The sequence below is a fragment of the Bos indicus x Bos taurus genome, chromosome 3 (assembly GCF_003369695.1).
Source record: "Bos indicus x Bos taurus breed Angus x Brahman F1 hybrid chromosome 3, Bos_hybrid_MaternalHap_v2.0, whole genome shotgun sequence".
Taxonomy (NCBI): Eukaryota; Metazoa; Chordata; class Mammalia; order Artiodactyla; family Bovidae; genus Bos; species Bos indicus x Bos taurus.
The window spans coordinates 87,351,819-87,423,907 of NC_040078.1; the positions used below are offsets into that span (position 1 = coordinate 87,351,819).

Genomic DNA, 72,089 nt, shown 5'->3' on the forward strand with positions numbered 1-72,089 from the left:
GGGATCTTCCCAGACCAGGAACTGAACCAGTGTCCCCTGCATTGCAAGGAGGATTCTTAGCCACTGGGCCGCCAGGGAAGCCCTAGACCTAGCGTTCTCATTTTCTTGTTTTCCAAGTTGTTTACAGTTGGGTTTTTTTTTTAATTTCCTCTTTGAGTTATTATTAATATTATCAATTCTTAGCATGTGTATTGGCTTTACTGATCCAGGAGTATTCATTGCTATTACTATGCTGGAACTAGAGTGTTACAATTTTCTATAACCAGCTGTTTCTCTGACGTCTTTTAGACACGTACATCGTGATTGAAAAAAAAATTTTTTTAAGAAGAAATTTTATATTTCCTCATCATGAAATCGGAGAAGGCAATGGCACCCCACTCCAGAACTCTTGCCTGGAAAATCCAATGGACAGAGGAGCCTGGTAGGCTGCAGTCCATGGGATGGCTAAGAGTCGGACACGACTGAGCGACTTCACTTTCACGTTTCACTTTCATGCATTGGAGAAGGAAATGGCAACCCACTCCAGTGTTCTTGCCTGGAGAATCCCAGGGACGGGGGAGCCTGGTGGGCTGCCGTCTCTGGGGTTGCACAGAGTCGGACACGACTGAGGCGACTTAGCAGCAGCAGCAGCATGAAATCTCCAGGCACAAAATATTACCTGCTTTCTGGATTCAGGCATTTGTCAGTGAATACATTTCTAGAAGTTAACAATCCTGCTGAAAGAACGTGTTAGCACCACTAGTCTATTCTAGTGTTGACTTACAAATTATATTCCCAAGGTTGCAGTCTAAACCGTAGCCCTCCTTTAAGCTTAGCAGAAGGCCCAATTTCTCCCTGAAGTCTTCACAAACCACCTCAACATAGGGGAATCTCTTCTTTCTCAGATGACATACTTTGCCCACAAGTCTGTAACTCAGTCCAAGGTCCCAAATGAGGTGGTAAGCTCCTTGAGGGTAAAGGCACGTCTTATATGTCTTTTCACTCCTCCTTATATTCCCTAGCATCAAGCTCCAATAAACAGTACATTGTTTGATTACAATTCTCTGAGAATATTTCCTGAGAGGGAACATAATTGACATTTAGGGTCATAGATTTTAAAGCAGTCTAGTGGTAAAAATTAAGTACCATCTAAAAACCTTTAGAAAGGTTGATACTAATGTCTTAGACACATGCTTTGAAAAGAAATCGTGCTGTCTCAAACGTCAAGAACATTTTTAGACTTTATGAAAACCCAAACGGCATGTTGGTATTTGTCCAACTAGAGCTACCTGTGGATTCATGTTCTGTCAACTCTGAAGGTGACAGCAATAAAGAACAAAGTGATTCTAACAATAATGTGTCACATATATAAAATACTTCACAATTCACAACACTCTCCCATGTGTTAGCTCATCTGATGCTCAAGACAAACCTGTGAGTAAGGCAAGCTAGGGACTATTAACCCCTTTATGGAAAATAGATGTTTGGGACTCACAAAAGGTTGGTTAATTTATCCAAGGTCACAACGTTAGTGGGTAAATGGAACACAATTAAGCCCAGATTTTCTAATTCTCCATCATAAATTCTTTAGGCTAGAGCTACTCTATTGATTCAGGAATTCATGGAATATACCTTTACAAAGAGTCATCAGTTTCAAAGGCTAAATGTTCAGTTACCAAATACCCTTCCCATATCCACATGCTTGGAGACATCAGAGAAAGAAGACAAAGTTTCTACCTTCAAGAAGCTCACAGACCAGTAACCTGAGCATCACAATGACAAACTGTATTTGTTACAAGTGCCATGAGAGAATTAAGATAATAAGAAACATCGACTGAGAACTTACCATGTGTCAATTTCTGTCCTAAGGACTTTGCATCTGAGGTGAGTAACATTACGTACCGTATTGCTTGGCACACAGCAAAACTTAAAGGTGGCAACCATTATAATGATTATAGTTTTTAAAAATAAGATCATGGAATGTTATTTGGGAAAAAAAAAAAGAAGAAGAACATTTAACATTTTAAATTATCCAGAGCAACACTATAGAGGACAAACGAGCTATCTGAAGGAAATCAGAACTGCGGACGAAATGCTGAAGTGGGGTCTCAAAGGAAGATTAGTGGCTTGTAAACAGGGAGGGGAAGAACATTCCAGGCAGAGCAAGACGGGGGCCCTGAACAGCAGGGAAGGAAGAAGCATGGAAAGGAGGTGCTGCCCTCCACATGGCCAGAGACAACATACAGAAGAGGACAAAGGAGGCGGCCTCCAGTTAGAAAGCAGTGGAAGGGCGTGGTTCTCCCTGTGCCTGACCCAGGCACTCAGGGTGAGGCACAAATTTTCCAAGGCTATTTGTTTGTAGATTACATTTTTCCTGAATAGAATCCAAATGTCTTTGTTTTTGTAAAGAGCACCATAGTTTCCAAAGAAAAGAGAAAACAGACTTCTTGGTCCAAGGGCTTTCCCTGAGAAATATTCTAATGGCTATGGGCCAAGGCAGGGTTCCACCAAGCTCTGCACTCAGAGAACAAGAGAGCAGTAGGCTAGAATCTTCTCCAGAACCTGTAAGAAAACGGGAATTTAGAGAACATTCCCTGGGAGATTTTTAAATACAAGTAATATGTCCTGTTGGATCTGCCCCAACTAAACCCTCCTACGTGAGGTTCCCAGAATATTGCATGCAATGTGAAAACTCTGTGCCTGGCAGGCGCTCTCACTTACACCCCACCCGACAGCCCTGCCTCCTCTTCCCTGTTTGGCATGGCCCTGCTCTTCCTACAGGTCCAGCTGAAAGACTCCTCCTCTGTGAGCTTTGCCTGGCAAATCTAGGCCCCAAAACCAGGGTGGGTGGCTGGCTTTGACCTCAGTGCTCCTACAGAGCCACGGACCCACCTCTACAGACAGTCACTGTACCGCTTTGTAATCATAGCACATCTTCTTCCCATCCAACACCACCCCCCCATCCCACACCATGTCTCTCTCAATTTTGAGAGCCAGTGATGAAGCAAAGATGGTGAATAGGAGCAGTCCACTCTGGAGGCAGGTAATAAGAGGGATGTTATCTGCAGCAAACTTTAAAAAGTACATATAATAAAAGTCAATCTTGTTTTAATTGTCACCATGTGCAGGCAATTCTAAACAATGTCAGAAATATTTAATAAAATACTCTTCCTCTCTAGGGCAAAGGGTATGTGGCAAGTGGCATACCGCTTGCTGTGCCACTCCTGTGACCATGCTCCAATGCCTTCTGTCCAGGAAAAGGACATGCATCAGGGACAGAATGCAAGGCTGGGCGGAGTTTTTCAGTCAAGAGTTACTCACTAAAGCCAAGGACGTGCCAGGTACCACGCAAGCCATTTTACATGCATTATAGCCAACTTCCCAACAACCCCGGCATATGGGCACCACTATTTGGTTAGGGTCATATGAAGAAACCAAATCTCAGCATAGTTCAATGATCTGTCCAGGGTTCAACCACAAGGAAGCAGTGGAGAGAAATTCAAACCCAGATCTGTGTACCCAGCGTCTGTATTCTTTCTCCTGTGCCTGGACCACCATGGCTACCCTATACCAGGGGCTACAGCTGCAAGCCACACGTGTCCTTCTTAGAAGTTCACAGTCTAATGGAGAAAGAGACTCAGCAACTCACCATGATTCAGCTTAGCATGTGACAAGTAGCTTCAGGAATAAATCAGACTAAACCCCGCTATGATGGCCACCTCATTGTGGATTTAAGTCTGAAGATCCAAGTGGGGGAGGAGGGCTTAGCAAAAGAAATAATCAGCAGGGATTGAACTTAAAACAGATGCTCTTCTGGATATACGCACATGCTCTCCTGCTTGGGAGACAAACAGCGCTGAGGTAGGTCTCATTGTCTTGAGTTTTCATAAGTGCTCAGAGAAGTTAAGTTACTCACCCAGGGTCACACAGCAGCTAGTAGTCAGTGGAGTTGGGGACTGAGCAGAAGCCTCTCTGACTTGGAAGCTGGGGCTCTGGGCACAGCAGCAGCCTGATGAGGATGATGTGAACACATCCACCCTGCAGGTCCTCTTAGGGACCGGGGGATATAATACTGGCAAAGGGGATGAGGAAGAGGAAAACGATAATTCCTCATTTTCCTTTCAGCACTTTACAATTTATAAGATGTTTTCTCATACTGTCTCATTGGATCTCTATGAATTTGGAAGGATGGGTGGTTATTATCTCCATTTTGCAGATGAAAAAAAAAACACGGAGGCTTTAGGAAAGTTATAAGAGTTTCCTGAGCTCATACTAAGTGGTTGCAGAGAGCCTATGATTTCTTCATCCGACTTGCTCCATGCATTATCACAGGTAATAGACAGGTACCTTTGTATAGCATCTGATTCTTGAAACAACCCCAGAAGGTAGGATGGGCAAGTCTGATGCTCCCTACTGTATGGTGAAAGAAACAGAATCCAGAGAGGGTAAGGGACTTCCCCAAGAAGTGGAACTGGGACTAGAAAGCAGGCGCTTGCTATCACACGACATGGAACAAATTATCCACTTACTCATTCAGCACCAACCTTAGCAGGCTTGCCAATCACTTGGGAGTGGGCATGTCCCTAAGAAGCCCCACCAGTGTGTTAGACATTCAGGTCCCCTCTCCTCCAACAGCTCTTAGATCCCCCATTACTGCCACCTCCAGATCTTGGTATCAAAAGGCAACTCTCACAGACTCTTAAGTCTGCTTGGCAAACAGAAGGCAAAGAGTGATCCAACAGTGGATCCCACCCACAACATAAGTGCATCTTAAATGAACCTGAGTTTATTTCCCCTTCCCTCACCCTTTTTTAAAGTTTCCCTCCAGTTCTAAAGAAAAGTATAACACTACTCCTCTGCCAACGTATTTCAAATTTCTTGATCAAGATCCTGTGATTACAAGCAACAAAACAAATAAAGACAATGACTTACAATGCAAGAATATCAATGATGCACAGTCCAGCCAGAATTCATTTAGTTCCTGAAAAACATACATTATCATTTTTGTTGTTTCAGATACATTATAGACACACAGTTGGGGACCCCGAGAAACAAGACCATGAGCTGGAAATGTCTGGGCCTGGGGATTATTAAGCATTCTAGAAGAGAAAAGGCCAGGAGCTGACTGTGGCTCAGATCATGAACTCATTATTACCAAATTCAGACTTAATTGAAGAAAGTAGGGAAAACCACTAGCCCATTCAGGTATGACCTAAATCAAATCCCTTATGATTATACAGTGGAAGTGAGAAATAGATTTAAGGGCCTAGATCTGATAGAGTGCCTGATGAACTATGGACGGAGGTTCGTGACACTATATAGGAGACAGGGATCAAGACCATCCCCATGAAAAAGAAATGAAAAAAAGCAAAATGGCTGTCTGGGGAGGCCCTACAAATAGCTGTGAAAAGAAGAGAAGTGAAAAGCAAAGGAGAAAAGGAAAGATATAAGCATCTGAATGCAGAGTTCCAAAGAATAGCAAGAAGAGAGAAGAAAGCCTTCCTCAGTGATCAATGCAAAGAAATAGAGGGAAACAATAGAATGGGAAAGACTAGAGATCTCTTCAAGAAAATTAGAGATACCAAGGGAACATTTCATGCAAAGATGGGCTTGATAAAGGACAGAAATGGTATGGACCTAACAGAAGCAGAAGATATTAAGAAGAGGTGGCAAGAATACACAGAAGAACTGTACAAAAGAGATCTTTACGACCCAGATAATCACAATGGTGTGATCACTAACCTAGAGCCAGACATCCTGGAATGTGAAGTCAAGTGGGCCTTAGAAAGCATCACTATGAACAAAGCTAGTGGAGGTGATGGAATTCCAGTTGAGCTGTTCCAAATCCTGAAAGATGACGCTGTGAAAGTGATGCACTCAATATGCCAACAAATTTGGAAAACTCAGCAGTGGCCACAGGACTGGAAAAGGTCAGTTTTCATTCCAGTCCCAAAGAAAGGCAATGCCAAAGAATGCTCAAACTACCACACAATTGCACTCATCTCAACACTAGTAAAGTAATGCTCAAAATTCTCCAAGCCAGGCTTCAGTAATACGTGAACCATGAACTTCCAAATGTTCAAGCTGGTTTTAGAAAAGGCAGAAGAACCAGAGATCAAATTTCCAACATCTGCTGGATCATCGAAAAAGCAAGAGAGTTCCAGAAAAACATCTATTTCTGCTTTATTGACTATGTCAAAGCCTTTGACTGTGTGGATCACAATAAACTGTGGAAAATTCTGAAAGAGATGGGAATACCAGACCACCTGACCTGCCTCTTGAGAAATCTGTATGCAGGTCAGGAAGTAACAGTTAGAACTGGACATGGAACAACAGACTGGTTCCAAATAGGAAAAGGAGTATGTCAAGGCTATATATTGTCACCCTGCTTATTTAACTTATATGCAGAGTACATCATGAGAAACGCTGGGCTGGAAGAAGCTCAAGCTGGAATCAAGATTGCCAGGAGAAATATCAATAATCTTAGATATGCAGATGACACCACCCTTATGACAGAAAGTGAAGAGGAACTCAAAAGCCTCTTGATGAAAGTGAAAGAGGAGAGTGAAAAGTTGGCTTAAAGCTCAACATTCAGAAAACGAAGATCATGGCATCTGGTCCCATCACTTCATGGGAAATAGATGGGGAAACAGTGGAAACAGTGTCAGACTTTATTTTTGGGGGCTCCAAAATCACTGCAGATGGTGACTGCAGCCATGAAATTAAAAGACACTTACTCCTTGGAAGGAAAGTTATGACCAACCTAGAGAGCATATTCAAAAGCAGAGACATTACTTTGCCAACAAAGGTCCGTCTAGTCAAGGCTATGGTTTTTCCAGTGGTCATGTATGGATGTGAGAGTTAGACTGTGAAGAAAGCTGAGCACCGAAGAATTGATGCTTTTGAACTGTGGTGTTGGAGAAGACTCTTGAGAGTCCCTTGGACTGCAAGGAGATCCAACCAGTCCATTCTGAAGGAGATCAGTCCTGGGTGTTCTTTGGAAGGAATGATGCTAAAGCTGAAACTCCAGTCCTTTGGCTAGCTCATGCGAAGAGTTGACTCATTGGAAAAGAATCTGATTTTGGGAGGGATTGGGGGCAGGAGGAGAAGGGGACGACAGAGGATGAGATGGCTGGATGGCATCACTGACTCAATGGACGTGAGTCTGAGTGAACTCCGGGAGTTGGTGATGGACAGGGAGGCTGGCGTGCTGCGATTCATGGGGTGATAAAGAGTCGGACACAACTCAGTGACTGAACTGAACTGAGAAGAGAAAACACGAAGCTCAGAGACGTTAAGTAAAATGCTGAAGGTCACACAGCACTCCACAGAGTCAAAAATGAAAACAGAATCTGAATTCAGGTCCGTCTGCCTCCACATTGCTTCCCTGCCCTCTTGGATTAAAATGTGTATTTATCCACCCTCAGGGCTGAGTGGAAGCACACCAAGGGCTGCAAACTGTGCCTCGGACGCGGGTCTTTGGCTCTCCCATAACTGTCCTGCGTCCTAAAAGGATTAGAGTATAATGAATACTACATGCACAGGCAGAGCTGAGGCAAAAGAATGTCCAGTTCAACCTTGTTTCATTCTGCTTTATCATACTAGATAATGTCATTATTCTGACCAGATTCCAGTGGGATTCCTCTTTACTGGTGGTGTGAGGAAGACCACTAGTGTGGTCTGGTATGACTTCAATGGCCAGTGCTATTCTTGGGAGGACAGTCAAGTGCTGTAGCTCCTTAAGCCTTGGGTGGGGGTAACTGAAGTGTAACCCACACTCCACAGTCCACCAGCAGGACCAAGCTGAAGCTACCCTCTGCAGGTAGCATCTCAGTGCTAGCCCCAAAATTACAGTGGGAGCAACTTGTACATTCAAGTTGGGATGGGTTTGGCAGATTGCTTTTTAAGGAATAACACTAAAATGCCATCTATTTTACATTCAGAAACTCACTCTGACTTTGTTCTATTTTGGTCATTTAAATTCATTTTAAAGATCATATTTTTCTTATACTTTGCTCCAAAGCCTTCATTTTGTTCTTGACTGAAAGCTATAAAAATCTGACCGAGGAATTCAGCCCAATTTTCTGGCTGATAGACCATGCTTCATTCATTCTCTTATTCATCCACCCACAGCTGGCTTGAACTCAGGACAAACTGCATGTTGATTTTATGCCACCTACCAAACAATCAACTTCACCAACAGCTGCCATCGAAAACAACCTGGGACTACCCCCCTGGGACCTACCCTCCTCCTGCCCCCCGCCACCCACCCATCTTAGGGCCTTTGCACTTGCTACTTTCTCTGCCTAGAATATGCTTCCTCCAGATATTCACCCAGCTTCCTCCCTCACTGCATTCCAGGCCCTGGCAAATGCCACTTCTTCAAAGAGCCTTTCTTGATTCCCCGTCTAAAATAGTCTGCCCTTCCTCCATTCCATCCACCTTCTGTGATCCTGTTCTTTCTTCATAGTCTGAACTGAGACATTTATTATTTACTTATGTCTTTCTCCTCGAGGAGAATGGAAATAACATGAGGAGAGATATTTTGCTCACTGATATATCGGTAGTGCCCAAAACAGCACCTGTGGGTTAGCAGGCAATTTTTTTTTTTTTAATAAACAAAGAATGAATGAGAATAAACTCTCTTCCCCAAACTCTATTCCTCTTATTTATAAAGTCTTTCCAGGAAAATACTACAAAGGTAAAGGCCTAGAAACTGGGAGATAGTTTCAATCGCCTGAGCAGGTCTCTATGTTACCTGTGGATCAAGGAGCTCTCTACTTCAAAAACCTCCAGTGGCTCCCCATTGCTTCAACAGAGGACAGTTTTCCCTCATTGCTTAGAGCCTGGGTGAAGATTTAAGGCTATAAAAATAATCTGATGGTGACATTCAATGTGGGTGTGTATGCATATATTTATTGCACACACGTTTACCAAGTGTTTGCTACATGTCAGGTAGTCTGCTGAAAAAAATGCAAAAACCTGGTTCATCTCAATCACCACAATTTGGGGAGTGGTGGTGGGAGGATGCACAGGGAGGTCATAAGTGATTGAGAGGGAGAGACTTGTCAATAACATGTAAGTATAACAAATGCCAGGAGATGGTTCTACACAAGCAGGCAGGAAAGAAGAATCAGTCCCTTCACTTGGATATAGGTAGGAGTCCAGAAAACCTCCTAAGGAAGCTGCATTTCAGCTGCATCTTGATGCACAGGTGTTTACCCGGCAAACAGGAGGTGCAGGGAAGGGGTTAAGAGCATTCCAGGCAGAGGATGAGGCCTGGAGGGATAACACACTCTGGAACTCCAGGTGATCAAGTCAGTTTCAAGTGTGGTCCCTGAGCTAAGGCATGGTGAGATACCAAACAGAGAGGCAAGCAGGGTGTTTAAACAAAAGACACCACACATGAAGGGAGCCAGCCAGTCAGACCTGAGTTCAGGTGCTGACCATGTCACTAGCAATTCATTCTTCTCTGGGCTCTACTTCCCAGGAAGGAATTGACCAGGAGGTGAGGGGAGTGAGCAGCTCTCACTGGGGTGGGTAGAGGTGAAGAGCTAGAACCAGAAGCTCTGAAGAGGCTTATTAGGTTTAAAAACAAAATATTGAAGATGGGATTTCCCTGGTAGTTCAGTGTTTTAAGACTCTGCGCTTCCAAAGCAGGGGGCTGTGGGCACAGGTTCGATCTCTGGTAGGGGAACTAAGATCCCAGATGCCACAGGACATGGCTGCAAAGCAAAAGAACCAACAAAAAACCTGAAAATGTGAAAATGCTGTCGCTTTGCTTTGTTTTGAATCATAATATTTATTTTGAATTTGAAACTCATTCAGAAAAGGCTTTTGCATTTATCTACAGTGACCTGGATTTCATAAAGAGGCAGAGAAACCCTGGTTGAGGGCAACTTAAAGTCCCCTCTGATTCTTGCCTCCAGGTCTAAGATGACTGACAGCCAGGCATATGGAAAAAAGAAGAGAGGTGCAGTGAATTAGCTGCTGAATTTACGATTAGACCAAAATTGCAACTCAGATTATAGTACTTACTCCCTGATGAGACAGGCAAGTTAATGAACTTTTTGGAGTGTCAATTTCTTCCTCTATACATGATGTTTTCCTCACAAGTTCATTTTGCAATTAATTTGAAATAATGGACTTATAAGCATCTAGCACATAGTAGGCATTCAATAAAAATCAGTTGACTGGAAAATCTTCAGTGGTCTCTCTGCGTCCCAGTCCCTAATCATAAAGGCTTCCCTTGAGTGTCTACCATTTGCTGAACCCTCTCCACAGCTATCTCATGTTCAAGGAGAAACTCACAATTTAATGCTTTGTCATCAGTTGAGCTCATTGCATTGTCTAAAGGTGGTTTAACTCTCAGAATACAGCATTGCTGGATGATGGGAATTTAGGGCATGCTGCTTGGAACCAGACCAGGATTCAAATCTTCTGAAATTTAAAGCTTTTTTTTATTATTATTACTCTGGAAACCTATCCACTGCATGCTTTTATTTCCAACCGTTAAGCACTTTTCCCCCTTACTTTCCACATTTAACTCAAGGCTTCATATGCAAAAGGCAAGCTTGAAACGATCATAACATTTAAGCAATGAATATAACGACAGCTTACACTTGCATCGCAGGAAGATCTACATTCTATATTTAATAGCTTTAGTCATTTACAGCAAGAGTTATCACAGGCGCCCCAAAGAGGGAGGGCTGGAGAGGGAGAATTCTGCACCTTTGATTAAAGATGTCGTAGTCATAAGCTGTTTTGGAAATGATTAAGTGATAAATACAGTAAGTTCATCCTCAGTTCTGGGAACCCCACAGCACAGACAGTAATTTTCAGAGGCAGAAGCCATCATTATTATTTAAAGGTCTAAGCCTTAGTGTGTTCGCTAAGTACAGGGAAGGAGGAACTCAGGTATGGGGAGCACCTACTAGACACCAAGTTCTCTATCGCCTAAAACATCTAATGTCCACCCTCCAAGTAAAGACTTGTAACTAGACCACAAAAACAGGGGAAGAGGGAAATTAACAATGTCAAATAGCTCCCTGCCCCAGGTGCACACAATGCACATATAAAATATGATAAAGTGCCTACAATGCTTAAGAATATGCAAGGAAGGCTGGAAAACTAAGAAAGGAGATCTTGCCCTTTGTTGAGGAGATGGCTGTGTGCCATCATTATTCCTGTCTGCATCCCCAGACCCTACCTCCTACATCTGGTAGGAGTTAGGAACACGGAATAGGAAGCCAGATTTTGCAGCTCTGTGCAAATCCTACTTAGTAGCTGAGAGAACTTAGATAATCATTTAACCTCTCTGTCTCAGTTTCCTATTTGTGAAATGGAAAATAGTAATATCTCTGTCATACTGTAATTGTGTAGGATGAAAGGCACTAATAAGTGCAAAATGCTTAAGACAATGATGGCAAATAATAAGAGTTGCAAACATAACCACGTGTGGTCTTGCCAGATGCTGGGGAGGCCGTCTGTCCTCATCCCCACCCTGTGATGGTAATTGTAATGAAGCTGTCTTTTCCAGGTGGGGGAACTAAGAAAGTCCATCTGCCCAGGTCATCCAGTTCTGAATTGGCCTGAGAGTCCCACCCAGGCCCGCCTAGCAATAACAGTAAAACAGCATTTAATTGTTTTTTTCTTTTTAATGTTCTAGACCTTCACAGCTAGGTACACATTTACTTCTCACAGCAATTACATGAGGTAAGACTCGCTAACTCCCATTTTACAGATGCAGAAACTGAGAGAGAGAGAGTTTAAGTCATTTTCTTAAGACCTTAGTGTTAGCAAATACCAGGGGCGGATTTAAGGTCAAGCCTAAGTACCTGACTGTTCCCACGCGCAAGGACAGGGCCGCCGGTCCCAGGACCTGAAGCTGGACGGGCTGGTCAAAAGCCCCCTGCACCTTTTAGCCCCTTTTGGGAGGAGGGGTTTGGGACCGGGATTCTCAGGTCCGGGATGGGTCCCCTGGGCTGGGAGCAGGGGCGGGGCCTGCAGCGCCCGCCGCCTGCGCAGGGCGGGGCCGTCGAGAGCGGTCCGGGAGGAGGCCTACCGCACGGTCGCCCCACGGGAACCCGGCGGCGGCCCCGCCTGCGCGCTTTACCCGTCGCCCTCCCGGGCCCGTCGCGCGCGCGTCCCTTTCGCTTTTAGCCCCAGCTGCGCTGACTGCTAGCGATTACTCAGAATCGTCCCTCCGGTTGGCAGAGTGACAAAAATCGGCAGTGGCTGTCCGAGGACACCTGTTTACAAACAGGACCCCCGCCCCCAGCCGAAAGCACCCCAGGCCGAGAGCCCGGAAATCTCGGTTCTCCTCCCACTCGGCCTCTCGCTCTCAGTGGGACTGGTTTCGGGCCTCAGTTTGCCTGTTTATGTACTTGATGTCAAGAATGTGTGTGCAATCGAACGAAAGGTGTGCGAGGTGGAAACAGCCTGACATTTCTTTTAAGTCTTCTGTTTTCAGCTATCATTATTTTGAAAATTATATTCTTCTCCATCGTAATCTATTTTAATAAATATATTTTTAATTAAAAAAAAAGTATGATTGGTCACCCAGGAAAAGTAGTTTGTTACTTATCCTGTGGTTCGAGTCCACTTGTTTGAAATACCAGCAGCTCTGGAAGGCCCTTTCAATTCTTTACGATCTGTTAATCTGATTCGTGTGGTTATTTTTTTTTTATTCTTCTCCTTTAAGACCTTTACAGTCTCACTGGTGACCGGTGGGATGGGAGAAGACTGGATTTTGCAGCCAGATATATTCGGTTAGAAGTTCTTGGTTTGCCACTTTTTTCGCCTATGGGACCTCGGTCAAGCCCCTTACACTTGGTAAGCCTCAGTCTCTCGTCTATAAAATGGGGAGGATACTCCCAGGATCGCGGGGAGAATTCAGGACGATATTTGTCAAGGGCCTGCCACGCGCGGGGTGACCCACGGAAGAGGGTGCAGGTGGGTGGGGACTTTCTCGTGCTGGGTTTCTCGGCTCGGCTCATCCTGGGGGGCCCGGAGTACCGCCCCCGCGCGACGGCTGAGCTTGGCGGACTCTCGGCCTCTCCCGGCGCGGCTGAGGCGGTCGTACCGGTTCCGAACCCTTCCCCCACCGGCCGGCTTCTGGCGGCAACCTGCAGGCAGAAGGCCAGGCTTTATTTACACAAAAGCAGCGGGTGGAAGCTGGCCTTGTAAGGACGAAAGAAACGTTGGCGGGCCGGGAACGTCGCCGGGGGAGGCAGTAAAAGCGGTTCTGATAGGAATCTGTGAATAAATAAATAACGTGAATCAAAGAATGCATTGAAATGCCCTCCTAGGATCACAGAAACCCGACCCTAAGGCAGCCTTCGGAATCCTCCCACACGTCCCACCCTATCTGATAACTTGTCAAAGAGGCCCAAATTGATTCTGGAGTTATTATCAAACCAGGACGCCTGCCACCCAGATCCTACGGTCCTAGGGTGGCCTCTGGGGCGCACCTTCCGGGCTGGGAGTGAGACCTGGGTCTGAAACAAAGGGAAAGGGAACCCCGTTTTATGAGCACCTACTCATGTGCTAGGCATTGTTCCTATGCGGTTTCACGACTCCTCACACCACGCTTTGAGCAGGATTCCGTACTCTGGTAGGCAGGGGAAGTTGCCTGCTCCAGAACACAAAAGCCGATAGATGGGACTGAATTCCAATACAGTTCTGTCCCTGGTTCCTTCCACCCAACCTTGCTGCCCCGGGCAGGGGGCAAGGATAAAGCGCAAAAGGCGCGTTTGCAACTACATTGGTGCGATGACCTAGCTGTTTCTGGGCGCCGCCCCTTCCCTCCTTTTTCTTTACCTACCTACAGGATGTCCAAAGCCTCTTGTAGTTCTACCTATCAGCTGATCGCTGCTGCCGCGCCCGCTCGCCTAATTTAGCAGCCGGAAGTCGCAAGTCCGGCGACAGCTGACCTAGAGCCCTTAGTCTTATCATTGTCAAAGCCAGTGTTGGCCCAGAGGACACACAGGTGCGCCCAGGGCACGTATTTCTCCAGCCTCCGCCCTAGTCACGGGGCTGCATCCGGTCCAGGAGCCAAGGAAACTGGTCCAGCTGCTCCTTTCCCGGCAGGGCCCCGCCCACGCCCACCCCAGCGGAGGCCCAGAACAGGTTTCTTCACTTTCCCTGGCCCAGCTCCCGCCTCGGGCGACAAAGGGAAGCCGGTTGCTCAATGTGCCTGAGGATCGTTCTGGTTCGCAGGCAACTCGTGGACGAGCCATCAGTCGGGTGGCCCCAACTCAAGCCACCAGGCACTGTACACCAGCTTGTGCACCGAGGTCTACCCAGCAAACCCTTAGGGTTCCTCAGGTGACACCTGGGCCCCTTGCTCTGTGCAGGGCCAGCCAGCATCAGGTCCCAAGGGGAAGGTGAGCAGAATGGGATGAGTTACCCGGCCGCCTGGGTCCACCCAGCAATGGGGGGTGTGGGAGTCCAGTGTCAGGCTTGACCTGGGGGCGGCACACTGTCACTGGCCACTGGCCCTCCATCCTCATGTGCCCAGGGTTCTTGGGGACTTTCTCAGAAGCCTGGCTCCTCTGTTTTAGACCTCTTGGCCAAGAGGAAAGCTTGGGCAAAAAACCCTTCAGATAGAATTTACTCACACATATTTACTGAGTGCCAGGCACTGTGCTAGGCCCTGGGGAGATCACCATGACCCAGACACAGAACCTGCTCTCAGCAGTTCTAGCTTAGTGAGTCAGCCAGGTAACAAATAGATCATTTTAATACGGGGCAAAGAACTATTTCCTGGCGCTTGTCTGGGAGAAGACCCTGAGTTGGTTAGAGGTGGGGTCAGGAAGCTTTAGGAAAAACTTTCTCAGGCTTCAAACACTGCTCTTTTCCTTCTTCCTTTCATCTCTCAGCACTCATTTCTGGAGTACCTGCACCATGCTGAGAGCTCAAGGAGCAGTTGATGATATTAGGGTGTCCTGTTTAAAACATCAGGTCTCTGGCTTCAGCCACTTACTTTGTGCCACTGGATGATTTGCATAATTTCTGGAGTGCATAACTCTACTTTCTTTATCTGTAAAATAGGGATAAAGATAATACCAGCTTCATAGAACAAGGTCTGGCCCATGGTAGCTATTAATGAGTGGAATCTATTGTATTACTTTGTCGTTTGTGGTTCACATACTTCTTCTAGTCTGCATGACAACCACCAACCCTCCACCCCCACTGTGGTTTGTGCTCAGGTAACTTCATACCCATTTTACAGATGAGGAAGCTGACTTGGACAAATTAACAGGATGGCTCATGTCTGGTAAGTTTTCAAAGCCAGGATCCTGGGGAGGAGAAGCCTCCTGAAATAGGGGAGATATTCTGACCTTCATCTGCCCTCCCTGAAACCCCAGAAGACTGGTTAAGACTGAACTGTCTGGGGAACTTCCTTTGACCTAGATCCTGTGGGCTCTACCAGAACACCAGCCAAAAAATGCAAGCAGCCACACCCTCAGCCTTCTTGCCCCAACCTGCACTTCATGCTGGGGATTGTGCTTTCAGGGACTGTTCTCTCCAAGGGGGGATTATAACTGGACAGCTACTGTGTGCCAGACCCTACACCAGGCATGCTCATGAGGGCTATTTCATCTTCTGTGAGCCATCGTCTGTGGTCAGGGAAAGGAGGAGGAAAGAATCAGCTTATCCCAATAATAATTATGTGTCCACAATAAACCTTGACACATGTGCATTCAACCCCGAGTGCTCTTTCTAAAGTGCAAATGTGACTATGTTATTACAACTCTCTTGTTTAAAATCTCTCAGTGGTCTCCCACTGCCCTTTTAGAGTCCACACTGAGGAAAGGCAGACTCAGCTAGTCACATTATCACATCTGCTGTTTCCACTGATCTCCTGGCCTTTGCATATGCAATTCCTTCTTCCTGGAATGCCCTTCCCAGCTCCTCACTTCCTTTCCTACTTTTATATGGTTAAATACTATTTATCCTTCAGCTCTCAGCTAGATGTCACCTCCTCCAGGAAGCCCTCCTTGTCCACTCAAACAGGGCTAAGCCTGACTACACTCTCTTCTAAGTATCTGTTTAACAGTCTCTCCCACTAGATGGTGAGCTCCTTGGTCAGGGATGGTGTTCTCAGCACCAAGAATTGTATGACTCATAACAGGCATTCAATAAAAATTTAATGGATGGATGAGAAAATGTTGAGCATGAAGATCATCTCCATTTAACAGAGGAGAAAACCAAGTCTCAAAGAAGGCAAAAATACCTATCTTAGGTCAGATGGCTGGTTAGTGGGTGAATTGAGCTAGAGATAAATTCTTCCAAGTCCCATCTTGTTTCACTATTTTACTTATATTGAAGATAATACAACCTCCTTCTAAGTTGTCTTATTGAAGTTGTTCTTAGCACTGCCTCTCCACATTTTACAGAAACAGATTCTGGGTCCTGATAGTGGAATATTTATGAATACCAATCATCAAGCCTATAGTTAGTCACCGGGACTGATTTTAGGTGCCTGAGACAGCTTATATCTCATGACACCTTAGAGAGGACATTATGATGTCTGCTTAACACATGAGGAAGCTTGTTCAGAGAGGTTAAGTGATTTGCTCAAAGTTCCACAGCCTTCAAACCCAAGTTAATCTCCAGCTCCTAAGCCCAGGTTTTTTTCCATCTCCCCAGACAGCTTCCTGACCATGGCTCTGGATCCAGCTCTCATGTAGCTTTAGGCACCAACTGGACCCAGGTTCTCTCTGAAAAGGGATATAGACGAAACTCCATAACTTCCAGGGATCTTTTGGACTTGACCCAAATGTCATCCTAACGCTGCCTTTTTTCTCTGGCCACTCCTCTCTTTTCCCTTGGGTTGCAGCATCTGCACTGGCTCCACCTCTGGGGAAAAGTCAGGGCATGGGAAGCTGTCCTCGTTCCTTGTTCCCAGTAAATGGCCCCCTTGGGAACCAGGCAGGTAGGAGCAGATCCTCCTGTTCTCAGGTGTCTCAACAAACAAACTATTTAGCAATTACACATGCCTTTGGATGGAGCACCCACAGCCTTTCCTGACTCCGAGGAGCTGCTCCTCGACTCCACCCCAAGAGCTTCACTAAGGTGCTTGCATTGATTTATTGATTGACTATCTGCCTGTCTCCTACCTCTATTACGCTGCTCTTTCAGCTAACAGTGTTCCCCTTGGAGCCCTGGCACTTCTTCAACTGAGATGAGGAAGCTCCCCCAACTATCTCATACTAGACAAGAAGGCAGGGGCTGTATCTGTTTTGTTTCTCACTCTATACCCATCACCTGGTGGCTCAGATGGGAAAGAGTCTGCCTGCAATGCAGGAAACCCTAGTTCGATAGCTGGGTTGTGAAGATCCGCTGGAGAAGGGAATGGCAACCCACTTCAGTATTCTTGCCTGGAAAATCCCATGGACACAGGAGCCTGGCCGGCTACAGTCCTTGGGGTTGCAAAGAGTCAGACATGACTGAGCAACTAACACACACAAACTCATCACCTAGCACTATCCCTGACATATGGTTGGCCTTTAATGAAATGATTGTTGAACAGCTGAATACTAAAGCTCCATTCATCTCTTAAAAGTTAATCCTCCACTTAGAGATAGGAATCATGGCATGTTAGATCAAAGGGGAACCCAGAGGAAATAAAATTTACTCTAAATCCTTCATTCTACAGAAACGGAGACCCAGAAAAAGGAGATACAAAGTCTAGGGAAGATCTACAGGATAGCTCAGGCCTCCTGACTTTTGTCTCAGCGCCCTCTCCATATTAGGACCCTACCCCCAAACCATAAACATGCTGTGCTGTGCTTAGTTGCTCAGTCATGTCCAACTCTTTGCAACCCTATGGACTACAGTCTGCCAGGTTCCTCTGTCCATGGGGATTCTCCAGGCTAGAATACTGGAGTGGGCTGCTATGCCCGCCTCCAGGAACATATTCTTTTCTAATTCTCACAGCAGGCACCTGGAGCTGGGAGCGGGGAAGGGAGGGCATTGCCATTGCCAAATGGCAGAAAAGAAAAGTGGGGCTCAGAGAGGTGAGTGGAGTGTACCCAATGTCACACAGCTGGAATCCCGGGCTTTTCCTGTCACAGCCTGTGTTCAGAGCTCCTTCTACCCCATTCTCTCTCCCCACGGCTCTCTGCTTTTATGAGCCTTGAAAGAGATTTGAAAAGACAGGCTCTAGGATTTCAAGGACTTTTGTCTTTATTATTCATCTTGCTTCTGGAAGATCTGGTTAATCTGTGTGCCCAGTGCAAAATATGAAGACCATTAAGGTATTAATCAATATCGTTCAGGTATTCAAAATTGTCATCTACTCTAAAAGGGGGCTGGTGGCCCAAATGCTTATCTTAAATGTTCAAATATGACACTGAGGATATCTACTTTCTATGAGGGGCACTGCTGAGTGGGGCCAGGGGGCTTTGGAAGACTACTAGAGCCCATCACAAATCTCAAAGGTCCCTTTAGGACCCTGGCCACACCAGCTCTCTCTGACCACAGGATCATCCAGGCCTCAGGTCCTGGTCATGGCTAATGCTGCCTCAGCAACCACATAACTATGGTGATGGTAGGGGACAGTCTTAAAAGGAGGCCAGTGCCTTAGGGGAAAAAAAGACAAAGAGAGAATAGGGTCAAATGAGCAAGGGTGGCCATTGTTGTACCTCCAGACATCACACTTAAGTGACCTGGGGTGAAGATTTATATCTCTAGGACAAAATAGCCCATTTACTCAAGAATGAAAAGATAAAGCACTTCTTTCTCTAAAAGAGCAGGGGCAGAGTCAGCATGCCAGCATCCTGGTTCATGAATTAGAGATCATTTATAACTTTATTGAAGAATAAAATGTGCCACTGATAACCTTAAAATGTCACTGTAACTGTTGTTTGGACAGCACTGGGCAGGAGCCCCTGCTTTGCTCCACACCAACTGAATGATCTTGGGGAGATGGCCCCAACTTCCTGAATCTGTCTCCTGGGCCACACAGGGCACCAGTGGAGGCCCCTGGCAGGGTTTGTGGGAGTCCAATGATATCACAGATGTAAAGTGCCCAGTACCATGCCTAGCCCATAAATGTTAAGTGTTAGTTGCTCAGTCATGTCCACCTCTTTGCAACCCCATTGACTGTGGCCCTCCAGGCTCCTCTGTCCATGGAATTCTCCAGGCAAGAATACTGGAGTGGGTAGCCATTTCCTTCTCCAGGGGATCTTCCCAACCTAGGTCTCCTGCATTGCAGGAAGATTCTTTACCGTCTGAGCCTCCAGGGATGCCCACCTGGCCCATAATGAGTGCCAAACAAATAATAGCTCCTTTAAAAAAAAAAAAACAGAATGGGAAATGAATTGTGCTCTGGAAATAGAATAGTCATGGAACAACTCAGCTTCCCACCCACCCCAACTGCACCCCCCGACCGCAGCAAAGTAAAGTTCCGCTGGGGCCCCCAGAGCCACTTCCCACTGGCTTGTTCAAGGACTAGCCTCACCATGTGTCTGGCCTCCCACACGGTGGGCTTGTGTGCTCCCTTTCCTGTTTTCCTTGAGGCAGGTTTTGCCAGCAAAAAATGCAGTTAGCACTCAAAATGCAATCATTACAACTCACCTAGCAGGCACGTCAACATGCCTGTTGACATGTGCTCACAAATACTAAAAATGCATGCAATGCGATGCAGCCAGATAAAATGCGTGGCACCCTTCCACATACATTCAGTGAAATAGTAGAGCACAATGGAAAGAGCAGACGCTTTGGAGCTGGGTGAATGTGGGTTCCGACTTGTTTCTGTCTTTTAATAGTGGTATGATCTTGAGCACGTCTCTAGGCGTCTCAGTCCCCCTCATCTGAAACACTATATTCACAATTCTTAGCTTTTGGTCTTGTTTTGAGGATGGTATAAGACAATGTATGTAAAAGAATGGTCTGATACGCAACAGATGCTTAAAGGTATTTATTGCAGAAATGCCAAGAATCTGAAAAGGGAGGAGAGAGGGAGAGTCCAGTGCTGGACTCACCTTCTTTATGGTGTTTTACCTTTTTTCTGTTTCTCAGCTCCTTAGGAGCTTTTTGCCTCTTGACAGTAAGATATTGACCTTAATTGATTTTACTGTTATGGACCTGTTTCCATTTTACCTCATCAAATGAGCCAGGAGACGATCTGAGTGTGAATGCTATTTCCCTTCCACATCTCCCCACCTCCCACCCACGATCCCAAATGCCCGGCAGAGCTAGAGACAGCAGGTCCTCAGTGAAGGCTGAGAAACGAGCATTGGATTTATCTTTATCCTCAAACTTCTTGCCATGGTCCTAATCCCCTCCTTCTTCCCTCTGCCTCTTTGAGCCTAGTTGGGTGAGAGGGACTATAGTCAGCAAGAAGGGTGAAGATAAAGAAGGGCACAGGATTTACAGTCCAGATCTGGAATACATATTTTGGAATGGGAAACAAACAAACAAACAAAAAAAGTGCTCCAAAAAGAGTAACTCTCCCCCTATCCCCCTCCTCATTTATCTGAAACATTGTCAGGAGGAGAAGGAAGACAATAAAGAGAAGAAATCCAGCTCTGAGACATATTCAAATTTGAGAATCATATTTTGCATAACATAGAGAACTTTCCTCAACTTTGTGCTGTTTCACCTTCACACCATCTTGGTGAGGCAGACGCTGTTAGCCCATTCCACAGATGGTAAAACCAAGGATAAGAGAAGTATAGCCACTTGCCTGAGGTCACACAACAGGGGAATACCAGATATGGTGCTCAAAATGGAGTCTTCCTCATCCAGATCCCTGCTTCTTCCTGTTATGGGGGTCATTTCTCCATAGGACAAGGAAGAGGAATTCTGAGTCATTGACCCATCTTGAATGCTTCTCTATTCTGCCTCTTCTCTGACAATCCAACAACCCAGGTGGTGTACACACAGGGCTATACACTTATTCATCAGGCTACATTCTTACCACTTGTGCACTTTTCTGCATATATGTTATACTTCTTAAACAAAAACACGACATGATAAATATAATTTTTAAATCTACTACAAAGTCACTTTCCATTACAGGCTTTCTCTAATTTTTATTTTTAATAGACAGATACGTCTATCTCTCCACTACTCTCTGGATGGCTTATAGCACCCTGTCCAATCTGACCCCTTGCCTGCCTCTTCAGCTCACACCCCCTACTTTGTGGATTCCTTTTCTTCTACCTAGAACTCCTCCCTCTTTGGGCATGGCTGCTTCCTACTACCTCATCCTTCAGGTCTCCTGTGAGATACTACCCCTCCTCCTCCAAGAAGACTTCTCTGACCACCATGCCTCCAGAGCTCTCCAGATCTCCAGACTTTCTGCTAAGCCCCCACAGCTTCAGGGTCCACCTCCTCCAAGCCCTACCATGCTGAGTTGGAAACACCTGTTACTCTCTACCTGTTACCCATCCCCCACACACCCCCTCTCACCACTACCACCACCCTCTCCACCAGTTGGTAGTCACCTTATCATTTCTACTTCCTTGCACCCAGCTCAGCAGGGGTTCAGCAGTGTTACTGGATCAAAGAATGAATGAATCAAACCCCTACCCATCTTCCAGAAGGGTTTGTTTTACTCTTTACTTGAAACTCGGGTTGCTCAGCTGTGTGTATTCTGTCCCTTTGCTTAATCTGAAATTCTCAAAGAAATTGTATTAGATCAAACTGTGTCCCCCCTGCCCCCAAAAGATATGTCCAACCCCCAGTGTTTGGGAATATGACCCGATTAGAAATAGGGGTTTTGTGGGTAAAACTAAATTAAGGCTTTCATTGTGGATTTAGGGTCAGCCCTAAATCCAGTGACTAGTGACTTAGAAAAGAGAGGGCGACATGAGACACAGAAATACCTAGAGGGGATGGGTGGGAGGCAGGCAGGGATGGAAGCAGAGATTAGAGAGATGCTGCCCCAAGCCAAGTGTTATCAGGAGTCACAGGAAGCTGGCAGCAGCAAAGAAGGGATCTTCCCTTAGAACCTTCAGAGGGAGTGCAGCCCTGCTAACACCTTAATTTTTTGACCTCTAGAATTATGCAAGAAGAAATTTTTGTTGTTCAAAGCCACCGAGCTTGTGGCATTTGTTACAGCAGCCCTGGGAAACTAATTGGAGCAGAACCATGCCTTTCACTGCCTGCCTACCTGCCCCAGAATCTTCTACCCTGCCATGCAAACAGAGAAGACTCTTGAGAGTCCCTTGAACTGCAAGGAGATCAAGCCAGTCCATCCTAAAGGAAATCAACCCTAGATATTCATTGGAAGGACTGATGCTGAAACTGAACCTCCAATACTTTGGCACCTGATGTGAAAAGAGAACTCACTGGAAAAGACCATGATGCTGGGAAAGACTGAGGGCAAGAGGAGAAGGGGGCAACAGAGGATGAGATGGATGGATGGCATCACCAACTCAATGGACATGAGTTTGAGCAAATTCCAGGAGATAGTGAAGGACAGGGAAGCCTGGAATGCTGCAGTCCATGGGATTGCAAAGAGTCGGACAGAACTAATCACAACATGCAAACAGTAGGACCTCTATGAAAGCCTTATGCAGTACCGCTTCCAAAAGGCCTTGTCTCTGTGTTTAGGTGGCTAGTCTATCCCAAAGGTTGACCAAAGCCAAAGTAAGTTTATATCACAGTCATGTAATCAGTGCGCATGGGAGGCACTAGCGCTGATGAGGGTTCACCATGGCTACCATTCTTCCTCAGTGTTACCTTTTGCCATCTTTCATTCAGCACAGAGTACTGAGCACCTGTCATAAAGGTCCATTTTACAGAGAAGGGTACTGAAGGTCAGGGAGGGAGGGTAAGTGCTCAAGATCTCACAGTGAATAAGGGGTGGCATTGGGACTGGAAACCCAGAACCCCAGTACAACTGTGCCCTCCACTAAGCTACTATACAGGAACAGAAATCAGGACAGGAGGGTGAAGGCAGGGAGAGACCAGGTGGCTAAGAGTGATTCTGTGCTAGCAGACTTTGTGTTTTTGTTTTCATAGTCTGGGAACAAGCAGATATTACATCTCTAACTTTCAGTTTGTGGTAGTATGCTAAGTCACTTCAGTCGTGTCCGACTCTGTGCGACCCCATAGATGGCAGCCCACCAAGCTCCCCCATCCCTGGGACTCTCCAGGTAAGAACACTGGAGTGGGTTGCCATTTCCTTCTCCAATGCATGAAAGTGAAAAGTGAAAGTGAAGTCGCTCAGTCGGGTCCGACTCTTAGCGACCCCATGGACTGCAGCCCACCAGGCTCCTCCATCCATGGGATTTTCCAGGCAAGAGTACTGGACTGGGGTGCCATTGCCTTCTCCGTTGTGGTAGTATACTAAACACAAAACATTAGCAAAAAAAATGAGTGATCTTTATCTATGATCGATACATTATCTATATGAGCAAAATTAATCATATTACAAAGCTGCCATGAGAATTCCAGACAACAGTGCAACTCTGCATGAAGCAGTGTAAAACCAGGTATGTCACTGCCACAGATGAGACAGGTCTGGTCTTGAAGGTGCATATATGAAGAGGGTGGGTCCCTAAAAGGCCACCTAATTTTCCTCTTCACTGCTCATCACCTTGGCTTGGATACAATAAATACTGGTCAGTGAGCCATCAGGGCTGGAATCACCTGGAACATCTATGCAGGCTCTTCCCTATCATTTCATACAGAGGCCACACACAGTCATCAATTCAGCAAATATTAATTGAGCACCTACTATGTGTTGGGCTCTGGGGACATAGCAGAAAACAAAGTCTGTTCTTATAGAGCTTACCTTCCATTGTGGGGAGAGAGGCAATCAAAAGTAAAGGAATAAATCTAGAATCTGTCTATGAAAAATGAGGAGATAAATGAAATGGAGGCTTGAGAGTGATTTGGGGTGTTATTTTATGTAAGGTCATCACAGAGCACCTTTCTGATAAGGTGACATGTGGGCAGAGGTGTGAGGAAGTGAGAATGAACTCTATAACTGCTTGGAGGGAGAGAGAACAGCACTTATAAAAGACCCAAAGCTGGAACGTCCTTGGAAAGTTCCCATAATAGTCAGAAGGCTTTTGAGGCTGGAGCAGAGTTAAAAAGTGCTAGGAAGCCGAATCAGACAGTTTGCCAGAAGACAGTTCACACACAGAGCCTTTTGGACTATGGTGAGGGTCACAGACTGCTCTCAGTGTGATGAGAAGCTACTGGAAGGAGTGGCACAGAGGAGTAGCAAGGTCTGGGTCAGGTTATGAAAGGATACCCTGTGTGGAGAATACAACCACAGAGTGTTGGATGGAGAGGAGGATGGAGGCCAGGGAGAGCTGCTGCTACAATCCAGGGACCAGGTGACCCTGGATAGAGGGGATGAGTCATAGTAGATGCAGGCTGACCGAAAAAGAAAAAGAAAAAAGGGAGGAAGGGAAATAAAGGAAAAGGGTGGGAAGGAGAAGATAAAGATGGAGTATGAGAAAAGGAGCTTCCTGCTGGCTCAGACAGTAAAGAATCCTCCTGAAATGCAGGAGATCTGGGTTTGATCCCTTGGTCAGGAAGATCCCCTTGGAGAAGGAAATGGCAACCCACTCCAGTATTCTTGTTTGGAGAATTCCATGGACAGAGAAGCCTTTGGGCTACAGTCCACAAGGTCTCAAAGAGTCAGATACGACTGAGCGACAAACACTCACAGGAGAGAAAAGAATGTGTTTTACATATCAAACAAGAACACAGCCATCCTGAATGTCAGCCTCTGGGATGGGAAAAAGGGAAACAGATACTTCCAATGCGCTATCCGAGGTACTAGGTCTCCATAGGTTCCCACCTTATCACGTGACAATCATTTGAGGTGGGAATAATGAGCCTTTATTTCATAGTTGAGGAATCTGAGGCCCAGAAAAGTTAAGTAATTTCTCCGGGGCCACACAGTCAGTATGAAAGTGCTAGAATCAAAGCTGAGGAATTGTCTGACTCCAAAGCCTGCTCTTTCCAAATCTCATTCTGACTGGGTGCAGAGAAGTGTACAGATGTAGTACCTGCCCTAAAAAATCTCCCTGACTGGTGCTCTGTGACAACCTAGAGGGGTGGAAGGGGGAGGGACATTTAAGAAGAAGGGGACATATGTATATCTATGGCTGATTCATGTTGATGTATGGCAGAAACCATTATAATATTGTAATTATCCTCTAATTAAAAATTAAATTACAAAAAAATCTCCCTGACTTACAGCAATCCCATGAGGTCAGAACTGTTTTAACCCCTGTTTTTAGAAATGATAAAACTGATGCCCAGAGAGGTTAGGTGACTTGCCTAAATCACAACAAATGGTAAGAGAGAGAGCCATAATTCAAACCCTGGTCAAGCTCCAATATCTTAACCACTACTCTGAGTCATCATATAATATAGTTGCTTGGAATATTAGTGAAATATATTTTTAAGCCTCATTTACAGCTGGATGATAGGTAATGAACCAAATCATCTAAGTACACCAGTATCTCAAGACTTCCTGAAGAACACACACCATGCATGCACTTGCAGACTACACTTATTGACACACAATATGGACACACCTATAAACTGCATGCATATACAACATTCCAAAGTCATTTACTTCCTAAATTAGCCTCTGTTATCTGGCTGTCTGGGGAAGCTAAGTTGTTTACCCAATTATGATAAATTGCCAAAGCCACTTTGTCCATTTCCAAGAAGTACTGGATGTAGTCTTCAAATTACTTCTTAAAAAGTCAACTGGAAAAGTCTGCTAACATTTCCTTGAGAAGGTTGGGACGAGATGGGAGTTAGAAGGTTGAAATGTTGGTATCCTCCCCTAGCAATGGAGGCCTCTGTGAAACACCGATTTTCAACGCTTTGCTTCCTCTCTGGAAATACAGACTCTGCCCCGCTGGTATGTAATTCAATTCCAAGCATCAGAAGCAAAAGTCTCCTGTTGAGAGGTGCTATGGTGTAGGGAAATGTGTGGAAGCTAAATTTGTCCTCCGACAGTTCTAAACCCATTCCCAGCTATGTGAACCCAAGCAGGTGACTGGGTTCCCTTAGAAACAAAATAAGGATAATACCTACCTCTAAGCTATCATGAGGATTATAAAAGATCCCTTAAATAAAGTGTCAAGCACACAGTTGAGGCTGATGGAGTGTCAAAGTTCAGTGTCTTGACCTTTTCCCTACAAGGTAGAAAGTCACTAACTTTCAACCAATAGAACCTATAATTACTATTTTTGGCCACCACCGGAAGGATTTTTTTTTTCTTTTTTTTTAAAGCAGTCAGATGTTTTCACAAAGGCAGGCAGGCCCAGGCATCATTACCAGGTTGCTAGGTGTTGTTAAACCACCTACGTAGCCGCAGAGTGGGCAGCAATTAATGTAATTAGCGTACTGATGAGTGTCCTCAGCAGCAATAAACAGCTCAGGCCTGTAGAACTTGACAGACCTGCTGCTCCCACAAGGCTTCTGACACTATACATCCACCTGGGGAGCCGTGTAGTGTAGTTTTGTGGGAAAAGACCATCTTTGACTCTGTTGGAAACAGATGTAAATCCTGTCTTTGAAAATTCCTAGCTGTGTGACTGAGGGCAAGCCATGTCACATCTCTGAGCCTTAGTTTCCGTATCTATAAAGTGGGATTATTGTAGTTATCCTTATCATCATCACCATCATCATCAACACAGCAGAAAACCCCCAGCCAAGCTGATGTTGAACTTCCAAAAGGGTGCAGAGTTCAAAGAAGAGACAAACACTGTGGGCATCTGGCACTGGAACAGCCCATTTCTTTTTCTTTGGGTAAATGCAGAACATGGAGCAATGATTAGAGTGGCTTTACAGAAACCACTGGAGTTTGGGATAAAAAGGATATCGATACCCAGAAACAAGGGTGAGAGAAAGAGAGAGAGGAAGTACTCTTGGATTTAATTATTTAATATTATGTTATAAATAATTACCACACATGTTATCATCAGCAACACTAGTACTTACATAAAACAAAAGCCACAGCAATCTGGTAGTTGGTAATAAAAGCAGGAAACCAGCTTATAACTTTGAATCTAGCAATTCTGTCCAAATTGACACCCTCACAAAAGAAGTCAAATGATCAAAGGTTACAAAGTGTATGAATGTATATGTTCTTGATAATCATTAAGAATTCACTAATTCATCCAACAGTTGCTGAGTGCCTACTAGTGCCAGGAATACAGACCTTACGTGTGGGGAGATATATACACACAGACAATTAGGATTCACTGAAATGAAGGCTCTGAAAAGGCCTGTAAAGGAGAGGGAATCAAGAGCGGAATAATTGATAGGGAAAGTGCTAAGCAAAGAGAAGGGAACCCCTGAGGCTGACAAGGGGGAGAACCCCATGGATTCTTGGAAACTTGCATATAAGATGGTGTTAAATGAAAGGAAACTAAGAGAAAAGAAAAATAATCACAGAATTCAGAGAATGTCAGAACTAAAAGGACTTCAGAGAACATCCCTTTCAGCAGTTCACAACCTCTTCCATGGAGTCCTTATGACAGTGAGGCTCACATAGCCTAACAATGTAGGCAGAGAAAACTTAAGTTCTGGGTCACAGTAGTAAAACTGTCCAGCTGCTAGTTGTCAATCAGGAGTTGAGAAAACTTTTCAATATACTAAAGAATATGGCTCCATCTAATAGCATGGAGGTTGGGAGTGAACACTTCAGTTGAAAACCAGTGATCTGGCCCAAGCCTTCATGCTATTGGTGAGAATCTGAGGCCCCAAGCAACCTCTCTACCCTATCACACCAGCACATACTTCTTGCTAAGTTGGTATTCATTGAGTGAGTGTTGGTAAATAATAGGAAATGAGATGACCTAACCAAGGTTACCCAACTTGTATGTGGTTGGTAACATATACTAATTAAAACTTAGGCATTGGGAGTGAATTTAGACCATGGTACATAGAAATGCATGCTCATTATATTTCCTTTCTTTAATCTGCTCAAGTGTAACCTAAGAAATAAAATAATTGGGTAATTCCCTGGAGGTCCAGTGGTTAATTCTCCATGCTTCCACTGCAGGGGGCAGAGGTTCAATCCCTGGTCAGGGAATTAGGACTGCCATGCCACTGGCCAAAAAAAAAAACCAATAAACAATGGCCTGGTCAGCTTGACAGTATAGAAGGGGTCACAGTAGCCTGAAAAGATATGGAGTTCTAGATTCCTCAGGCTGTGGTTAGTACCAGTACTTGAAAGCCACCACTGAGGGCTCCTAATACAGTAGACAGTAAATATGACCAACTGGAAACAGGATTTTTTAACAAGATTGGCCAAGTGCAGAACCAATAGGCGGAGTTCCTCAACACTTGGTCACCGGTGATGGCTCTTTCCTGCCTTTCCTCTGCCTGGAATGCCCCTCCCACACTACCCTGCTCCTTCAGGAGTCAGCACTTATATGCTTTATATCGTAGCTGCTCTTCAGAGAGCCCCTTTTAGATAACCCTCTTTAAGAAGTTTCCGACTGTTGATCTTCTTCCAAATCACAAATGTATAGAAATCTTCCAGGTCCTCAGGCTCCATCATCTCCCCACTCCCCTATCAGATAACGTTTGCATAGTCTACTAACTACAGAGTTAGTTAGAACCACACAGTTCCAGGTTATTCTGCTCTTTTCATTCATAATACTTATAGCTTATTGTGATTTTATATGCATGTGTTTATTATCTATAGGCAACAACTCTAATACTAGTAATTACAGTTAATATTTATTGGGCACTTTCTAGGTCAGGTACTATTCTAAGTATTTTATATGTCCATTTATTTAATATTCATAACAACTCTCTGAATTGGGTTCTATTATGGCATCCGGTCCCACCACTTCATGGGAAATAGATGGGGAAACAGTGGAAACAGTGTCAGACTTTATTTTTTGGGGCTCCAAAATCACTACAGATGGTGACTGCAGCCATGAAATTAAAAGACGCTTACTCCTTGGAAGGAAGCTTATGACCAACCTAGATAGCATATTCAAAAGCAGAGACATTACTTTGCCAACAAAGGTTCGTCTAGTCAAGACTATGGTTTTTCCTGTGGTCATGTATGGATGTGAGAGTTGGACTCTGAAGAAAGATGGGCGCCGAAGAATTGATGCTTTTGAACTGTGTTGTTGGAGAAGACTCTTGAGAGTCCCTTGGACTGCAAGGAGATCCAACCAGTCCATTCTGAAGGAGATCAGCCCTGGGATTTCTTTGGAAGGAATGATGCTAAAGCTGAAACTCCAGTACTTTGGCCACCTCATGGGAAGAGTTGATTCATTGGAAAAGACTCTGATGCTGGGAGGGATTGGGAGCAGGAGGAGAAGGGGACGACAGAGGATGAGATGGCTGGATGGCATCACTGACTCGATGGACATGAGTCTGAGTGAACTCTGGGAGTTGATGATGGACAGGGAGGCCTGGCGTGCTGCGATTCATGGGGTCGCAAAGAGTCGGACACAACTGAGTGACTGATCTGATCTGATCTGATAAGCTTTATTTTACAGGTAAGGAAACAGAGATTCAGAGATGAATTTGGCCAAGTTCATACAGTGGGTAAAAGACAGAGCCAGGTAACAGATCCAGGCAACCTGGCTCCAGAAGTTAAGTAACCTTAATCTCCAAGCAACACAGAAGCACCATAAAGGCAGATTCCATGTCTTTCTTGCCCACCATTTCATCCTCAGGACCTTGTAGTGCCTAGTATGGGGTAGGGACCTGATGGATGTTTGTTGGAAGGAAGGAAGGGAGAGAGGAGGAGGGAGGAGGAGGATGTGCTGCTAGCCCCATTGTGGACTTCTCGTAGGTAAAGTGGGGCTGGGACCCACGGAGGACTCCCTGCTTCACTTCAGAGCAACAGGGACGGTAGGGATAGAGCTGAATGAGACACAGTCTTTGTCCTTATGGAGAACGTGCCTCCATCCTCATCTCAAGGTGGCCCAGTGGTTCTGATGCCCTCAGATGAGCCCAGGGACCATTCGGTGAGTTCTGAGGTTCAACTGTAATGCAACTATTCTGCTCGAGGACCCATGTGTGGGTCCTCAGAGCTCATCAATGAATTAAGCCAGAGCCCTCTCTCAAGGAGCTCACAGGCTAGTGAGGAAGAGCAAGTGTGAAACCAAGGAGAGGAAAAGAAGTTAGACAGTTCAGACTAAGAAAGGAAAGCGGGCACAGAGAGGAAGACTCATGGCCTGGATGAATTCTACCTCTGGGAGTCTCTGACTGTTCTGCTTATGGAGTCTGGGACCAGGAATTGGGTGTTCAGTTGAGAACTGCACCTCCCCACCATCTGCACATGTGGGTTGCCCTACTACAATACATGATACTGTGACCCATTTTGCTGGAAGACAAGGTAAGGCTGATCACTAGAGGAAGAAGAGCAGTATAACATGCAAGTTGCTTTTATCCACACTGATTTTTCCCAGGATATTAATGTTTTGTTCTACCGAGGAGCAGTGACTGAGCAGAAACGACATTAACAGAGTGGAATGTGGTTGCCTCAGAGGCACACAGATCTGGGAGACAGAATGCCCTTTCACCCTCCATCCTCCTGCTGGGCTGTTTGCCTGCATACTCCTTGAGAGAGCTTGTTGCATGGTGCATCCTCATCTTTGAGGATTTGCCCTTGTTGACCCCATAGCTTCAGCAGCCCAGTCTTCCTTATGTCTTCCGTCAAGTTCTCTTTGTCAGCTTTAAGGTTTAAATGCAGGATTAAAATCCTACATTTGCTGTAGTATGTGTGGGTATGTGTATATTTATTGAGTCAAAATTTAATAGATCTCCTTAGCTCTATTACTTTTATTAGGATATTCAGAGTTTTATCTTAGCAGTATGGTTGTGCAGTTGTCAGTGGTCTACCTTAACCCTATTTGGATTTTTAAACAACTTTTAAATGTACAATTTTTAAAAAATGTACAACTCTTCAGAACACAGTGTTTCAGGAATGTACACGTCACATTATAGCAGAAACACCTGTATCTAAACACCCAAAGACTTTCCCACTCATTATGATGTCATTCCTCCCAGAAGTTCTTTGAAGTAGCATAAATGGCAACCACCACACTCATTTTCAGACGAGGAAACTGAAGCTCAGAGATATTAAATGACTTATCCAAAAGGAGATAAAATGGGACTGGAATCCAAGTCTTCAACTCCATTTACTCAGTTTTCATAGCACCCATGCATTTAGTACATTACCTAGAACATGTAGGCAGTTGATCACTAGGTTATTTCATTTCATGGATTAAAATGATGCTCCATCTTATGAATAAGAAACTGATGCTCAGTAATTAAGAAAATTGCCCAAGGTCACACTATCGGGAAGAGAATGAGTTGAGATTTTAACCCATGTCTTCCTGATTGCACAGCCCCTGTTGATAATGAGGTTTAGTCGCTAAGTTATGTCCAACTCTGTGACCCCATGGACTGTGGCCCTCCAAGTTTCTCTGTCCATGGGATTCTCCAGGCAAGAACACTGGAGTAGGTTGTCGTTTCCTTTTCCAGTGGATCTTCCCAACTCAGGGATCAAGCTCACGTCTCCTGCATTGCAGGCAGATTCTTTATCACTGAACCACCAGGGAAGTGTTGTCCAGAGACCATACCTTTCTACAATATCAATGGAAAAACACCTACCTTGTGTAGAATAAGAGACAAGTTATCTATTGTAATGATTATGTATTTTTTTTTTTTAGGATTTTATTGTTTATTTTAATATAATTGCTTATTTAATTTCTAGTCTTCCACTGTAGACTATAAAGTCACTGAGGAGATTCTTAGTGTCTTTCACATGGTAAGCACTTTATATACTTTTTAACTGATTTTTCTGTGCCATTGTATGTATTAATTAATTATCGTATAGTCTTCGGAGCACTGTCATTCTAAAGACATAAAATGAAAACGAAAACAACTTTTGCCTTGCCTTCCTGTTATGTATTTATTTTTACAGTTGTCTAAATGTTTATGGCAAGTAAATACTTTTTATCAATTTATACTGGTAATATATCATCTATAAAAATACGTTTAAGTTTTTAAAAAGTGAATCTATTTAAAGAAAACTAGTAAGTACAGTGATTTGAAAGAAGTAAGTAGACAGAGAAAAATAGAAAAAGTGATGGGTAAATGACTGAAACTTGAGAAATACAATTTTTAATCTTAACAAATAGAGTCCTCAGTAAAACATTTGCTTTATGCAATTGATTCCCATAAGCTATATCAGCAGATATTTCTAAATTACCTAGAAAAGAAAGGAAATTAAAATAGGCATGATTCCCTGGGAGTGTTTTAGGAAATTTAACATGCTTCTCTTCATTTCAGAGTCTGTGCCAATGGCGTTTCATTGCATGACTCAGAGGTAGTTGGTCAAAGCAGTACTTGGGTTCTCTTAAGACAAAGGAAACAATAAAACAAGGAGGCTTGATATACTTTTTAAAGACAGGGTAGCGTTAGTTTCAGGGTCTAGTGACTATTCCCAAATGCTCCATGTGCTTGATTGTTCATGTTATGCAGAGAAACAAAATGAGAGGCCCTGGGCCCACTCAAGACGTTTAGGTTTCCATCCTATCTTGACCACTCAGGTAAGTGACAGCTGGGGGGTCTCCCTGTCCCCATGGGCTACCTGAAAGAATTTTGATTCCATAACCGTTTCCCAGCAACGTGAGACACATCCAATCAAGAATGACTGTAACTGGCAAAAGCAGCTGTTCATATGAGTTAAGAGGCACCTGCCTACCATAGGCACTAGAGCCTTCCAGGTCCAGGAGTCTGTGATTCTATGATTTAAGTTCTTTGGATTGCAAATGGCCACACAAGTTGCAGTGATGTATACACAGGGCCATTAAACACTCTCCGAATTATGCTCAGAATGTTACACCACGGGCAGCACAAGCCAACTGGTGTAAAGGTCTACCTGCCCTACTAGGCAACGAGTTCTCTGGTTAATTAAACGTCCATCTTAATATCACTGTGCTCATTATAATTGTAGATATGGAGTTTGTATTTTTAAGAAATGTATAAAGTGACTTCATAATATATTAAACACAACTTAAACTATCCCTGGTAAATATTCTTTTCCTCACTTTATTTTTTAACTAAGAAAGCAATGAATGTTGATGGTAGATTACTATACAGTGAATATTCACTTTCTCTTTCCAAACCTCTATGACTTTCCAGCCCCACCACTACTGGACTCGGCCATGTACTTGCTTCAGCTAATAGAATGTGGGCCCAAATGACATTAGGCCAGTTCCAAGCCTGGGCCTTCACAAGCTTCCCATGTGTCCATTTGCCCGCACCTCTATCAAGAGAAGGACAGACCCCTGGCAGATTCTGCTTCTCCAGGATGGGTTCTAAGATGAGGCATATGGAACAGACCTGAACTTGACCCTCAGCACTGCTTCTCCAGGTTGCACCTGAGCACACACGACACGGCACTAATGTCAGCGGTTCCAGGAAAAGTCATCATCACTACTTAGAAACCTGCAGGGGAGGCAGACACAGTGGGAGGAAAGCAAGCCAGGCAGGACCTTCAAAGGCTATGCTGACTAGCTGACTGCAGACGCATAAGCAGAAAACAAAATACTTTGCACTCATGTGTTACTGTGGTTTCTTTCACCACAAAAGTTGATTAATCCACATATGGTGATCAGTAAAAATGTACAGAAATCATTTACTTTTAAAAGTAAATAAAATCTCTCTCATCCCACCCCCAAGTAAGATAGCTAACAAAAACCATTCATTCTATTAATAATGTTCTACTCCTTTTTCTGGGTTTTGCAAGGATTAAATGAGCAAATGCATGTAAAAAGCACTTAGCACAGGATAGGCATATGATGTAGGAATTCCTTAAACATTCTCTGCTTTTATTAATATTCTCATGTAAACAAATACGCTCAGATATAGGGTTTTTAATTTATGCACAAATGAGACCAAGTTATACTGTATAACTTGCTTTCTGTAACACTATATTATGGGCTTTTCTCCAGGTCAACTCATTTTTTTAAGGGCAACTACCCATTTTTTACAATGGCTATACAATATTCCACAGTTTGAATAATTTTTTACTTATTTCTATTTTAAAGATACAGAAGCTAAGATTCAGATAGCTAAGAAGGTGTCTGTCAAAACACTGGCTGCTCTTCCTCATCAGCCTGTGACACGCTATGACCACTCAGAGAGGAAGTGACTGTGGGCAAGGCTTTAAGAACTACCCTGGTGGCACCTCTCCCTTCCCTGTGACACAAACCAGCAATATCTCATCCAGGAGCCACTTCTTCACCTAGGGTCTCTAAATAAACAGCTAAGCCCTAAATGAGGATGGATAGGTAACACGCACATCAATTAAACTCATGCTGTTTCAAGCTTCTGAGATTTGGGGAGGGGGATTGTTTGTTGCCACAATATAATTTAGACAATGTTAATACAGTGTTTCAAGACTTTCATGAGGTACCATTTCATGCCAGTCAGAATGGCTGCAATCCAAAAGTCTACAAGCAATAAATGCTGGAGAGGGTGTGGAGAAAAGGGAACCCTCTTACACTGTTGGTGGGAATGAAAACTAGTACAGCCACTATGGAGAACAATGTGGAGATTCCTTAGAAAACTGGGACTAGAACTGCCTTATGATCCAGCAATCCCACTGTGGGCATACACACCAAGGAAACCAGAATTGAAAGAGACACGTGTACCCCAATGTTCATCGCAGAACTCTTTATAATAGCCAGGACATGGAAGCAACCTAGATATCCATCAGCAGATGAATGGATAAGAAAGCTGTGGTACATATACACAATGGAGTATTACTCAGCCATTAAAAAGAATATATTTGAATCAGTTCTAATGAGGTGGATGAAACTGGAGCCTATTATACAGAGTGAAGTAAGCCAGAAAGAAAAACACCAATACAGTATACTAACGCATATATATGGAATTTAGAAAGATGGTAACAATAACCCTGTATATGAGACAGCAAAAGAGACACTGATGTATAGAACAGTCTGTTGGACTCTGTGGGAGAGGGAGAGGGTGGGATGATTTGGGAGAATGGCATTGAAATATGTATAATATCATATATGAAACGAGTTGCCAGTCCAGGTTCGATGCACAATACTGGATGCTTGGGGCTGGTGCACTGGGACGACCCAGAGGGATGGTATGGGGAGGGAGGAGGGAGGAGGGTTCAGGATGGGGAACACATGTATACCTGTGGCAGATTCATTTTGATATATGGCAAAACCAATACAATATTGTAAAGTTAAATAAAATAAAATTTAAAAAAGAAGAAAAAAAAAAGACTTTCAAATGTTTGGATGTTCACTGTCACTGGTTTGACCAAGCAGCAACATGCTAGCCAATCAAGATGTGGGTTGATGGGATAATAAGAAACTATTTCCTCCCTAACTTCATTCTTTAAAATTATCCATAGCCCTCTCCCCTGCTGCCAAATCACTATGCAAAGGACATGAGAGCATCACAGAAATGAGAGGTCTAATGACATAGTCCAGTAGGTGGAGAAGCATTTTTTGCATGTGGCAAGCCTCTTATGTCAGTCAGGATCATGAGACTGTGGATTCAATTTCTCCAAGTTGCAAACAACATACATAAGAACATGCAACATGGCACTAATGTCAGTAGTTCCACGAAAAGCCATCCTCAGTACTTAGATAATAGCCAGGGAGGCAGACGAAATGGAGATGAAGTAGAATGAATGGGACCGGAGGAAAGCCAATTCTATCACCACTGCGCATCAGTTCTGGACCTCACCTTGCTCAGACAACCACTCTGAGGATCCGATGATGTACAGCAGGTGCAATCACAACTGAGGAGAAAATACACTCTTGAGTTTCAAAATTCCTAATGTAACATATGTTTACTGTATACAGTTTTAAAACAAACAGTTAAACATAAGGGGAAAAATAGAAATTACTCAAATATCACAAATGTTGACATCTTGATGGTAAATCAGCCATATTTTCTTCTAGGTAAATGCATACACTGTCCACACAATTGCACTTATTTCACTTCCTAGCAAGGTAATGCTCAAACTCCTTAAAGCTGGGCTTCAACAGTATGTGAAGAAAGAACTTCCAGATGTACAAGCTGGACTTAGAAAAGTCAGAGGAACCAGAGATCAAATTGCCAATATCTGCTGGATCATAGAAAAAGCAAGGGAATTCCAGAAAAACATCTATTTCTGTTTCACTGACTATGCTAAAGCCTTTGACTGTGTGGATCACAACTGGCAGAAAATTCTTAAAGAGATGGGAATACCAGATCACCTTACCCTCCTCCTGAGAAACCTGTATGCAGGTTAAGAAGCAACAGTTAGAAATGGACATGGAACAACGGACTGGTTCAAAATTGGAAAAGGAGTATGTCAAGGCTGTATACTGTCACCCTGCTTATTTAACTTATATGAAGAGTACCTCATGCAAGATGCTGAGCTGGATGAAGCACAAGCTGGAATTAAGATTTCTGGGAGAAATATCAATAACCTCAGATATGCAGATGACACCACCCTAATGACAGAAAGCAAAGACAACGAAAGAGCCTCTTAATGAGAGTGAAAGAGGAGAGTGGAAAAAGCTGGCTTAAAACTCAGCATTCAAAAAACGAAGATCATGGCATTGAGTCCCATCACTTCATGGGAAATAGATGGGGAAACAATGGAAACAGTGACAGACTTTATTTTCTTGGGCCCCAAAATCATTGCGGATGGTGATTGCAGCCATGAAATTAAAAGATGCTTGCTCCTTGGAAGAAAAGCTATGACAAACCTAGACAGCACATTAAAAAGCAGGGATATCACTTTGCCAGCAAAAGGTTCATATAGTCAAAGCTGTGGTTTTTCCAGTAGTCACGTATGGAAGTAGAATTGGACCATAAAGAAGGCACAGTGCTGAAGAATTGATGCTTTTGAACTGTGGTGCTAGAGAAGACTCTTGAGAGTCCCTTGGACAGCAAGGAGATCAAATCAGTCAGTCCTAAAGGAAATCAACCCTGAATATTCATTGGAAGGACTGATGCTGAAGCTGAAGCTCCAATCCTTTGGCCACCTGATGTGAACAGCCGATTCATTGGAAAAGACCCTGATGCTGGAAAAGATTGAGGGCAGGAAGAGAAGGGGGGCAAAAGACGATGAGATGGTTGGATGCCATCACTGAATCAATGGACATGGGTTTGAGCAAACTCTAGGAGATAGTGAAGGACAAGGAAGCCTGGTGTGCTGCAGTCCATGGAGTCACAACGAGTCCGAAAGGATTTAATGACTGAACAACAACAAAATGCATACATATAAAGTACCAGGTCTTCCACATGCATTTATCAAGTATGTGCATACATAAATTAAGAGTTCCTCCTCTCATGCTCATCTTCTCCATGCTTCCTTTTCAGCTTACCTTATGGTCCCTCCAAACACACCCCCATCTTCAAGCCTGTATCTAGGCCTTTGTACGTGCATTTGCTCTTCCTAGAATACTCTTCCTGTCTCCACTGTCTCCTCTTCTTCTGGCTAATCCTACTCATCCTCGTGGTCTCAACATATTCACTACCTTGCTGCTGCTGCTGCTAAGACGCTTCAGCCATGTCAGACTATGCGACCCCATAGATGGCAGCCCACCAGGTTCCCCCGTCCCTGGGATTCTCCAGGCCAGAACACTGGAGTGGGTTGCCATTTCCTTCTCCATTCACTACCTTAATAGAGGACAATTCTCTGACTGCCACCGCTGCAGATGTCCCTTCTATGTGCATCCTAGAAGATCCTGTCCTTCTTTCTCACAGCACTGTCATGCTCAACTAGTCTTGCCTCTTTATTTCTATTTTCCTTGCTATACCCCAATTTATGGGCAGGTACCGTGGCTTTGTTCACCAATATTTCCCAGTGGCTAGCTCATAGTGGACTCTCAAAAACTGTTGAATAATGAATAACATTTAATAATTCGTGCTACCTGTACTTTTCCTGAAATCCCCAAAGCACCTGGAATTGCTCAATAAATACCCACCGAAAGATTAAATATATAAGAGACAAAGCAACATGTCTCATTAAATTTATAAATCAGTTGGGAAGAAAACATGAGCAAAAAGAAAGCATCAGTGTGTAATTAACTGCGATGTCTTTTACTTCTGCTTCCTCCACTGATTCTCTTTAAACAAGAAAGGGTGAAATAAAATCCCTAACTTCAGTTCCACGTTTCTTCTCTCTTGGAAGGCATCTTACAGCACAAGTTGGAATAAGAAGACACTAGCAGCTTTAACATATATACTCCAAAAATCTCAGAGTTTCAACACTCAAGTTGATTTCTCATTCAGGTAAAGTCCAGTGCAAAAAAAAAAAAAACTTAGCCAGTGGGCAATTAATCTTCCACGTGGTCATTCAAGATCCAGGCTCCTTTGCCTATGGTCTGCCCTTCTCCTCGAACCTGACATTGAACCAGAAGATGGGGAGAGATGGTTTTATGAGCCAGGTCTGTAAGTGGCACACATCACATTCACCTCTTTTGCACTGGTTTAAGCTCAGCCACGTGGCCACACCTAATTACACAGGAGGCTGGGAAATGTGGCTGGGCTGTATGCTCAGGAGGAAAGGAAAAGGAGTTTTAGAAAAACTTTGTAGTTCTTCTTCCACAAATAGTAAGGGACTATCTAGTCTTTTAAGATTTAACTTTATTTTTTAAATTTATTTGGCTGGGCTATGTCTTAGTTACAGTATGTGGGATCTAGTGTCCTGACCAGGGATTGAATCCAGGTCCGCAGCATTAGGAGTTCAGAGTCTTAGCTGCTGGACCACCAGGGAATTCCCAGGAGTATTCAGTCGTAAGTGATCCCAAGTACAGGTAATTTTGACTTATAGACATTAAAAACACTTGTTTTGATAGAAGAATGTCCATATAACTAATATTTGACATGAGAAAATATCATCTCAGGTTTTCACATTTTGAAAGGAAAAAAAACAGGGTGGCCAGTTCCAGAACTGAGAAACAAAGCCACTAATACTGGCGACCACTCCCAAATTCTAAAAGAGAATATTTTAAAAGGTTTTTATAAATTTTGAAAATAAATAAGTGTAACTTGAATACTATAGGCTACTAAAAGATCATTAGGAATTATCATACACTAAACCAGTATTGCCAACATCTGCTGGATCATTGAAAAAGCAAGAGAGTTCCAGAAAAACTTCTATTTCTGCTTTATTGACTATGCCAAAGCCTTTGACTGTGTGGATCACAATAAACTGTGGAAAATTCTTCAACAGATGGGAATACCAGACCACCTGACCTGCCTCTTGAGAAACCAGTATGCAGGTCAGGAAGAAACAGTTAGAACTGGACATGGAACAACAGATTGGTTTCAAATAGGAAAAGGAGTATGTCAAGGCTGTATATTGTCACCCTGCTTATTTAACTTCTATGCAGAGTACATCATGAGAAACGCTGGGCTGGAAGAAGCACAAGCTGGAATCAAGATTGCCGGGAGAAATATCAATAACCTCAGATATGCAAATGACACCACCCTTATGGCAGAAAGTGAAGAGGAACTAAAAAGCCTCTTGATGAGAGTGAAAGAGGAGAGTGAAAAAGTTGGCTTAAAGCTCAACATTCAGAAAACGAAGATCATGGCATCCGGTCCCATCACTTCATGGAAATCGATAGGGAAACAGTGGAAACAGTGGCTGACTTTATTTTGGGGGGCTCCAAAATCACTGCAGATGATAACTGCAGCCATGAAATTAAAAGACGCTTACTCCTTGGAAGGAAAGTTAAGACCAACCTAGACAGCATATTAAAAAGCAGAGACATTACTTTGTTAACAAATGTCCATCTAGTCAAGGCTATGGTTTTTCCAGTGGTCATGTATGGATGTGAGAGTTGGACTATAAAGAAAGCTGAGCACTGAAGAATTGATACTTTTGAACTGTGGTGTTGGAGAAGACTCTTGAGAGTCCCTTGGACTGCAAGATCTAACCAGTCCATCCTAAAGGAGACCAGTCCTGGGTGTTCACTGGAAGGACTGATGTTGAAGCTGAAACTCCAATACTTTAGCCACCTGATGCGAAGAGCTAGCTCATTTGAAAAGACTCTGATGCTGGGAAAGATTAAGGGCAGGAGGAGAAAGGGACAACAGAGGATGAGATGGTTGGATGGCATCACCGAATCAATGGACATGAGTCTGGATAGGCTCTGAGAGTTGGTGATGGACAGGGAGGTCTGGTGTGCTACGGTTCATGGGGTCGCCAAGAATCGGACACGACTGAGCGAATGAACTGAACTGAAACCAGTACTGAGTCTGGTACATAGTAAGCAGTAAGTATGTATTGAGTAGATGATTTTTCCATTCTACTTTAAAAGCAACTGTCACATTGATAAACAGCTATAACTTCAGAAAGTTCTTCCTTAATTGCAGCATAGTTTTCCTCTGTAACTTCTAGTCATTATTCTCGCTCTGATCTCAAAACCTACAGGAGAAGTTAACTCCCCCATGTGATGGCTGCACAACTATTTGGAGACTTCTCTACATGGTCTCAAGGTCTTTTATTCCTCCCCCTGGGTATATATTCCCAGTTCCTTTAATTCTTCTCCACTGGACATATATTTGAGCTGCTTACCATTTGGCTGACCTTCTCTGAGATCTCACGGATTGATCACAATTTTATGTCCACAAATGTTTCCAATGAGGTCCTATCAGCAGTATTCAGTAGGCTTATCAGCCCCAGCTCTGAGGATCCCTAGAATGATTTAAGCAAAGATGATGCTTTCAAAGGGATTCCTGCATTGAGGAAAGGGCAGGACTTGGAAGGTGGCTTTAAGGGCCCTTGTTACTTTATGATCCCTTAAGTTTGTAGATATTCTCAAAGACAGAAATATAGATCAATGGAACAAAATAGAAAGCCGAGAGATAAATCCATGCACCTATGGACACCTTATCTTTGACAAAAGAGGCAAAAATTTACAATGGAGAAAAGACAATATCTTTAACAGGTGGTGCTGGGAAAACTGGTCAACCACCTGTAAAAGAATGAAACTAGAACACTTTCTAACACCACATACAAAAATAAACTCAAAATGGATCAAAGATCTAAACATAAGACCAGAAACTATAAAACTCCTAGAGGAAAACATAGGCAAACACTCTCTGACATAAATCACAGCAAGATCCTCTATGACCCACCTGCCAGAGTAATGGAAATAAAAGCAAAAATAAGCAAATGGGACCTAATTAAACTTAAAAGCTTTTGCACAACGAAGGAAACTATAAGCAAGATGAAAAGACAGCCTTCATAATGGGATAAAATAATAGCAAACGAAACTAATGAAGAATTAATCTCCAAAATATACAAGCAGCTCATGCCACTCAATACCAGAAAAATAAACAACCAAATCAAATAATGGGCCAAAGAACTAAACAGACATTTCTTCAAAGAAGACATTCAGATGGCTAACAAACACATGAAAAAGATGCTCAACATCACTCATTGTCAGAGAAATGCAAATCAAAATGACAATGAGGTACCATCTCACACCAGTCAGAATGGCTGCTCTCAAAAAGTCTACAAGCAATAAATGCTGGAGAGGGTGTGGAGAAAAGGGAACCCTCTTACACTGTTGGTGGGAATGCAAACTAGTACAGCCACTATGGAGAACAGTGTGGAGATTCCTTAAAAAACTGGAAATAGAACTGCCTTACGACCCAGCAATCCCACTGCTGGGCATATACACTGAGGAAACCAGAATTGAAAGAGACATGTGTACCCCAATGTTCATCGCAGCACTGTTTACAATAGCTAGGGCATGGAAGTAACTTAGATGTCCATTGGCAGATGAATGGATAAGAAAGCTGTGGTACATATACACAATGGAATATTACTCAGCTATTAAAAAGAACACATTTGAATCAGTTCTAATGAGGTGGATGAAACTGCAGCCTATTATACAGAGTGAAGTAAGTCAGAAAGAAAAACACCAATACAGTATATTAATGCATATATATGGAATTTAGAAAGATGGTAATGACGCCCCTATACACAAGACAGCAAAAGAGACACAGATAAAAAGAACAGACTTTTAGACTCTGTGGAAGAAGGCAAGGGTGGGATGATTTGAGAGAATAGCATTGAAACATGTATATTACCTTATGTGAAACAGAAGATCAGTCCAAGTTCAATGCATGAAACAAGGCACTCAAAGCTGGTGCACTGGGACAACCCAGAGGGATGGGGTGGGGAGGGAGGTGGGAAGTGGGTTCAGGATGGGGAACACATGTACATCTGTGGCTGATTCATGTCAGTGTATGGCAAAAACCACAATATTGTAAAGTAATTAGTCTCCAATTAAAATAAATTAATTAAAAAAAAGTTTGTAGGTGTTCTGAGTGCTGAAAACACATCACAGTCAGGGGGATGGTGTGTACAACAGCGTGCTCATCCCAGCCACTTTTCTCTCTTCTCAGAATGGACTTGTCTACAGGATGCACACAGTCAATGTCCATTTAGAAAAGATCTGCAATGCAGGAGACCTGGTTTCGATCCCTGGTTTCGGAAGATTCCCTGGAGAAAGGAAAGGCTACCCAGTCCAGTATTCTGGCCTGGAGAATTCATGGACTGTATAGTCCATGGGGTTGCAAAAAGTCAGACACAACTGAGCCACTTTTAATTTCACCTTTGCTTTGCAACTTCCTGCCTTTGCCAGAGAGCAGTGGGTAAGTTTAATTAAGGGTGAAACATGAGGAAATCCATTACGTCTGCCATGCCCTCCAATCCAGCCCATATCAGCTATCAAGTGGACATTGCAATCCCCATTCATCTGATTCCTGTATCTAACTTTCAGCTGGTTCTGAACTTGGGAGAGAAAGAAAGAGGTGTGATTTATCACACTCCTGAACTTCTATAAAAAACATAGAGACTTATGAAAAAGCATAAGAGAGGGACCTAATTTAGATGGGCATGGGTGTTGGGGTATAGTATGAAAGAAAGCCTCTTTAAGTGTCATTTAAGCTAACCTCTAAAGAAATAGAAATTGACTCAGGAACAGGGAAGAGGTGGAGGGTGCATATAAAGGTTCTTAGACAAGAAACAGTCTGTCTTGTTTGAGGAACTGAAGAAGTCCAGTGTAGGAGTTATTAGGACTGAAACTTTTAGCTCACTGCCTTCCAGGCAAATAGGATTGCATTTCCTGGTCCGCTTGTGACTAGACTTGTTTTAGCCAATGAATTGTAAGAAGTGTCATGTGACATCCCCTGGAAAATGTACCTAACTGCCTGGCTAAAGCCCTTTAGGGAGCCTGATAGGCTACAGTCCAAGGGGTCACAAAGAGTCAGACATGACTGAGCGACTAACACACACAAAGTCCTTCAAAGCTCCCTTTCCCTCTATCTACCATGAGATCTATAATGTTCCTGAAAGTACCTCCTCCATCAGACTGGATCCCAGAGGAAGGCAAAATGATCAGAGTTCCTGACAACCCTTGACAGATGTGGAACAGAAAGAAGAAATATGACTTTTTTGTCACTAAGATCTGGAGTTGTTTTTTACTGGAGCATTACTAGGCTATCTTGACTGATACAATCATAGCCAGTGTAGCTGCAGAATAGTGAGGAGATAGGTACAAGTTATTTCAGGCTGGTGAGGTAGGACAGCTCAGATCATGTAGGATCTTATAGGCAAAGTAAAGAATCTGGATTTTATCCGAAGTCCAATAGCATGTGCTTAGGGAGGGTTCAGTGGGGGAATTTGACATGTTCCAAATTTTATGTATTAAAACAAGTTACTGTTGCTATTTGACTAGTAAAATACCCCCTTAATCCCAGTATGTGTGTATTAGTGTTAGCCACTCAGTCATGTCCAACTCTTTGCGACCCCATGGACTATAGCCTGCCAGGCTCCTCTGTCTATGGGATTCTCCGGGCAAGAATACTGGAGTGGGTTGCCATTCCCTTCTCCAGAGGATCTTCCCAACCCAGGGATCAAACCCGAGTCTTCTGCGTTGCAAGCAGAGTCTTTACTGACTAAGACACCAAATACCAGTATAGAAACGACTGTTTTTAAGAAAACCATCAATAAGCGTTTACTGAGCACCTTCTCTCCTTCCATGTGCCAGACCCTGCATTAAGCATTGGAAACACAAAAAAGTGAGTTAGACACAGTTCCTGTATTTGGAGTCAGGGTTGTAAGCAGAATACGTGAGGTACATTCGCAGCTTCAGGTGTGTACCGAGTGAGGCGAGCCAAAGAAGATAATAACTATTTGAGGGTGGAAGCAAGTTTCAGAGGGAGCAATTATTTAAGCAGGGTCTTGAAGGATGAGTAGGAGTTGGCCAGATAGCATTTTGATTAAGGATATTTTATAATAAATGAAATTTAATACATGGAAAAATAATAATAAATGGAATAAATATAATAAATGGAAAACCAGGAAAATGCTTAGGGTAGCTGAGACTATGGAATGGGAGGAATGTGTAGTGTAGGGTGTGGTAGACTGTATTACTATTTGCAAATACTTGCTGCCCCTCCCCACAGACAACAGGCTTGGCCACGTGAACTGCTTGCAGCAGAAGCTTTAAAGCACCATGTTCTTCTCTCTCTGCCGTGACAATCAGCAATGTTTCCGAAAAGGTCCCAGAGCAAAGATGATGTATGTGAAGCAGAGACATGGCCAGCCCATTATGGGCATGCAGCAGGAGTGAGGAATAATTCTGTGGTTGTCATTGGGTCAGATTTTTGCATCGCTACTATAGCATAGCCTGGCCTATACAAACGCGTGCATTTCCAGCTCTTAAATTCCAAGCACATAGTAGGATTGCACTTTCCCGAACCTTTTAAGTAAGACTAGGTCACATGACTAGTTTTTAACCAACACTATATGAACACAAGTAACATATGTCATTTCTTGGAGGCAACTTTTAAAGCCAATACAAATTCAACTTGCTTTCTTTCTCCTGTTAAGGTGACTGGGTGATTGTAGAAGCACACGTTTCAAGATGAAACCTTCAGACTCTCTTTGAGTGAGTATATTGAGAAAAGCCCCTCTGACCTTGAACAAGTAGTATGAGCAAGAAATAAAAGTGTTTTGTTAAGCCACTGAGATATTAGGGTTATTATGGTGGCAAATCTAGCCTATCCTGACAGACATAAAGACTGGCACCTAGACGTAGGGTAATGTAATAACAACAATAATTGAACTGTTTAGAGGGCAGTAATTAAGAACTCTGTTATCAGAAGGTAAAAGGATGGGGATCTATTTGGTGAACTGTGATAATCTAGAAGGCATATCATGAACCTAATGAACTAAAGGAAGAGGTTGTAAAACAAAATGTTAGTAGCATGTGTTGGTGGCTGTTGGATGCACTTAGAAACATTACAAAAACGAGGTGAGCGCAGAGAAGATTTGGCCAGTTTGTAGGCAGGAATGAGTGCAGGTAAACTATAAATTCAGAGATATGAAGGGTTAGAGGAAGGTATTGTTTCTCCATCTCAACTAGTAAAATATAAAATGAAGGAAGGTTTTCAGCAAGAAAAGGCCAATGAAAAACAGCCTCGAAGTATGGCTAAAGTTAAAGGTATGGCCTCAAACCTATTGTTAAAACTTCTGGATAAATTAAGATGTTACTCAGCATATCTTTCAATTAGAGAAAGGGGCTCTGGAAAAAGAAGAAAAAGTAAGACTCTCCCACCTAAGCCCAACAAGCCCAAAGCACTCAAAACCAAGTCAGCAGAGAGGGAGACAGAAAGACAGAGAAACAGAGAGAGAATATGAGAATGAGATGAATGAGATAGATATTAGCAGCCACAACAGCAAGAAAGCAAAGAAACATGGGAACCATGGATGCTTGTCTAGAAAAGAACTGGCTGCAGCTACTGGCACGTAGAAAGCCTGGAATCAAATAGATAAGAAATGTACATTATGGGGAGAGCTACACTGCCAGAAGAATATCAGCCTGGATTAAAGGAGATTGTATTCCCCCACGTCTATCCCTATTTTTAAAAGCTGATTTTAAAACCTATTCCCTATGCCTGCTTTATATGTAGAGAAGGAAGAGTCTCTTAGAGTACAAGGCCAGGGGTCACAGAAAGCAATGGCCAGGGCGGCTACACTTAGGGAGCAGAATCCAGGTCTGATCAGGGTGTTGGTTGAGGTGTGGGATGGGCAACATGTCTGCCCTGTGGATTAAAGTCCACAGTGGTGTCCCCTTCCTTCACTTTGGTTTATCCATTGCAGTTATCCTGTCTGTCCCACTGTTACACCCTGAGGGTGTGCTGGGCAGACATCTTGCCTTTGGATGAATAGGCACACCTGGAGCCAATATAGAGTCTACTACGTATCACCCACTACCTGGAAAGTGAGCTCGATATACTGTGACTAGATGGGTCTTCAGGGTCAACGCCCTTGAGAGTGTGAGGGAATTCTGCCTGAGGGAGGACAGTAAGCCAAACATTTGGTGAACAGAAAGGGAGACTGTTCAAATCATTAGTGTTGTTCCCCAAATATTCCTGGCTCTCTTCCTTCAAGACACTTGGCAGGATTACAGAGCTTTAAAGTCAGGCAAGGCCACGTGACTGGCTCTGGCCAAGGATGCGTGAGCAGGAGTGCAGTGTGTCATTTCCAGGTGGATGCTCTGAGAGCCAGTGAATGATCTGCTGCCTCCCCTCCACCCAGCCGAGACAGCAACAAGACGTATGCATCAAGATGAAGCCTTCTTCAGCCCAAGCCCATGGTGAATGAAACTCCCCTGCAGACTCACAACGGGGACATGGCATGAGAAGAAACAAACTTGCTGGGGTAAGCCACTGAGATGGTAGGGTTGTTTGTTGAGGCAACAGAGCCCAGGCTTTCCTGATCCTAGGAGTGAGGGATGGGGCTAGAGAGCAGGAGCCAGGCTGTGAAAGGTCCCCCTCCCACACAAAGGCATCTGAACCCTCTCCTGGTTGTGAGGGGAAGCCAGTGAAGGCTTCCAAGCAAGGGCGTTAACATGAAAAGATCTGTTATTTTTTGGATGAAATATGCTATTTCTCAACATAAGAAGAAAATCAGCCTACTAAACCACATAAGGCAGAGAGGAACACACAGAACCCTTAGGCAAAAGATATATATTTATATAATGTCCTAAGTTTTGAAATTTCTAAATACAGGAGCTCTGAAAGGAGGCTTTGAAAGGAGCTACAGAGAACTGGGCAAGACAGTTTCTTCCATCGCACTATCTAAACACCGTTTCCTCTGCAGACAATCAATACTTTACAAGAAAGTCTCCCATAGCAGAGAAGATATAAAAAGGGAATGTAACAAACATCTGAAGTCAATTTCCAGCTGCCTGTGTGACCTGAGCAGGATACTTCAAGTCTCTGGGCCTACTTCCTCATATATTAAATCTGGATAATAATATATGTAGCTCAAGATAGTTGTGGGGGAGAAACAGCATATATAAATTGCTCTGGTGAAGGCCTGGCTGATAGTAGGTGTTTATTATATGATATCCATTTTTATTACTGTTATCATTAAAATTATATATATATATAAAAAAAAAAAACAGCATCTCCCTGATTACAAAAGAAAATGATTCAGGGCAACAATATAGAGGAAAATGTTCCTTCCTGGAGAAAAGTAACTGCATCTTGTCATCACTGTATTCCCCACCCCCACCGCACTGCCTGGCTCACAGGAGCCACTGTTTTCCCTGCTGCATGAGGGAATGAGGGGCAAGTAAAGGAAGTAAAGGAAAGCTGTCAAGATGTCCCTAACACCAGCTGCTGCTGGGCTGCTGAATCTCAACTCTCAAAGCCACAAATACCTTAAAGCTCCCGGCTATGCAAGCTCAGAAGCTGAAAAGCCAGAATTAGGACCTAGGGACATAAACTGCTGCAGGTCCAACGTCAAACCACGGTCCTGGAGAAAACCCTGGAAGGAGCTGAGTTCTGACCCTTTCCTCCCTCACCCTCCTCACAGGTTAAATCCACCTGTTCCTGCCAAGTCACACATCCTGGCTTTCCATGGACGCTCCGGGAAGCTCCGACCAAGGGCAGGGAAGGGGGCTGTTGGTGACCACCTCCTAGCCCTGGAGGCGATGACTCTACACTAACCCAGGCCTATGAGGTGGGTCTCACCAGCCCCACTTGCAGATGAAGAAACTCAGGGAAGTTCTCTGATTCGCTCCCTTCACACCGCGGCAGTGTTGGCCAGGAGAGAACCCACGATCCCAGACTTCGGTATTCTTTCCACCGTACACTTTCGTCCCTAAGGGGCGCGGGGTTGGGGGAGGAGAAAATAACAACCACTAAAAAGGAACCACTTACATGGGTCTAGCGCTTCCTAGAGGCTACGCAGGATATGGGCCCACCACCCGGCCGGGAGCGGAGAAATTTTAAATCTTTATTCTACTCACTCGCTGCGTGACTTTTGGCAAGTGTCTGCTGCTCTCGGACTTGTTTTCCCGGAAGCAAATCGGGGCGGGAGGAGTGGCGTGTGTGTGTGTGTGTTTGTGTGTACATGTGATGTGCGGTGTGTCTATGCATGTTGTGCGGGGGCGGGGAGTAGACTATCACCAGGGTTCCCCGAGTTTCGGATTCCCTAAACGCTCGTTCACAACTAGACGCGAGTTGCCCCCTAAATCCACCTCCTGTAAGAAACCTTTCCGAGGCAAAGATGCGAACGCCCGCACCCTTTCTCCCACGGTCGGGAGGGTGAGGTGGGGGTGCCGAGGGGACTTAGCCGAACACCCAGTTTCAAGCAATGCAAATCACTGGGCTTCCAGACATAGCCAGACAGTCGCTATTGAACTTGACCAGGAGACAAACTTCAGGGCATTCTCAACGTGGGGGGCCGACTCGCACGAACTGCCCCCAAAACCACTTTCACTCGCCCCCACAGGGGACTTAACAGAGCCACCTTAAGGGCGGTGCTCCCGCCCCCCGGAAGTGCGGGGGGGGGGCCAGGGGCCCGGGCGTTCAACCGGCCCGGCCCGCCCCGCGCGGCAGCCAAGTGCCCGCGGGTGACATGGAGCCCCCAAGTGGGGAAATACCACCCGCCCCGCGCCCTCAGCCCCAGACACCTGGCTCGGTTCCCCCGGCCCCCTGGGTCCTAGCATCCCTGGCATTCCGGTCCGAGCCCTAAACTTCAGCCCACTTCCCTCAGAGGCTGGGAGCGCCCGAGTCCGCCCGGCTCGCGGCAGCCACCGTCACTAGACAGTCAAACCCCAAGACGTCAGCCCACAATGCACCGGGCGGGCCGGGAAAGACGCGCCGGGGAGGGAGGGGGAAGAGAGGGGCGCGAGTCGCGCGGAGGGGGGTCGGGGGGGGGAAGGAGGAGAAAGAAGGGCCCAACTGTAGGAGGGCAGCGGAGCATTACCTCATCCCGTGAGCCTCCGCGGGCCCAGAGAAGAATCTTCTAGGGTGGGGTATCCATGGCGACGGGTGGGCCCGCCCCCCTGAGAGCTACGCGAGCCAATGGGAAGGCCTTGGGGTGACATCATGGGCTATTTTTAGGGGTTGACTGGTAGCAGATAAGTGTTGCGCTCCGGCTGGATAAGGGTTCAGAGTTGCACAGAGTGTGGCTGAAGCTACGAGGCGGGAGTGGAGGTGCGCGGACGCAGGCAGGCAGACAGGCACAGTCAGTCGGGAAGGACTGCAAATCCTATTCTCCAATTTATCTCCAACTGCCCGGAGCTAGCGTTTGTGGCTCCCGGCCTGGTGTTTTGGGGAGCGCCGGGAGAGCCCCTTCTCCAGCCGCCCCCAGGCGGAGAGCCCCGCTGCGCGGGCGCTGCTGACAGCGCGGAGAGCGGCTACTGTCCGCCCGGGGAAGTCCGGAGAGCGGCTGCAGCGGCAAGAACTTTTCCCGGCCAGGAAGACAGGAGACAAGTGGCCGCCGGGTCCCGGAACGAACTTTTGCAAACCTTGCCTCCGCCCGAAGCTGCCGCGGCGGCGGCGAAGAAAAAGAGGCGGCGGAGAGAGGAGGACGTGCGCTCCGCTTCGCTGGCACCGGTTGCTGAACTTGGGCGAGCGCGAGCCGCGACTGCCGGGCGCCCCCTCCCCCTCGCAGCGGAGGAGGGGACAGTCTTCCGAGTCGGGGCGGCGGACACCCGCCTCCGGCCGGCCACCGCGAAGTCCGCTCTCCCTCCTATCACCGGGAAGCGAGTTCGTCTGCGGGCTCTGAGGAACCGCTGCGCTCGAGAGAGCTCCGTGAGTGACCGCGACTTTTCAAAGCCGGGCGGCGCGCGCGAGCGGACAAGTAAGAGCGCGGGCGGCGCCTTAACCCTGCGATCCCCTGGACTGAGCTGGTGAGGAGGACGCCGGGGGCAGGGGCTGCCAGCCGGCGGGGGCGCGCGCTCTTCCAGAAACTTTCCTTGCTTACCGCCCGGGGAGGCGCGGGTGTCCCCCGCTTGCCAGCGCGCTGTTGCGGCCCCGAAACTTCTGCGCGCAGCTTAAACTAAGCCCACGCGAAGTGACGGACTGTTCTATGACTGCAAAGATGGAAACGACCTTCTACGACGATGCCCTCAACGCCTCGTTCCTCCAGTCTGAGAGCGGCGCCTACGGCTACAGTAACCCCAAGATTCTGAAGCAGAGCATGACCCTGAATCTGGCCGACCCGGTGGGCAGCCTGAAGCCGCACCTCCGGGCCAAGAACTCCGACCTCCTCACCTCTCCCGACGTGGGGCTGCTCAAGCTGGCGTCGCCCGAGCTGGAGCGCCTAATCATACAGTCCAGCAACGGGCATATCACCACCACGCCGACCCCTACCCAGTTCCTGTGCCCCAAGAACGTGACGGACGAGCAGGAGGGATTCGCCGAGGGCTTCGTGCGCGCCCTGGCCGAACTGCACAGCCAGAACACGCTGCCCAGCGTCACGTCGGCGGCGCAGCCGGTCAGCGGGGCGGGCCTGGTGGCCCCGGCGGTGGCCTCGGTGGCGGGCGGCAGCGGCAGCGGTGGCTTCAGCGCCAGCCTGCACAGCGAGCCGCCGGTCTACGCCAACCTCAGCAACTTCAACCCCGGCTCGCTGAGCAGCGGCGGCGGGGCGCCCTCCTACGGCGCGGCTGGCCTGGCCTTTCCCGCGCAGCCCCAGCAGCAGCAGCAGCAACCGCCGCAGCCGCCGCACCACCTGCCCCAGCAGATCCCCGTGCAGCACCCGCGGCTGCAGGCCCTGAAGGAGGAGCCGCAGACGGTGCCCGAGATGCCCGGGGAAACGCCGCCCCTGTCCCCCATCGACATGGAGTCCCAGGAGCGGATCAAGGCGGAGAGGAAGCGCATGAGGAACCGCATCGCTGCCTCCAAGTGCCGGAAAAGGAAGCTGGAGAGGATCGCGCGGCTGGAGGAAAAAGTGAAAACCTTGAAAGCGCAGAACTCGGAGCTGGCGTCCACGGCCAATATGCTCAGGGAACAGGTGGCCCAGCTTAAACAGAAAGTCATGAACCACGTTAACAGCGGGTGCCAACTCATGCTAACGCAGCAGTTGCAAACGTTTTGAGGCGAGACTGTCGGGGGCTGAGGGGCAACGGAGAAAAAATATAAATAACACAGACAGATTTGAGAACTTGACAAGTTGCGAGAGGGAAACAGAGAAAAAAAAAAAAAGTGTCCGAGGACTAAAGCCCAGGGTATCCAAGTTGGACTGGGTTGCGTCCTGACGGCGCCCCCAGTGTGCACGAGTAGGAAGGACTTGGCGCGCCCTCCCTTGGCGAGGAGCCAGGGAACGGCCGCTCGCGGGCTGCCCCGCTTTGCGGACGGGCTGTCCCCGCGCAAACAGAACGTTAGACTTTTCTTTAACATTGACCAAGAACTGCATGGACCTAACATTCGATCTCATTCAGTATTAAAGGGGTGGGGTGGGGGAGGGGGTTGCAAACTGCAATAGAGACTGTAGATCGCTTCAGTAGTACTCCTTAAGAACACAAAGGGGGTGGGGGAGGGGAAGCGGGAGGGAGGTTTGTGAGAGCGAGGCCCAGCCTGCAGATGAGCTCTTTCTGGCCTGCCTTCCATAACTGTGTATGTACATATATATATTTTTTAATTTGATGAAAGCTGATTACTGTCAATAAACAGCTTCATGCCTTTGTAAGTTATTTCATGTTTGTTTGTTTGGGTGTCCTGCCCAGCCTTGTTTGTAAATAAGAGATTTGGAGCACTCTGAGTTTACCATTTGTAATAAAGTATATAATTTTTTTATGTTTTGTTTCTGAAAATTCCAGAAAGGATATTTAAGAAAATACAATAAAATATTGAAAAAGTTACCCCTCCCCCAACCTCTTTTCTGCATTATCTATAGATTACTTGTGTAGGTGGAGTTGAAAGAGTTGAGTGTCAATTAAAATAACTGTGGGTGCTAGCAGGCCCTGAAAACTGTTGTCTGCTGGACAACAGTTCTTGAGAAAGAACTGCAGCTGATGCTGTCATCAAGTTATACTTTTCCCTCCCCAACAATCTACATAGAGTTGCTTACAAAGGATAGTGTAGCATTTCAGGAAGATGAGAGAAGGGAGGTTGTGGTGGAGAGGGACAGCCCACTGGGAAATCTAACATTTTAGTTTGGATTATATCAAGTGGCATGTGCTGTGACCATTTATAATGTTAGTAGAAATTTAAACAATAGATGCTTATTCTCAAAGCAGGAACGGTGGCAGATTTTTTACAAAAGCTGTATCCTTCCAATTTGGAATCTTTAACAATTCCTAGATAAAAGAGATGGTCTTTGCTTATGAATATTTATAACAGCATTCTTGTCACAATAAACGTATTCAAATACCAATAACAGATCTTGATTTCCTTTCCCTTTTCTACTTTTTTTCTTCCCAAGCTCTCTTCTGAAGCTTTTCTTTTCAGTTGCTGGGGTTAACATTACTGCCATCTGAAGTTATTTGGTAATTAAGAAGCAAAGAATTTAGGAAAAGTCAACACAGAAGTTGCAGTCTGGATGAAATGTTCTCCCTGCTTCATTCATTCTCTTTCTCTCTCTCTCCCCGCTCTACTTCTCTTTTCACTCACCCCTCCCTGAAATAAACACCTGTGCCTAGACAAATTACCAGTATAGCAGTTTACTGTTTCAAATTCTTCTATAGTCTCTTCATTCCTCTCTAAAATAACCTTGCTTAAATTATTATAGACTCTCAAAAGATGGTAATCTAGATACTATAAAAAGATCCACAAGAGAAAAAACATGAACATAAATGCAGCGATTGCTTATGTATTAATAAACCTTCACTCTGGGGAAATGGCAAACTTAAATTCTGTCTGCAGATAAAACTTAGGAGATCAATAAGGCAGAACTCAACAAGGGAACAATTTTTGCTTGGTTGCTTTTAATCCCAAGAGCCAGTGTGATTATCAAGCAGCACAAGCAATTTGATATCCAGGAATATTTCACAAACCACTAATTGAGGCAGGCCGTTTGCTCATTAGCAGTGCTCTAGTACCCAACAGGTCTGAGAATGCTAATATCCTGCCTGTGGCTGTAAATCCAAAGACACAAAGAGTTTTTCTTGGGAGGTTATCTAGGAGTGGAAGGGATTGGACTGAGTTGTTACCTATCAGATACTCCATTGTAATAATACTTCTTTAACAAAGGATTACTGGGAGCAGAGACGAGTTTGCCAAACAGTGAATTTGCCGATGTCAGCAACCCGGAAGGTGAGTTTATTTTGACCATATGTAGGAATAGTGAGCAGAGGGACAATAAAGCTCTCTGGGGTGGGGCTCTGTGGAAGCTAAACAAGAGCCAACTAGAAAAAATAAGCAGGCTGGGGAATTAATTACCTGCAAAGGTAGACTAAGCCCAGACAACAGAGCAGCACAGAAGAGCCACACCACTCCCCAGTTTGCTTTAGACTCTGATGTTTAAAAGAAAAAAAAAAGCCTGAAACTCATACCTATCACTCCCTTTGTTTCAATTATGGCTTTGAATGTATATCCCTGAAACTCTAACAAAAGAGACAGAAAAAAATAATTGTGGTAGAGGAAATTCACCAGTGATCTCCTATAAACTTTGGAGACAGAAAATCAGATATTTGCAGACACTCAAAAGTCAATGTTAAAAAAAGTCAATGTTATTTTGACACTCAGTGAGTTATTGTTTGGGTAACACTAACAGTTGGAGAAGATGAAACCAGTGGTACATGAAACCATGAATCCTCTTTTACTTTGTTTTACATATGTATATTTCAGAAATTCTTAACTCTTTGTGTCCACTGGGGCAGAGGGCTCGTGAACTCAGTGAAAATGCCTACAAAATTGTGTTTGCATATGGGTGTGTACGTGTGTGCACACACACACATACTCCCCTAGGGAGAGAGATCATTAGCTCTGTTTAGTTCTCAAAAAGTTCCATGACTCAAAAAAGGTTAATTTCTAAGCTGAATGTTTATACATTCACTATGAAAAACATATCTGTGTGTGAATTTGAATTTCATGCATTTTCACCTCTTCATGCTTCTTGTACACATTTCTCTGCCTGGAATACTTTTCCTTCTGGCTCAACTGCTGAATCCTACCCATTTGTCAAGGCTTAGCAAAAGTGGCACCTTCTCTGTGATGCCTTTCGTGCTAACTCCCTCTTCAGGTGGAATGAATATTCTCCATTGAGCATCCCTAACATTTTATCAAAACTTCTGACATGCTAATGTATCTAATCCCCATGTAATTTTATTATTAGAGAAGATGCACATCGATTGAACCAAGGAAAAAAATGTCTTTCAGTCTTGCTCACCCCTTGCTCCCACCACCTACTTCTGTATGTATCAAGTAGAATATTATAGAAGAAGGGAAGAGGGCTAGAAGCTGGGATAGCCACAGAAGATGAAACAATCCCTTCCTAACTCTGGAATTTGGCTCTAGTTTTTTGGTTTTGGACTTTTGACATCACAAAAAGGGCATTGCCCTTGGCCTACAACACAAACCCTGTTCTCTAGGAACTCCCAGTCTGGTGGGGAGGAGTACAGAGATGAAGCGGAAAGAGGTGCCAAATGCAGGAGGAGGTGTCTTTATCAGGAAAGACTTCACATGTGAAGTTACATCTTGGTGGAACTCAGCAGGCAGAAAACGATGGATGAGGAACCTGTATGCAAAGGCACAAGGCATCAGAAAACATGTGACAGGGGACTTGTAAGCTGCTTAGAGAGGCTGGAAATAAAGATGTGAAAAGAAAAATGAAGGAGAAGCAGAGAAGTTTAAGGTTTCATTTGTCAAGTACTATCTGTTCCATGCCAAGGTTTGGTTGTTATCCTAGTCTTTATGGAAAAATACTCGAATTGAGACTGATTAAAGAAAGCTGAGCGCCAAAGGATTGATACTTTTGAAATGGGGTTAGAGAAGACTCTTGAGAGTCCCTTGGACCACAAGGAGATCCAACCAGTCCATCCTAAAGGAAATCAGTCCTGAATATTCATTGGAAGGACGGATGTTGAAGCTGAAATTCCAATACTTTGGCCACCTGATGCGAAGAACTGACTCATTTGAAAAGACCCTGATGCTGGGAAAGATTGAAGGCAGGAGGAGAAGGGGATGACAGAGGATGAGATGGTTGGATGGCATCACCGACTCAATGGACATGAGTTTGGGTAAACTCTGAGAGTTGGTGATGGACAGGGAGGCCGGCGTGCTGCAGTCCATGGGGTCGCAGAAAGTCAGACGTGACTGGGCAACTGAACTGAACCGAGATGATTTAAGAGTTCAACATGTCAAGAGTAGAAAAGAGAGGGTAAGGAATTCGAGAGGAAGGGTCAGCATGAGGGGAAGCCTGGGGAAAACTCTAGGGTGCCCCAAGCGTGACGGGAAGGCCTATCTCCTTGGATTCGGGTGAGCAGAGGAGAGGAGTGAGCACTGAGATTGGTGCTGACCAGTTTATACTTTTGTCCTCTCCAATGCGCTTTCTCCCCTTCAGTTTCACTTTATTTTCACCACTACCCTGCATGCATCATTGTTAGTAACTGTGTTTCACAGGAACAGAAGCTGAGGCTCCCAGTGAGTTTTAAGAGTTTCTGATGAGGCTCCTCATCCAGTGACTGACAGGGCCATGATTAGGTCCTCAGCCATCAAGAACCATATCGTTCTCCTCTGTTGTTCCACAAACCAGATGGCCTGGTGATCCCGGGACACCTTGATTCTACAGTAAGGACCCTCAGGAACTGAATTAGTCATCAGAAGGTTCTTTGATGTGCACAGCATCTGAGCAAAGGTAATCAGATAGTCTCCTGGGATATTTCATCCATGCTAGTAACGCCTAATGAACTCTCCTCACCCTGATGCAAACCCATCCACTCTGGAGGGACCAGAACCCTGACAATTTCTTGCTATACAAACTTCCTTCATGTACATCCACTAAAAGACATTGCCTGATGGTTGCTTCATCATTCCTTCAAAAAACTGGGTTACCAGATCACTGAGTTACTGCCTTCTTGGGCTATAAATATTCACTAGCTACTTGGACAGAACCTGGGTGTTTCCCAGGCCTCCTTGGGACTTTCTGTACATTAGCTTCTGCTAATAGCAGATCTCTTCCAGGGTGTATTTGATTCATCCTGTATTCATGCTTGTAGGAAGGAATATCCTGACCTTATGGCAAATCTTGAAAAAAGATAAGCAGGCACCTGGACCATTATATAATCAATCACGCTACCAGTTAGGATGCTTACACAGGCCAGTAACAGAAGGCACAATTTAAACAAGGTCCCAGGCGAATATAGCAGCTCAGCAACATCATCATGGGCTTTCATCTTTTCCTTTCACCATCCTCAGGGTGTGAGAGATGCTCCTTGTGTGGACTCAAGACAGCACCAACAGGGACTTCCCAGGTAGTCCAGTGATTAAGAATCTGCCTTCTAGTGCAAGGGATGGGGGCTTGATCCCTGGTTGGGAACTAAGCTCCCACATGCCTTGGGACAAGCTCCATGTACTACAGCTACTAAGCCTACATTCCACAAGGAAAGATCCTGTGTGCTGAAGCTAAGACCTGATGCAGCCAGATAAATAATGATTTTTTACCAAATAAGTAAAAATCAAGGCTCTGATAGTAAGAAATAACTGAGTTGGAGGATGGCTTTTGGACTGGTAGATAGTCATTATTGCTCTCCACCAGGTATTTCCAGTTTTCCTCTTGGGTACAAGGTAGGGTAGTACTTCCCTATCTTCTACCTTTTGGATGTTGAGTAAGAGGCCTTGTGACTTTGTCAGCCAATGAAATACCAGCAGTGGTGACATCCTTGACTTCTTTAAGAGGAAGTGTGAGGTTTGCCACATTTCCTTTTCCCAGCCTTGGCAACTGTGGAAGCACAGAGATGGAACATCTATTAACCTGGTCCTTAAATGACGTTGATGCAGATTAGAGTCCCTCCCCACGCCCAGCATCTACAGTAGACATTTAACAGGCGCAAGGATTAAACCTTTGTTGTATTAAGACACAGAGATTTAAGGACATCTTGTTATTGTAGCATTACCTAGACTTTCCTAACCGCTCCAGTAGGAAACAACAGTGTCTGCCACACGTATAGTTAAATCAAAAAACCTGTAAAATATTCAATATACATAACAGTAAATTTCTACTATGTAGCAGACACTGTACAAGGACTTACAAGGTACATGTTAGGGTTTTATTGTAATACATGAGAAAATGGAGGTTTCTATCTTATTCAGGTTCAAAAAATAAGTAACTTGGGGAAGCTCGAAGTGAATCCAGGTTCTTCTTAATTCCAGAGAGCTTGCTTTGCTCACCTATGACCTCGCCCTTGAGTAGTACTGCCACATGAATTTCTATCTCAGTGGAACCTCACAGCCTCCCTGCCATAGGCATTGCTATCACTGCATACTGCGAATGAGGAAACTGAGATTCAGAGAAGAAAACTAACTTGCAAGACGACAAAACTGGGAACACACCAGAGACTCTGCCCTTTCCATAGTTCCTTGCTACCCTTCTGACCACATGAAGAGTCGAGACATTACAAGCTAGAAGAGCGGAGTGGAGCTTTAGGACTTAGTGGCGACACAGGGATTTTGGAGTCAGGTACCCAGGGGTTCAGCCTGGAAGCTCAAAGCTGAGAGGTGCAGATCAATTTCTTTAATGTTGCTAAGTCCTTCTTTTGTAAAAATGAGGCCAGCCATGGCTACCTCAGAAGGTTGCTGAAAAGGTTCAGATATATGCTGGAAGGTTCAGATGCCCCATATAGAACAGGCAAGTAATTGTTAGTCATTTTTCCACTGTAGATTTGTTAACTTAAGAAGAAATGATCAGGAATCCCACCTCCCTGCCCAAACCAGTGCCGATGCATACACACACACACACACACACACATATATACACCCCACACCACCATGACTGAAATGAAAACATTTTCCATTAAGATTCAACGAGGTCTCCTAGGACCTGCTTCTTGGTCATATAAGGGCTGGCAGGTCCTCTCTGCGGGCTGGAGAAAAGTTTTGTTTCCCCAGCTGCACTCACAGGGGAATACTCTGCAGGCACGGCGTTGGGAACCTGTTTGGCTTGGCTCAGAGGCCTGTCAGCACATTCAGGAAGTGAAGTCAGAAGAGGCAGGATTTCAAACAGCCAGCTGCACATGAATGCCCGAGCGGTGAAATGCCTTATCCAAGCAGGGTGCCTCTCAGCCTGGGTTGCCCTGAGAGCTGTCAAATGAGCCTCTGAGGATGGCTCTGGACCAGGAAAGGAAGAAGCGATTGGTGGCACGCAGAGAAGGGCCATGACTTCACAGCAAAGCAGCCAGAAGGGCTGTGTGGCATCATCTCAGCCATCTCTTCTCTCTCAGGTTGCTGAGAGAAGAGTTAGCTTCATCCCCAGTCTCCACGTGATAGTGCCCAGCTGCTCCCACTCTCTGCCCATAGGAATAAGTGAGATGGAGGTAGCAGTTCCTCATGTGCTCCCAGGATGGTGTTTCATTGATCTGACTGGGCCTCATATCCATCCCTGGACCAATCAGATACAGGACATACTGTTATAGTACTAGGTTGGCTGAGATATGTAGGTCAATTGCCCACCTCTAAAACCTAAGTATTGATGGGAGTTCCATTAAACCACATGGCCAGAGAAGAGAATAAGGGAGAAGATCTTCAAAGGACAATCAGAACCTACAAAAAAGTAGGTTCTGGAGGTCAAACAGATTATTATTATCTGTTGTTATTATTATCAAACCCATACCAGGATGAAGGGGCATCTACTTCACTTCCAAAATCAGGTTGGCACTCACGATCCACAGTTTTACCTCTTTTAATGAATTGATGAGTCCAGATATAAATCAAGAACATGCTTCCTTGGATGGAAAATGCTCAGGAGGGATGTATTCAATGATATAAACACATAAAAATATTCTGTGAAAAAATTATTAATCTTAGTTGCGGTTATGATATTCACTGTAAAAACTTGACATAAGCCAATTAAAAGAGAGAATTGAATATCCTCCAAGCAAGATTTTGAAACATCAAGAAGCCCTCCAGGTATATCTCTGGTCTGTGTTTTTCTCTACTTACCCTACCCACTGAACTGTATCAGTATCAGTTTCTACACCAGGATTTGCACAATTCAATCATTAAGGTAGTAGAAGTAGAAAAAAGTCTGAGATCAATTATCATCATGACCGAACCCTGAAAAAGGAGAATCCAATATAAAATGAAATATACTTTTTCCTCCCTACAACAAATCAAAGATCTTTACTCCCAAGAACCAGAATGTGAGAAGGATCTTTGAAAATCCTTAGAACTGACTATAAACATAAGTGAATGATAAATCCAGTGTTGCAAGTAGGAAATGCCAAGAAAGGTTGATGAGTATCTACTGTGTGGCTTAAAACGTTGCTGGGCGGTAATATAGTAACCAGTTCTTGACATAAATAGTCTTAAAATCTTTCCAGCTGAGGATAGCATTATGAGACTTAATGATTGTCACTCTCTCAGAAGGTCACGTGCTCTATTCATTCACCCCGTGCTTATTGAATTCATTCATCTCCTCTGTCCAGGTACCTGCTAAGCACTGCAGGTGAGAATTTATGTAAAACCTGGATCCTGCTATCAAAGTCAGGTGGCTTCAATACATAATTGTCACGACAGAGACAAATACAGGGTACTTCAGGAATAAGAACCCAACCTAAGGGAATTCAGCAATGGCTTCACTGAGGAGCCTATTTAGAATTGTATCTTAAAAGAGATGAGTAGGCGTTTGATAGGAAAATGGGGAGATAGTGCCCCAGGGAGATGGGACATTGGGGACTAAGGTAAGTGTCAACTATTCACAGACAAAATGGAGGGAGTTCCTACCCACATATTGTCAGGTAAGAAAAAGAGAGAGACCAAATAAATTATTAAAGATATTATCACAATTACTTTATCCAGCCCAGACCTTTACAGAGTGCTGCAGAAAATGTGTACAGCAGTGCCTGCAGAGACTGGGAAGCCACAACCCAAGCCTTCACTGAGGGATGAGGAGGGGCTGGCCTCAGTCCAGGAAATTAGGGAGGCCTCCTGGAGGAAGCCTGAAGGAATTAGTTAGGCACATGGGGTGAGTGGGGACAGCACTGCTGTCTTAGGCTAGAGCATATGTTAGAAGTAACAAGAAGGGGCTCCCCTGGAAGCTCAGTGGTAAAGAATCCACCTGCCAATACAGGAGACACAGGTTTGATCCCTGATCTGGGAAGATTCCACATGCCTTGGAGCAACTAAGCCTGTGAGCCACAACTACTGAGCCTGGGCTCTGGAGCCTGGGCATCGTGACTACTGAAGCCCATGTGCCCTAGAGCCCGTGCTCAGCAACAGAGAAGCCACCACAAGAAGAAGCCTGCGCGCTGCAACTAGAGCAAAACCCCGGCAGCAACAGAGACTCCCACAGCCAAAAATAAATAAATGTATTTATTTTTTCAATTAAAAAAAAGAAGTAACAAGAAGACCAATTTGTTTAGAATATACTGTTCCCTCAGTGGGAGGGGATGAGTGGAGGAGGTAGTCATGGGGCAGGTTGATCCAGAAGGGGTGCAGTGAGCGTGGCATGTCCAATTATAGCACCCAAACTCCAAGTCTTAATCTGAAAGGCTAGATGACAGTAAGAAAAGAGGACCCAGGGATTTTTTTTTTTTTTTTTACCATTCAGTTTTATTAATTAACATATACTAATTTACATAGTCTAAATAAAGCCTTTTACAATCCATTCTGTGATCCTTGATCAAAATACAGATTACAAGCATCCAGAAAGATTGTCATTCCTCTGATGTAATGATTTGAGAACTGTGATTTCTGTGGTTTACAAAACAGAGGCTAATCATTTAGTAAACATGGACATAAATTAATTATATGATTTTTCCAGGAAGCATTTCTTATACTTTTTCTTGGGTGTTGGTGAATATGTCTTGATTTCAATCAAGTCAACTAATATTCATGACTTCTCTCTGCTGATATTATAAAGATACGTCAGGAGTTTAGTGAACTGTCATTGTTTTATCCTTAGAAAGCAAGTGATGTAACTATTGAAAATTTAGAACAAACCTCTGCCCAGTCTTTGTCTGAAAGTCACACTCTTCATTCTCAGGGCAGAAGCTCCAATTTCTGGCTATGAGAGACTGACCATAACATTAACTGTTTACGAAGCTCTTGTGATGTGCCCAGGCCCATGCTAAATGCCTTCTGTATTACCTTGTTTCAACCTCACAATCGCCCTATCAGGTAACTATGGCAAGCTTGCTCCCAGGTGAGGAAACTGAGACTGGGTGGTTACAGAAAAGGGCCAAGGCCCTGGGACTGTAAGAGGCAGTCCCAGATTTGGCTCCAAAGCTGAGCCCCTGATCCCTCCATCAAACCACCTCTAAAGAAAACCAAAAGCATTAGAAATATTGTAAAATTCCAACAGCTCAGCAATATCACCCTCCCTGCCTGGTACTTTGACAGAAAGTTGGTTTGCAATGATATTCCTTTTCCTTAATGTGGAAGGTGAAGGGGAAACTCCAGGGACCCTTTTATTTTCTTTCCCATTCGTATCTGGGCTTTATGCCCCTGCTGTTTTGAATTCCATTTCAAATGAAAAAATAACTAAAAACCACACTCAGCCAAGCTATTTGGATTTAAAACAGACCGGCAGAAATCTGGAAGGAGTCAGGATTCTCCCTAATATATCAAATATAGCAGCCAGCGCCAATCTGAGAGGCTCTGCTCCATTCTGTGAAGAGAACAGGCCGCATTTTGAAAATGGATGAGTTGAGTTCACTGTTGTGACTTGTCTGAAGGTCTGGAGGCCAGGTCTGGTTTTGATCTGACAGGCCTGGGTCTCCAAACATGGGTTATTCCTTTGCAAAGACTCTGAGAGTCGGCACGTTTGCCAGGTACAGACCTGGAACAGTGTCCCTTTGAAGGCTTCCCGGGTGGATCCCAAATGGGATTTGGTGCCCATTGTGGAATCACAGTAATGAGCTGAAAAACAATGTTTTTCATTATACCAGCAAATCAGTTAGCCCCTCTGTTTGCTCAGGTGTGTGGCTGTGTGCCCCATGCCCTGATCTCTATATAGTAAGAAAATAAATATTTTTAAAGGGAGAGAGGGTTGAAGATGAAAGAATGTCACAACTGGTGGGGTGGGAAAAGTGAGAGAGAGAGGAGACTCTAGTCTCTTTAAAGTAAGATAATGTATTTGACATCACCACAGACAGTGACTGCAGCCATGAAATTAAAAGATGCTTGCTCCTTGGAAGAAAAGCTATGATGAAGCTAGACAGCATATTAAAAAGCAGAGATATCACTTTGCAACAAAGGTTCATCTAGTCAAAGCTATGGTTTGACTAGACTACTAGGTCCAGTACTAGGTCACGGATGTGACAGTTGGACCCTAAGGAAGACTGAGTGCTGAAGAATTGATACTTTCAAACTGTGGTGCTGCAGAAGATGCTCTAGAGTTCCTTGGACTGCAAGGAGATCAAATCAGTCAATTCTAAAGGAAATCAACCCTGAATATTCATTGTCAGGACTGATACTGAAGCTGAAACTCCAATCCTTTGGCCACCTAATGTGAAGAGCCAGCTTATAGAAAAGACCCCAATGCTTGGAAAGATTGAGGGCAGGAGGAGAAGGGGGAGACAGAGGATGAGATGGTTGGATGGCATCACCGACTCAAGGGACGTGAGTTTGAGCAAACTTTGGGAGACAGTGAAGGACAGGGAAGCCTGGCATGCTGCCTCCATGGAGTCGCAAAGAGTCAGACACGACTGAGCAACTGAGTAACAACAGTGTATTTGATATCTGCTCTGTTTACTAATTGGTCACTGTCAAGTCCGTGTAGGAAAAAAGAATTCACTGAATTAGTTACTGAATATATCACAACTCAAGGCAATGGCACCCCACTCCAGTACTCTTGCCTGGAAAACCCCATGGACGGAGGAGCCTGGTAGGCTGCAGTCCGTGGGGTCGCTAAGAGTCGGACACGACTGAGCGATTTCACTTTCACTTTTCACTTTCATGCATTGGAGAAGGAAATGGCAACCCACTCCAGTATTCTTGCCTGGAGAGTCCCAGGGACGGGGGAGCCTGGTGGGCTGGGGTCTATGGGGTCGCACAGAGTCGGACACGACTGAAGCGACTTAGCTGTAGCAGCCTCTCCGGGAGACGCCGTCAGACTCCCAATAGTGCCAGTAGATGGCGCCAAAGGGCACGCGCAGTGCTCTGCTTCTCGGGGTGTAAACGATTAGAAAAAGCCCAGGCAACAAATTTGGCTGAGACAAAAGTACCGGCATCGTTTGCCTTCAGGGGAACCAAGCATAAACACAGTTTTACAGAATAGGGAAGCATGTGCACTGAAAATGTTCTTACCCCACCAGCCGGACTCCAGGAAGTAAGCAGCAGATATTGTTTATAGGGCAGCTCTTATTTCAAAATCAATAAGAAGGCTCAGCAGGTAGCGAGCCCTTGAGGATGAGCACCGAATTTCTAAGAAGCCCAAGCTGCGATGGAGCTGCGGAGGGCTTGGCTCAGGGAATTCATTGGATTAGACAGCAGAGGTTGTAGAAATAAACCCATCTGTCTTATTAGAGAGACCAGATTGGTATACTTGGGGGAAAAGTTCTAGAGTTGGACAAAAATGAGTTAAAAATCCTACTTGTGTGACCTTAGGCAAGGCTCTTTCCTTTACTGAACAACAGTTTACTCATCTTTGGAATAGATGTAATAGTTGTAAAGCGTGGTTGGGGAAGGGGGTGTGGAGAGTTGATTTATGGAAACCACTTAACACAATATTCACTATTCAGCAATCTCTGAAAAATTCTTCCAGCCATGGCACTAACCCATTCATGTGGGAATCCAGACCATTCTAGGTGCACAAGACAACTTTCACATTTGTGTCATCACGGTGTTGATACACCCTGATTCCCTGTGGGCTTATCACATTATTTTTGCCTCTTATTTATTTATACAGGTCATTAGATTGTGCACTGCTTTAAAGCAAGGGCTGTTGTAAAAAATTTACCTTGAATTCCCAGAACGTATCAGGGCCTCTGCAACATAACATCTGTTGAATACACGAGTTTTTCTTATGAGCAAGTTGTTCCAACCCACCAAGTTGAGTGATTCAGTTACAGCGATATAGTCACATCTCACATTTTTTTTCTTTATTATGCTCAGGGAAGAAAACAGAAAATACTACAAACTCAGTGATGAAAATTAATTTTGAGGGTTTTTTTGTTTGTTTGTTTTAGCCAAAGACCAAATAGAAGCCAGATGCTAAGCAGCCATTTTCAGTATTGGCCAACTCAACCAGCCAAGACTCAAATTCCAAGACAGAATTACAATATGAGGTGTAATTCTATGATTTAATGTCATAGCTTAAGACTTGGACATGCAGACTGTAGTTTGTCTAGGCCAAAGACAGATGCAGAGAGATGGGAGGAACAACCTGGATGGAACCAAACGACAGGAACCCAACAGGATGAGAAATACCATGGTGGCCAATACCAAGGCAGATATGGAGACCACAGAATTTGGCTGATGTGAGTCAGATAGACTTGGTCACTAAGTAGCCCCTTTGATTAGGGTAAGTGACTTAAATGCTGAAAGATTCAATTTTTTTATTTATAAAATAAGGTACATTAGTCAGAATAGGTTAGCCTACAGTGTAATAACAAATTCTGAAGTCTCACTGACTTGGCAAAACAAAAGTAAATCTCTCATTCACCCAAAGTCTCACAAAAGGCAGGTTAATGGAAGCTCTTCTACATCTAGTGACTCAGGAATCCCATTTTTTTTCTATCTTGTGACACTACCACCCCATTTCATTGTGTGGCTTCCAATGACTCTGTGATAGGGAAGAGAGAGCTGGAGAGGGCACACTGGCTCTTAAGTGACACATGTCATTTCTGCTCAGAGCCCATTGGCCAAAATTTGACACATCCAATCCAACTGCCAGGCAAACAGAAAGGTAGAGGAGCATAGAGATACTTAGAGAGTACCATCTGTGTCTGCCTCATGAGATAATCATTAAGATAATTAAATCAATCAGGATTAGGTGCTATTGAGTAAAACAGAACAGCCAAATAACAGTGACTTTAAAAATGCTAGACATCTATTTCCTCTACTGCACAAAAAGAGAATAGAGATGGGGCGGCAGCTCTCGGTCTTCAGAAGCACGGGTTCCTCTGTGCTCCCCTGCTGTTTGCGCATGGCTTCCATCCTGAAGTTACTTCATGGTGATAAGGTGCCCTCCAGCTATCAAGTCCCCATTCCTACCAGGACAGAGGAAACTATCAGGGCAATAAAAGGTACCCTACCAGCTTTAAAGAGCTTCTCAGAAGCTCACATAGCAATTTCCATGTGCATTTCATTGTCCGCTTCTAATTGCGAGGAAGTCTGGGAAATACAGTCTTTAATGTTTGTGAATGGGTGAATGAGCACTGGGTAGGCACCTATCAGTCTATGCCAAAATAATAATACTCAACGCATGGGATAATAGTGAACACTTTACAAAAGAGCTTTCCCATGACCTGGCCATTAAATAAATGTGTCCAATAAATGTTAGCTATTCACAATACATATACGCTAATTCGCTTCCGTCCTGTCTCTTTGTGACCCTATGGACTGTACCCCCTGCCAAGACTTATCTGTCCGTGGGATTCTCCAGGCAAGAATACTGGAGTGGGTTGTCATGCCCTCCTCCAGGGGATCTTCCTGACCCAGGAATTGAATCTGCATCTCTTCAGTCTCCTGCATTGGCTGGTGGGTTCTTTACCAACACCACCTAGGAAGCCCCAATCAGCTATATATTCCAGTACAAAAGAAAGAGTTCTTTTTAAAAGGACTGAATCAACCTATTGATACATGATCACCATGTGAGAATAAACGGTCTTAGTCAGAGATTTAAGAACTACTTCCTTTGATATTAACTGTGAGATGTAAGATTAAAAAAAAAAAAAAAACTTTCTGAAGTCTCCATTCCACAGCACCCCCGCTATTTTAAGAGCTAGCTTTGATCATTAGCTGGCATGAAAGTGAAAAACCCTTCTAAAATACTGCGCCCTCCCGTCTGCTTTCCAAGCAGGCAGTCTTGTTTATATATCATTTCTCCCGGATGAATCATTTGTAGCAAGAGTACAGCTTCCACTTGTCCATGAGAAATTGTTCAAAACAATCCTTCCCACTCTGCACAAAACCTCAAGAGTAACAATAGATTTTCAAAATAAGACTGCTATTTGTCAGCCTCTCAAAGTCAGGGAACCAATGAAAGTACTATGTGCCATCAAGAATCATTCTGAAAGAAAAAACAAAACCCTCCTGGTGATTGCTTATTCTTTTTGAACTCCCACCCTCTACCTTCTGCAAAGCTAGCTTTTGTATTATACTTCCTGCAGAAGCCTTCCAGTTCCTTTTGTTTCAGGTTTCAAGGTGTTTCAGGTTTCAAGTCTGCATGAAGCTTCCTGAAATCCATGCAGACTTATCATGGGCGGGTAGGGGGAAGGAGAAGGCTGGTTTAGGAAGCCAGAGTTTAATTGCCCTTTGCATCTTAGGGATATGAATCCACAAATCAAGGTTAGGTGGAAATGTAGAGTCATTTCTCAATACTGTGTTTATCTGATATGCTGAATTTATGTACTGCTGTACAAAGACCTTACAAAGAAATACGTTTTCTGAAAATCCCTGTCAAGCTCTCAGGAACAGAGAAGGGGTAGGTGAGGAGACAAGGGCTAGAGAAGACAGCAGAAGTGGAGAATGGTGTCTGGACCATGGCTTGTGCATAGATACTGTCCCAGAGGCTTTATGTTAATTCTCACAAACCTCTTCAAAGTGAGTGTTTTTATCTCCATCTTACGGGTAGAGAAAGTGAAGCTCAGAGAGATTAAGTAACTTGCCCAAGATCACACAGCAGAGAAATGGCAAGTGGGGCCCCAAATCCAGCTTGACACTGCCTAGTACCTGTGCTCTGTAGGTGTGCCTTGCTGCCTGCAAGAGCTCAGTTTATTTCTTTTTTTAAAAAATATAAATTTATTTATTTTAATTGGAGGCTAATTACTTTACAATATTGTATTGGTTTTGCCATACATCAACATGAATCCGCCATGGGTGTACACGTGTTCCCCATCCTGAACCCCCCTCCCACCTCCCTCCCCGTACCATCCCTCTGGGTCATCCCAGTGCACCAGCCCCAAGCATCCAGTATCGTGCATCGAACCTGGACTGGCGATTCGTTTCTTATATGATTTTATACATGTTTCAATGCCATTCTCCCAAATCATCCCACCCTCTCCCTCTCCCACAGAGTCCAAAAGACTGTTCTATACATCTGTGTCTCTTTTGCTGTCTCACATACAGGGTTATCGTTATCATCTTTCTAAATTCCATATATATGCGTAAGTATACTGTATTGGTGTTTTTCTTTCTGGCTTACTTCACTCTGTATAATAGGCTCCAGTTTCATCCACCTCATTAGAACTGATTCAAATGTATTCTTTTTGTTAGAGGGACGATCAGCAAGATGTGGTGAGTAAGTAAAGTGGGGATCTAGTCCCAGCATGGTCCCATGGGACAAAGCCTGCCATCCTCCTGGACTTTAGCATTCTCAGCTCTAGACTGAGAGAGTAGAGCTAGATGGTTCTTAAACCGCTTCTGCTCTGTGTGAGTCTGGGTTTTCATATCTACTTCATCAAAGGCATCCAACAAAAGAGTCAAAATAACAGGAAGGGTGAGCCACAGGCAGGATCCCTCCCTGTGGGTCAGGAGTCCAGGAAAGGCCAGAGATAGCTGCTGCAGAATAAACAAACGGAGCCTGGTGTTCCTTGCAGCCTCTCATTTTCTCATCAACTTCCCCAGTCCCTTCCCCCACCATCCAGGTACTCTACTCCTGGCTTTACCACCTCTAACGTGCCACCCACCCACCCCCAACTTATGGCACCCCAGCCAGGTTTGCCTGAATGCCTGCAATACTGAGTTTAAAGGTCTAGTTATTTTTAGTGTTGCCAAATGAATGACTCCTTTTTGCAAATTTTAAGCAAATCCTTCTCCAAACTGAGTCGACATAGCCCTGAATCGGGATGTGCAGCTTAATGTTCAGAGTACAGACTGACTCCCATTGCCTGCCTTTTCACTCAGCCAGATGCCTTGTGCAGTGTACAACTCACACAACTGTCTGTGGCAGCCCTGAGACAAGGCCAACTGTTGATTCACTTCAGTGAAAGATATTCCATCCATCCAATTATGCTTGGCAGGTAGGAGCCTCAGACATATCCCGGATGCTCAAATTCATTTCCCATGTTCTATCCACCATTCTATCCATTTAACTCCAGCTAATCTGTCCATCATCACCACCACCTTAGTCGAAAAAACACAACCTTTCTTCTAAACTACAATGCTAAGTTCTAACAGGCCTCCCCCTTATCTATAAAGTACTGCCTTTATTCTCATTGTCACAGGCAGAACGTATATAAACTCAACTAGTCTAACACTGAGGGCTTGCAAACTGGAGGATCTTTTTAAAGTATAAACTTGACCGTTTCCTTTCCTGCTTGACATTTTCAGTGGCTTCTCCCGACTCTTAGGAGAAAGACTGAATTCTATGGCTAGGGCTGCAGCATGATCAGTCACCTCCCTATGGATCTAGCTTCAGTTCGCTTCACTTTCCTTTCACACCTCTCTCCAGCGCCTCTGGAAAGTAGCTCAGGTGCAGGCTATTGCGGCTACCTAGATCACTGATCCTTCCCCTCATCCCTATGAATTCCCGTTCACACTGTAAGCATGTCAAAGTTCAAATGTCAGCAAGACCTTCCCTGGCCCCCCTCTTGATCAGCTCCCTTTATGATAAGTTCTTTAGCAACAAAAGCATTCTTCTCTTCTCTACACTCATCAATTACAATTTCACATGTATCTGTGAGATCATCTGACACCATCTCTTGTCTTTTCAGCCAGCTGTAAGCTGCATAACAAGCACACTGCCTGGGCTCATCATTGTATTTCTGACTCCTTAGCATCATGTCTGGCACACAGTTTATAGCTGATAAATATGTGTTGAATGAGTGCAGGTTTGTCTGGCTTGGAGAAACTAACATTTAGCAACGGCTGGTTTTGATAATTCCTCAAGAAATTTGCAAGTTTAACTTCCCCAAACTGATGGTGTAAACGGAAGAGGAAGAAGAGCAAATCACAGAAAATTAGTAATTGACAAACAACTCCCTCAGAGCTAGGCAACTCTGAACACACCGTCTGTGACTCATTGTGGTTAACTGGTTTCTAGCAAATATTTGCTGAATTGATGGATAAAATCCAATCATTCAAGACCCAGACTAGATGCTACATCTGCTAAGGAGTCATGTCTAATGTGTACCAGTCTCCAGAAGTAATCTCTCTGTTCCCTATATGTTCAGAGCATTTCATCATTCCCCTCTGATGATAGTTTTTATCTTGCATTAGAGTTATCTGAGTATCTGTCTCATCTCTTAGAACACATTGTAACTGTCTAACTTATTTCCACTCTGACCCTCCATCTCCCAAAACAGTGTCTATCTATCAGTTCAGTTCAGTTCAGTCGCTCAGTCATGTCCGACTCTTTGTGACCCCATGAATCGCAGCACGCCAGGCCTCCCTGTCCATCACCAACTCCCGGAGTTCATTCAAACTCACATCCATCGAGTTGGTGATGCCATCCAGCCATCTCATCCTCTGTTGTCCCCTTCTCCTCCTGCCCCCAATCCCTCCCAGCATCAGAGTCTTTTCCAATGAGTCAACTCTTTGCATGAGCTGGCCAAAGTACTGGAGTTTCAGCTTTAGCATCATTCCTTCCAAAGAAATCCCAGGGCTGATCTCCTTCAGAATGGACTGGTTGGATCTCCTTGCAGTCCAAGGGACTCTCAAGAGTCTTCTCCAACACCATAGTTCAAAAGCATCAATTCTTCGACACTCAGCTTTCTTCACAGTCCAACTCCCACATCCATACATGACCACTGGAAAAACCATAGCCTTGACTAGATGGACCTTTGTTGGCAAAGTAATATCTCTGCTTTTGAATATGCTATCTAGGTTGGTCATAATTTTTCTTCCAAAGAGTAAGCGTCTTTTAATTTCATGGCTGCAGTCACCATCTGCAGTGATTTTGGAGCCCAGAAAAATAAAGTCTGACACTGTTTCCACTGTTTCCCCATCTATTTCCCATGAAGTGATGGGACCAGATGCCATGATCTTCATTTTCTGAATGTTGAGCTTTAAGCCAACTTTTTCACTCTCCACTTTCACTTTCATCAAGAGGCTTTTTAGTTCCTCTTCACTTTCTGCCATAAGGGTGGTGTCATCTGCATATCTGAGGTTATTGATATTTCTCCCAGAAATCTTCATTCCAGCTTGAGCTTCTTCCAGCCCAGCGTTTCTCATGATGTACTCTGCATAGAAGTTAAATAAGCAGGGTGACAATATATAGCCTTGACATACTCCTTTTCCTATTTGGAACCAGTGTGTTGTTCCATGTCCAGTTCTAACTGTTGCTTCCTGACCTGCATATAGGTTTCTCAAGAGGCAGGTTTCTCAAGAGGCAGGTCAGGTGGTCTGGTATTCCCATCTCTTTCAGAATTTTCCACGGTTTGTTGTGATCCACACAGTCAAAGGCTTTTGTCTATCTATAGTAGTGCCCAAATCAAGTTTGGTAAATGAAGGAGTGAATGCACAAATGGATTATAAATAATGCTTGAATTAGTGCTCTGTCTCAGTGATATAGACTGCTAGTTCAAGTGTGTTTTGACTTTCCTGATCGTGTATTCTTTTAAAAAAAAAAAAGACTGGGAGAAAGGATTGCTTAGGATACTTCCAATTACTTTGTCTATCATTTATTAAGATTCCCTTGTGAGAATCAGGTTTTCATTTCTCTTCCCCCAATCAAGCATCTTCTATTAAGGTGATCTTGATAGTTTTCTAATTTAAATCAGAGAACTTCCAGTTTCAGATAGGTGCTCCAAACACTCCTGAGGTTCAAAATCCAGCATGGGCGAGCTCAGCACCCACCATATAACCATCTAGGTAAATGTCCTTATGGTATGGGAATTCCATTTAATAACTGTCAGCGCTTCCCTTGAGTCTCTTATTTGTACCAGTTGGAACAAATGCATTGATACATAGAAAATTTATCCTCTTTGCATATCTCCCAATCAAAAGGCAGTTTAGCTGATTTGTCAGGGTGGTGAGAGTCTCTTTCCTAATCACAAGTTATCATTAGGATTCAAATATGTGTACAGCAATATACTGATACCTTAGAGTTATCAAGTTTCAAAGCAGAGAGAACCTAAGGGGTTATTTAATCTAAACATCTATTTTACAGGTGATGAAATTTAAGTCCAAGGAGAGGAAGTGACTGGTCAAGTGGCTTCTGGAGTTGAGATCCAAACTCAGGTTTTTGGAGTCAAAATATGTTTTATATCCCAATGATGTGCCAAGCTTTCTAAATACTTTGTCACTGGTTATCTCTAACCACATCCCAAGAAAGGTGTATCACTCACATTTTACAGATGAGGAAATTAGGCTCAGAAAGCCGAAATGACTTACCTCAAGGTTTTCTGGCTAATAAGAAGTCCTCTAAATAACAAAGTTGGAATTGAAACTCAGGTCTCTTTAAATCTGAAGATGGAGTGTGTTCCACCACATTACAGTGGTAAAGGTCATCAGAGCTTTGTGAAGAGCACCTTGCTACTGCGTGATGGACCTGAGACCAAAAGAACACAAATTCCAGACTAGAAAATTCAAGACTAGAGATGCCATATGCTCCT

At 44.5% G+C, this 72,089-nt stretch overlaps 1 protein-coding gene and 1 long non-coding RNA gene across 2 annotated transcripts; one reads left to right on the plus strand and one right to left on the minus strand.

Annotated features, from left to right (window-relative positions):
* Positions 1-10,601: 10,601 nt before the first annotated feature.
* On the minus strand, positions 10,602-49,146 carry LOC113889814. The gene is made up of 2 exons (XR_003510355.1): positions 48,297-49,146; positions 10,602-13,236 (listed from the first exon to the last, which is right to left on the minus strand). It is a non-coding gene; the product is annotated as an uncharacterized LOC113889814 (long non-coding RNA).
* A 204-nt stretch (positions 49,147-49,350) lies between these two features.
* Positions 49,351-52,071, plus strand: JUN (Jun proto-oncogene, AP-1 transcription factor subunit). The gene has a single exon (XM_027537105.1). The coding sequence runs from the start codon at positions 50,366-50,368 to the stop codon at positions 51,371-51,373; it is 1,008 nt and encodes a 335-aa protein (XP_027392906.1). The 5' UTR covers positions 49,351-50,365; the 3' UTR covers positions 51,374-52,071.
* The last annotated feature ends 20,018 nt before the right edge of the window (positions 52,072-72,089 follow it).

What these genes read in the sequence shown, in the direction of transcription:
- JUN (XM_027537105.1), top strand. Translation starts at nt 50,366, where the DNA reads ATGACTGCAAAGATGGAAACGACCTTCTACGACGATGCCCTCAACGCC.